The sequence below is a fragment of the Coregonus clupeaformis genome, chromosome 33, assembly GCF_020615455.1.
Source record: "Coregonus clupeaformis isolate EN_2021a chromosome 33, ASM2061545v1, whole genome shotgun sequence".
Classification (NCBI taxonomy): Eukaryota; Metazoa; Chordata; class Actinopteri; order Salmoniformes; family Salmonidae; genus Coregonus; species Coregonus clupeaformis.
The window spans coordinates 29,441,246-29,513,334 of NC_059224.1; the positions used below are offsets into that span (position 1 = coordinate 29,441,246).

Genomic DNA, 72,089 nt, shown 5'->3' on the forward strand with positions numbered 1-72,089 from the left:
GACTTCAGTTACCACAATGTCAAAGGTCATTGACAGAATTTGAACTCTATTAGGCTTTTGTAATTATTCTCAGGGAGCATTCTGTTCACATTCTCCACTGCTGTCTTTCCCTGCATGCCCCTTTAGCTCCCACTGTGCTACATGATCAAAACCTGTCACACAAATTGTTTGTTTTTGTTTTTACATGGTTTTAAAGATATGTCTTACCTGACGCCAGGTATGATTTTGACCATTGTTCTCACCAAGTCATCACCTGGATATAATATATTAAGATGCCATTGTTTGATGCCACTTTTAATGTATACATGTTACATTTTAACCTGACATTGGATTGACATCTGGGCAGGTGGATGATCCACCTCTGATGCCTGAACTTGCCCAGGGGCTTATCGGCTGGCTGAAGCCCCTATTAGTGCCATTGTGGCCTGGTTACCATAAAAATATGACTGGTGCCTTTACAAAGATCATTGATATAGGCTTGATCTCTGTGAAATTTTACTTCTGACTTTAAAGATGATCTCATATCTGCTCGAAAAACTTCTGTAGCTTGCACAACTGAAATTGTCAATTTCTCCTGATCTACCCATAGTAAATATCAATTATCAAGTAGTTTAAAGCTACAACAACACTGATAGTCGTTTTTCATGTATTGGTTGGTTTATGAAAATCAAATGCACAGTTTTGTATTCTACTTTTGTTTGTGGTTCTTCTATGCTGCTGCACCACTTCACAGTTCATGTCATTCATGTTTAGCTGTTTGTATCAGATAGAATTGTGGAGTCATTAAACAGTGATGGTTAAAACGCCAAAAACATATGTCCTTTTTTTGTGAACAATTGTTTTTATTGGATCAAGTCAAAGGCAATACAATCAACAAATCAACCTTAGGGGATTGGAAATGATGCAGACAATTACATTGATGGAAGCTACAATCTATCTTAAAGCAATATTAAAGCTGATCTACCCCCGAAAGGAAAAAATGAAGAACAAATAATAATACAAAAATCAACCTTCTTCCTGTACTATTAAGCCAGGTAAACCAATTGATGGCTCAACAAAAAAGACGGTTTTTCACTTACCCACTGTGATGTATAGTTTTTAAAAGAACACTGGTCCTTCCCTCCCTGACCCAACCCCATTCCCTCCATCCACAAGGATGTCCTGTTCAGAAGTTGTTTTTACAGAAACATTATCACCCTTTATTTCCATTAGTGCTTGCACCCTCTGAGAATAGCCTACACCACACCAGCAGGGCCAAGCTGTTTTGTTATCTGTCCTGTCCACTCGGTATCTTCCCTGGGTGGACAGACACAGGAGAAGTCCCAAATTGCACTCTATTCCCTTTATAGTGCGCCCATAGTGCACTACAGTATATAGGCAATAGGGTGGCATTTGGGATGCACCCACAGCTCCCCAACGTCATGTAACCTAACTGGGGCCAGTGCTTACTTAGCAGTACATAGCTCTGGGATCAGCGGACCTTGCTGCTGTGGTGGCCACTGAGAAAGTGAGTCATGACTTCTAGCTGGTTATGGACCCACAGGTCAGGAGGAGTCCTGGGGATGGGGAAGTAGTTACAACAGGGCCTTCAAACAGCCAAGCACTGTGGCTGTGGACTCAGATAGGCTCTGAACACTAATAGGCTTGTCTGACCAGAATGCTGTGTGCTCCCAGCTGGTTCCTTCCTTCCAATCAGGATCATCTGATTTATTGTGTGTGATTAGAATGCTGTGAACAGCTGTGTAAATATACAGCGCTCCATATCAAACAAATTCAAGAAGACAGCCCACATTGTCTGTGTCTGCCCTAAAAGGGCCTTAGCAAGAGGCTCAGCAGAGCTGACAAAGCTATGAAATATATAACACATTTAATGAGAATTGCCTGTAGTTAGTGGTTATGCATTAGCAATATTACATACAGTAGTAATATAGGCTTTTGTTGCTGTTCCGCCCGATGCAAGGGCCTCATGCCACAATGATAAACCAATGTGATCTGAATAATTGTTTATCATAATGAAAATTCCATCCAGTCAGTTGAATATCCTGCCTCCTGTTTCACTCTGTAAAGTGGCCTTGATGTCTGTCTGTGGGACTGTTTCCTCATGGTGTGGGGCCGTGCTCCTCTGTCTTTGTACTAGCTGACACAGACATCCTGTTGACAGAGCTAAGACAGGATAAGGCTTGGCAGAGCTGCAGAGAGAGGAGCTCAGCTACTGATTCCTGGTACAACATGAAATAAAGCACACCCATATTAAAACTCCCAGTGAATTACAGAATTTCATATGGTGTTTTAATAAGACATGGAAACATTTCATCTTTAAAATCTGTTTGAAATTACTTTCATGGAAAGATTACAGCTTTAGAATGCAAAGGTCTTTCAAAATCACATCAGAGCTAAAAAGAGCAGCTGCTGCTTTGAGGTAGATGTGTTCAGTGCTGTTTCTAGGCATAAGCGGCATAAGCAGCTTTTTTGTTTGTTTTGGAAGTAAATCGGGGTCTCAACTTAGTAGATACACTATACAGTATATACAAAAGTGTGTGGACACCGCTTCAATTTAGTGGATTCGGCTATTTCAGCCACACCCGTTGCTGACAGGTATATAAAATCGAGCACACAGCCATACAATCTCCATAGACAAACATTGGCAGTAGAATGGCCTTACTGAAGAGCTCAGTGACTTTCAACGTGGCACTGTCATAGGATGCCACTGTCCAACAAATTTCTGCCCTGCTAATTGTAAGTGCTGTTACTGTGAAGTGGAAGTGTCTAGGAGCAACAACGGCTCAGTCACGAAGTGGTAGGCCACACAAGCTCAAAGAACGGGACCACCAAGTGCTGAAGTGCATAGCGCATAAAAATTGACTGTCCTCGGTTGCAACACTCACTACCAAGTTCCAGACTGCCTCTGGAAGCAACGTCAGCACAATAACTGCTTGTCAGGAGCTTCATGAAATAGGTTTCCATGGCCAAGCAGCCGCACACAAGCCTAAGATCATCATGCGCAATGCCAAACGTTGGCTGGAGTGGCGTAAAGTTCACTGCCATTGGACTCTGGAGCAGTGTAAACACGTTCTCTGGAGTGATGAATCACGCTTCACCATCTGGTAGTCCGAAGGATAAATCTGGGTTTGGCAGATGCCAGGAGAACGCTACCTGCCTGAATGAATAGTGCCAACTGTAAAGTTTGGTGGAGGAGGAATAATGGTCTGGGGATATTTTTCATGGTTTGGACTAGGCCCCTTAGTTCCAGTGAAGGGAAATATTAATGCTACAGCGTCCAATGACATTCTAGACGATTCTATGCTTCCAACTTTGTGACAACAGTTTGGGGAAGGCCCTTTCCTGTTTCAGCATGGCAATGCCCCCGTGCACAAAGTGAGGTCCATATAGAAATGGTTGGTCGAGATCGGTGTGGAAGAACTTGACTGGCCTGCACAGAGCCCTGACCTCAACCCCATTGAACAGCTTTGGGATGAATTGGAAAGCCAACTCCGAGCCAGGCCTAATCAGTGTCCGACCTCACTAATGCTCTTTTGGCTGAATGGAAGCAAGTCTCCGCAGCAATGTTCCAACATCTAGTAGAAAGCCTCCCCAGAAGAGTGGAGGCTATTATAGCAGCAAAAGGGGGACCAGCTCCATATTAATGCCCATGATTTTGGAATGAGATGTTCGACGAGCAGATACTTTTGGTCATATAGTGTAGCTAGTAGAATACACAACCTGCAATTTCAAAATTTGGTAGTGCATCAGCAGTTATGTCTGTCACTGACAGTTACTGAATTAGCCCATGTCAGCTAACATTTTATAGATTGCTAGGTAAATTAGTCTAGCCAGCTATCTAAACCTTATAAATAAAATGTCTACTGATAAATATTTACCTGGCCATAATTGTAAGCAAATACAATACAATACAATATTTTTGGTTATTGAAAATATATTTCACAGCGGTTTAGATGGTACAATGATTCTCAACACTTGCATGTTTTGTCACATAAACTGAAATTAGGCGACTATTAGAATTTCAGCAACCAGGAAATGGCGGAGTAAGTGTTGAATCTGTTAAATCAAAATGCAGGTCTATCATCTCATGTAACAAATTTACTACAAGAGATGTATTTACCCTGCTCTGACAGATGAGGGTGTACATTGGTCAGATATCCTCAAAGCCTAGAATCACAATGTATCAGCAGGTGGCGTCGTTGCTTTCTGTGATGAAACTACCCAACTAGCCTAAATAAGTAGATACATTATAAACGTAACACTTTCACTCTACCAGAAACATTGGGCAATAATGTATTTAAGTGTACATGAAACTGACAGTATTTTAAGATAACATTTTATTTTTAAAAATATATATTTAGTTCAACATATTGCATATTTGGCATCATCAGTCATCACAACATTGTTTGAGGATTTGAGCACACCGCCATTGGTGTATGTTGGACGCCCCGCCCATGGAGGCGGTGCCGTAATTCACAGTGAAGGAGCTAGTGTAAACATTGGCATCTGACAGTGCAGCAGTGAGCTGCTGTGTCTACGTCCAAAGCGTTGTTTCAGAGAACAATTAATATTTACTTAAAGTAGCCAACTGTATCAGACTGTTTCGAATGGAGACCAGACAACAGGGTGAGTGAGCGTTCAAACTCTCGAAAAATATATAATAATATGTTGCACATTGTGGATTTTTGTTGTTGCATTTATTCAATTGTGTATTTCGCCTATTTGTTACTTACAATTAGCAGAGAGATTAACGAAAACTATTGTTACTGAATTCATAGCCTTAACCTTAATACAAATATAAATAACCTTATTAAGCAGTTTAGCTTTAATATGGGATGATAGTCTTGATAGGTGAAATTATGCGTCAACTTTTAATAAATTCTGCCTCAAAGGACAAAAAGTGTATCAATAGAGTAGCCATTTTCGACCAGTTATCTACTTAATGTAGCACGTGGTTAACTTCCCATTTTTGTCCAATAGAGAGCGTTAGTAATGGCGTCGTTTTGTAGGCACTAAACTCTGCCATGGTTCGTTGGACAAAGCCTATGGGAAAATGAATGGTGTTTTTGTAATGTTTTTGGATAAACGCCTAAAATAAGGTCTGTGGTAAACACAGGCTTAGGAGATCTTATACGTTTTGTTCTATGAGATAATCTTCATCAGCTAATGTCACTTTTAGAATTTTGAAGCATTTATGGAATTTAATAAAGCACATAAAGGCTTCATAATTCATAAAAAATCATTTTAACAGACTGATGTTTTTATGTCATAGAACAAAACGTATAAGATCTAAGCCTATGTTAACCTCAGACCTTATTTTCAGCGTTAATCCCAAAACCCTATTCTTTCCCCATTCATTTTCTCCATAGAAATGGCTGAATGAACCAGAGGTAACATATTTCTGGGTTTTAGGACTACAAGCTGGTGAGCTCTATGTTCAACATCATTGCAACATGGTAACAAAATATCAAGTTCATGTGGATGTAATATTGCTCTGTCCCTCTGTTAGGTTCAAATACATTTTGCAAACCATGACTGGCTCAAGGCCACCTATTTTCCCTTCCCACCGTGGCCATCTGACCAAATAATTGAAACCTTGTGACCATAGATATTCTGCTTTGGAGAGCCTTTCTTTGTAGTTGGCCCTATTATCCAAATAGCAACATGGCTGTCTTAACTTGTGCACACTGGATTATCAGTTGAATACTGGCTATTATAATCAACTTTCTGGTTCAAACAAGGTATAGGCATTTTTTTTATCAACCTCAGGTTATCAGGTTACAGTCAGCCTGAATGGACACTGTAACCTACAGTATACACCAATCGTGTGTGTGCCTGTGTGTGTGCATTCCTTGTTTGTGTGTAACTTACTATTTTGTATTTCACCCCATTCATTGCCTAATGGACATCAAATGCATCATCATCAGAGCTGTACTCTAGTGTACTGAGCGACTCTAGTGTACTGAGCGATGGTGCAGGGGAATGGGGTAAGACCTCATATATTCAGATGAGTGGGTTATGCCCAGTGGGTTTTAGGTGCATCTGCAACCTGAAGGTGAAAGGCCTTTGATCTGTAGACTAGACTACTTCCCCTGTTATTACAGTAGTTGCAGTGTTTTGGGCCCACATTGGAACAGTAAACATCTGCAGCATCAATTGCATATGTATTATACTTTCAAGATTGTAATAGCATGTGCCAATAAATAGAATGGATTGGATTTCTATCCATTAATTTGTCTTGATGCTGCACAATTGAACCAGAAAATAGGCCAATGTCTTCTTGATATGTTTCCTGGCCCCATAGATAGATAGACTCCCATTTTAGAATACTCCAGTTCTCTTGCAGTCAGTTGCATGCTGTGTTTGAGCTGAATGTTTTAGGTCTTGTGGTGTTTCCAATTAGTAAATGTTCCCTGTACGCATAGAACCTCTGTAAATGAATTGCCTAACCAGGGTCAACTTCATCAGGCAAAGCATGAAACACCAATGATTTAAACATTTTTTCATCTGTGTATGTGATATAAATGTTTTGGGGCATTTGTTTTACAGCATTTCTTCTCTGGGTATGAACATGTTTTAACCATAGACTATATGTTTAGAACATGTGACCTCCCTTGACAAAGTAGCATAGGCCCATCTATCTTATCAATTATTACTAATTTCATTAAAGGAATATAATCTTTCCCCCTTGTTTCTGCTACCAAATGAAGAGAGAGGACAAGGACATCTCAGGACAGGTATGCTGCTTCTCTGTTTACCTGACTGCCCTTCACAGAAATGTTCAAGTGATGTGGAGGAATGCAGTATCCCTGATTCATGTTTTAAATCTGTCTCTTTATTGTGAATGAATGAATGACTGCACTCACTTTCACCACACTTTGGCCCCTGGGTTGTAGAGTAAAACCATGATGCCTTTGAGAACCTAGCATGTGAAAAAGAGAGAGTGTATTTCTCCAGCTCTGGCCCCTGTGCTGCTGAATATGATGAGTGTGATTTGGGTGAGGATGAGTTGTCACACCACAGTCACTTTCACCACACTTTGGCCCCTCCACCAATTGGATAAAAACACCCCTGACAGTGTTAATTCACCTGATGAGTTTGAGAGCAACCATTAGATGAAGTTGCAGTCAAAGGACTATCTGAAATGGTATCTTTGATTTAGCTAGCTATCGCACTGCTTAATTCTGCTGTGGCTGAGGTGAAGGACTTTGGTAAATCTAGTTGGATAATCCCAGGGGAAAATCCCACTGATTACTACAGCCAGGCCAGAAATGATGTAACAGGCCAAGATGACGGCCTAAAATGGAAGCAAAAATGGGAACCAATTTCCAGAGAACTTCATATCATTGCACCCCAGTATCTCTATTTGCACATCATCTTCTACACATCTATCACTCCAGTGTTAATACTAATTGTAATTATTTTGCACTATAGCCTATTTATTGCCTTACCTCCATAATTTACTAAATGATACATTTTATTTACCATGGTTATGAGGGATCTCATTATTGGTAAGGGGACTGGGGATAATTTCCAGTAACATTTCCAGTTGTGTTTGCTGTCTGCTGAGTCTGACACACTTCGTTAAGCTTACAGGATTTGTTTCCTCAGTCATTACAGAATGCAGGTCATTTTACTGCATGAGTCAACTCGTAGTATGCGCTCCAGCAGGTATATCTCACTGGTCATCCCCCAAAGCCAACACCTCCTTTGGCCGCCACTCCTTCCAGTTCTCTGCTGCTAATGACTGAAACGAACTGCAAAAATCTCTGAAGCTGGAGACTCTTATCTCCCTCACTAACTTTAAGCATCAGTTGTCAGAGCAGCTTACCGATCACTGCACCTGTACACAGCCCATCTGAAATTAGCCCACCCAACTACCTCATCCCCATATTGTTATTTATTTTGCTCATTTGCACCCCAGTATCTCTATTTGCACATCATCTTCTACACATCTATCACTCCAGTGTTAATACTAATTGTAATTATTTTGCACTATAGCCTATTTATTGCCTTACCTCCATAACTTGCTACATTTGCACACACTGTATATATATTTTCTGTTGTATTTTTGACTTTATGTTTTGTTTTACCCCATATGTAACTCTGTGTTGTTGTTTTTATCGCACTGCTTTGCTTTATCTTGGCCAGGTCGCAGTTGTAAATGATTAGGTTAATCTCAGGTCTCCAGGCAGAGGACTGATTTCGTGTGAACAACACAAGGCTAGCTGTCAATGCTAACTACAGTGTCTGTGGATAAGGGTTGTAGAGTAAAACCATGATGCCTTTGAGAACCTAGCATGTGAAAAAGAGAGAGTGTATTTCTCCAGCTCTGGCCCCTGTGCTGCTGAATATGATGAGTGTGAGTTGGGTGAGGATGAGTTGTCACACCACAGTCACTGAGCTGCGGGGCTCCTACTTTCAGGACAACGTTGTGGGCGAGACTCGGCAAACGCCTCAGACAACCCAAACATGCTGACCCGGACTGGGAATGTGACAATGCCGGTTTTGGATGGGGCTGCAGAGCTCTGAAATAGATTCCCAAACCAGAGAGAGAAAACAGGGACAGATGTCCTTTAAGAGTTAATGTAGTGTTGCTGAACCCGTACTGATTGTGACGTGGTTCTGTGTTTACTCCTTGGCCAGAGTCTCTCTCTCTCTCTCCCTCATCCATGTATGTGATGGTCAATTGAATCAGACTGAGGCGTGGGAGGGGGCAGGGCCGGGGTGAGGTTTAGAGTCATGTAGTGCACCAGTAATGTGATGTTCAGGTGACAGGTTGCCATGAAATCAAGAGGCAAGTCACGAGCCCATCAACCCACTCTTAATCAAGCCTGCATGATTTCCTGTTAATGCTCTTTGATATTGATTACCATATAGATTTTTTAATGAACCTGAGCCAATGTTAATGTATCTAGGGTAGGGACATCTTTCAGGGCCCCGGGAACAATGCTGATGGATGGAACCTCACATTGGCAACACAAACAACATAACTTTTGTACCAGTGTGTGGATACTGTCTATGGTCCTCTAAGGTAAAGACAGGGATTGTTTGCGAATTTAAAATGAGTCAGCCCTGTGTTGAAGGATTTAAGTGTCTTAAGGACAACAAAAGGATTCAATCAATGATAATGATTAGGTTTGCTTGTCTGCATGGGAAGTTGCTAAGCAACGTACTCTTACCCCATCACAGTGAAACATAGAAACAGTTGTTCAAACTGAAATTGTCCCATTCTAGAGAAATAGGATAAAGTCGTAGAGAAATCAACATTTTACATTTGAGTCATTTAGCAGACGCTCTTATCCAGAGCGATTTGCAATTAGTTCATTCATCTTAAGATAGCCAGGTGAGACAACAACATATCACAGTCGTAGAAAGGAAGTAGGAAAAGACAAGTGCAGGTTATTATTATTATACAGTGGGGAAAAAAAGTATTTAGTCAGCCACCAATTGTGCAAGTTTTCCCACTTAAAAAGATGAGAGAGGCCTGCAATTTTCGTCATAGGTACACGTCAACTATGACAGACAAAATGAGAATTTTTTTTCCAGAAAATCACATTGTAGGATTTTTTATGAATTTATTTGCAAATTATGGTGGAAAATAAGTATTTGGTCAATAACAAAAGTTTCTCAATACTTTGTTATATACCCTTTGTTGGCAATGACACAGGTCAAACGTTTTCTGTAAGTCTTCACAAGGTTTTCACACACTGTTGCTGGTATTTTGGCCCATTCCTCCATGCAGATCTCCTCTAGAGCAGTGATGTTTTGGGGCTGTCGCTGGGCAACACGGACTTTCAACTCCCTCCAAAGATTTTTTATGGGGTTGAGATCTGGAGACTGGCTAGGCCACTCCAGGACCTTGAAATGCTTCTTACGAAGCCACTCCTTCGTTGCCCGGGCGGTGTGTTTGGGATCATTGTCATGCTGAAAGACCTAGCCACGTTTCATCTTCAATGCCCTTGCTGATGGAAGGAGGTTTTCACTCAAAATCTCATGATACATGGCCCCATTCATTCTTTCCTTTACACGGATCAGTCGTCCTGGTCCCTTTGCAGAAAAACAGCCCCAAAGCATGATGTTTCCACCCCCATGCTTCACAGTAGGTATGGTGTTCTTTGGATGCAACTCAGCATTCTTTGTCCTCCAAACACGACGAGTTGAGTTTTGACCAAAAAACCATATGACATTCTCCCAATCCTCTTCTGGATCATCCAAATGCACTCTAGCAAACTTCAGACGGGCCTGGACATGTACTGGCTTAAGCAGGGGGACACATCTGGCACTGCAGGATTTGAGTCCCTGGCGGCGTAGTGTGTTACTGATGGTAGGCTTTGTTACTTTGGTCCCAGCTCTCTGCAGGTCATTCACTAGGTCCCCCCGTGTGGTTCTGGGATTTTTGCTCACCGTTCTTGTGATCATTTTGACCCCACGGGGTGAGATCTTGCGTGGAGCCCCAGATCGAGGGAGATTATCAGTGGTCTTGTATGTCTTCCATTTCCTAATAATTGCTCCCACAGTTGATTTCTTCAAACCAAGCTGCTTACCTATTGCAGATTCAGTCTTCCCAGCCTGGTGCAGGTCTACAATTTTGTTTCTGGTGTCCTTTGACAGCTCTTTGGTCTTGGCCATAGTGGAGTTTGCAGTGTGACTGTTTGAGGTTGTGGACAGGTGTCTTTTATACTGATAACAAGTTCAAACATGTGCCATTAATACAGGTAACGAGTGGAGGACAGAGGAGCCTCTTAAAGAAGAAGTTACAGGTCTTTGAGAGCCAGAAATCTTGCTTGTTTGTAGGTGACCAAATACTTATTTTCCACCATAATTTGCAAATAAATTCATTAAAAATCTTACAATGTGATTTTCTGGATTTTTTTAGATCATAGTTGACGTGTACCTATGATGAAAATTAAATTTTTAAGTGGGAGAACTTGCACAATTGGTGGCTGACTAAATACTTGTTTTCCCCACTGTATATATATTTTGTATTATCAAATAACCAAGAGAATGCTATGGGGAGAGAGACTGGTTGTTATACTCTTAAATACATATACTATTAGAGGCACTGAGGCCAGGCAAGATGACAATAGAGAAGAGAGTGATGCAGTAGAAGAGTGCTAGAATGTATACTGTGTACATGGTGTGGCTCCAAGCAAAGGGATCCGCTCCAAAGGCTTCTGATGAGAAAGTGATTGGGTTATGTGGCCAAACTGCATCACAAGCTCTGTGCCACGCCACTCCAATCATCTGCTGATGTAATGAGAGGCCAGGCCTCAAAGATGTGACTCCTGCATGTTTGTTGTCCTCTTTGTCTGGACAAAAACATCCCCTAGCTACGGTCATCTTAGGGCACTGGTCGCTGCTCAATAACATCTCTTAGGTTTAGATGTCATGTTATATTTAAGAAATAAGGCCCGAGGGGGTGTGGTATATGGCAAATATACCCGTACTGTTCTTAAGCACGACGCAACGCGGAGTGCCTGGATACAGCCCTTAGCCGTGGTATATTGGCCATATACCACAAACCCCCGAGGTGCCTTATTGCTATTATAAACTGGTTACAAATGTAATTAGAACAGTAAAAATAAATGTTTTGTAATACCCATGGTATATGGTCTAATATACCACGGCTGTCAGCCAATCAGCATTCAGTGCTCGAACCACCCAGTTTATAATATGTTATTATGTCCTGGCTTTATGTTGCTGGTGATTGAAATAGTATCAAAAGCTCAGAGCCTTTCACCCTAAGTCCTTGGGATTTCTATTCTGTTTACATTCCCAGGTGTATTACTGTAGCCTAGTATAGAATTTAAAGCCAGGGTCTTTTAACTGTACTTATATTATGCAGTGATAAGAGAGTAATGGTTGTAGGGACAGACATTGAAGTTGCACAAAATTAGGTCGAAATTGGGTAAAGCTATACTCCCAATTTGAGTTCAGATTCACTTTATTAATGGCTGATCTAATCTGCTGAGGGTACACCATGCCGGGGCTTTGGCCATTACTTCATCCGTCTGTGCATCAGACATTTCTGAGCAGGGCTGCAGATATTGATCAAACACTCAGTGCTTCACATACCAGGAAGTTGTTTGTCTGGTTTAGCTTTTATTGTAACTGGAAACACACGCATGCACGCAAACGCACACATATTGTCATGCAGTTAGATCACTATTAGGTTCCAGAAACCATTGAAATAAACAACAAGCAATAGATTTGTGCTCCTATTTACACATTGATTCATGTTAGTTAGACCTATTGACCTTTTTAGTAGAGATAGATAAGAAACAACATACTGGACAGTTACTCTAATAGATAACTGGTGGCCTTATGGAAGGGGATAAGCATGACTTTTCTCTAGACTATCCAGAACATATCTTAACTTGACATGTCTAAAAATAAACCTAGGATTGGAAATGGAAGCTCTAATGTAGATAATTACAGTCAGTGACTCTAAAGGTGGTTGTTAAACGTATGGTGAGGTCATGCTGGGAATATTGCCATTGTCACGGTGATGGAGGGTGGTATTCAGGTTAATTCTGGCTGTACTGTGGCCATGTTACTATGGCAACAGATGGGTGGGTCTGCCTTGCTGTAGCCTGATCATCTCTTCGAGTTAGACCATTTGACCGCAGGGTGCTTGAGTTTATTTGTTATTTGCAAAAACATACTTTATGTGATTGTCTCTCCACTATACACAGAGTGTACAAAACATTAGGAACGCCTCCTCTTTCCATGACATAGACTGACCAGGTGAATCCAGGTGAAAGCTTTGATCCCTTATTGATGTCACTTGTTAAATACACTTCAATCAGTGTCAATGGAGGGGAGGAGACCGGTTAAAGAAGGATTTGTAAGCCTTGAGACTATTGAGACATGGATTGTGTATGTGCCATTCAGAGGGTGAATGGGCAAGACAAAAGATTTAAGTGCCTTTGAACGGGGTATGGTAGTAGGTGCCAGGCATACCGGTTTGAGTGTGTCAAGAACTGCAAAGCTGCTGGGTTTTTCACGCTCAACAGTTTCCCGTGTGTATCAAGAATGGTCCACCACCCAAACGACACCCAACCAACATGACACAACTGTGGGAAGCATTGGAGTCAACATGGGCCAGCATCCCTGTGGAATGCTTTCGACACCATGCCCCAATGAATTTAGGCTTTTCTGAGGGCAAAAGAGGGTGCAACTCAATATTAGGAAAATGTTTTGTACATTCAGTGTATGTAAGTCTGAAGTGTCCTAACTTTTGGGCTTTATTTAGTGTTTAATCATCCATCTCTCCTCAGGTCTGCTGGACCCAGAGCCTTTAACAGAAGTAGATGAAGAAATGGTGTCAGAAGTGGACCTCCAAAACACTGTGACCGATGAGGAGAGGGAGGAAATATTGAGTGAACTCACTAAGGTAGTCCCTCTCATCAGCACTTTTTACTGCTCTGTTTTTCAATGTTTAGCTTGGTATGTTGATGGAGTTGGATTCAGGAAAGCTCTATCTTGGAGATAGATACATTCTGTTCATCCATAGAGGTGAGAGATGGTTAAGAAGTTGGTACACTGATCTATCTCACATAGGCAAACTGTGTTGGACCATGGGAGAGAGATATTAACTGGAAAATAGGAGCGGAAGTAGAGGGCATTGTGAGTTATGTAAATCTTGGCAGCTCTATCGGCAGAGCTCTTTTGCATATTATGATTCAGCATCATTTGGGTTTACAGTTGTTTCCTCTGGTGTTGACCTCAGGCCAAATACACTATACTGTGTTATAAGGAAGAGCCAGTGTTCTGTACTTCAGTTCCCTCAGTTTATCACTATATTATTATTATTATTATTATTATTATTATAGTTCTATTACCAACACGTATGTAACTGTAAGTACCTTTTGTAGCCATTTGTAGCATATTAGGCTACATCTAAGAAATATTCCAAAATGAATTCTCTATACAGCAAATAAGGTAACACATTATTATTATATTATTATGGAGCTCCTGAGTGGCGCAGTGGTCTAAGGCACTGCATCGCAGTGCTAACTGTGCCACTAGAGATCCTGGTTCGAATCCAGGCTCTGTCGCAGCCGGCCGTGACCGGGAGACTCATGGGCGGCGCACAATTGGCCCAGCGTCGTCCAGGGTAGGGGAGGGAATGGCCGGCAGGGATGTAGCTCAGTTGATAGAGCATGGTGTTTGCAACGCCAGGGTTGCGGGTTCGATTCCCACGGGGGGCCAGTATAAAAAAAGATGTATTCACTAACTGTAAGTCGCTCTGGATAAGAGCGTCTGCTAAATGACTAAAAATGTAAAAAATGTAAAAAAAAATGAGACTTAAGCCCAAAGGGAAATTTGCATCACTCTCTTACTCATTTTCTCTTATGTCTTTAGTTCTCGCTCTTTCTTTTCTCTCTTTCTATGTTTATCCCTCTAGTTAGAGGAAGAAATCTCCACCCTGAGGCAAGTGTTGGCCTCCAAAGAGAGTCTTCACTCAGAGCTCAAAGCCAAACTGGGTATAACACCACTCAGTGAGCTCAAACAGAACTTCAACAGGAGCTGGTATGACATGCAGACTTCCACCGCGTAAGTACCCAACATAGTTCAGTGTGTGTATTACGCTTGAGTGGTATGTATCAAATATGTTGTTACATGCCGATGTGCATGGAGCCAGGGGGAAGGGGAATCTAAACTAGACTCCTATTGTTGCCATTCAAAGGCTGTCTCAGAGAAAGTGCATAAGTTTGGCATTTGGGAAGGAAAGGGAGAAATAACACTCACGCCCTCAAGATGTTTTGCTCCTGTCACCAGAGATTGCCTTTATGGGCATCACAGAGTGATGAATGTATGGATCCGGTCTGTTCAGGCTCATTGAGGCAGACAATGACAGGGAGCAAGCAGCCTATTAGTGCTGTGACATCTAAAGCAGGACAGTGCTGCCTGACTGTCCACTGGAGCAGCCAGTCAAAACAAACAGCAGCTTCAGGCTCTCTCTCTCTTTTATACTCTGATAAAAAATAATGTGTATCAGGCTAGAGGAACAGTTCTGACTGGGAAATACCCTGAATTATATATTAAGGGGAATGCTGATTTGTTTTGCAGAGCTCATATAGGTCAGTACTGTATATATAGCCATTTACAGTGAACAGCTATACCGTAGGCCTAAATTTCAGTCCTCCATCTCTGCCTGTGTCTCCATTGTAGCCTTGTATGTCCCTGGTTATTCAGTTACCAGAGTCACGCTTTAACTAGGCGCTCAAATAGGCAGAGCACCCCTCTCAAATCACCATTACCATGGTGAAGGGGAACTGCAAACCGCTAGGGCCAAGCAGATCTGGTGGTGCTGAGGGATCATTGGCTGGAGGGAGAGGAGAGGAATGGACCTCCACTGTGTAAATGCCACAACACACCTCCTCAATCTCCAGTCTCAACACCAATGCAAAACAAAGGCAACAGGACCAAGTGTAAAGGAGCTCAACAACAACAACATCATAACGGCTGAGCTGTATCTATTGTTAGTGTGGTTTGTTGTTGGCGTCAGTTGATGTTGATGTTAGGTGACAATATTTATCTTTCTCTCTCAGGCTTCTTCTCTCTTTTCTTTATTCTCTCTCTCTCTCTCTCTCTCTCTCTCTCTCTCTCTCTCTCTCTCTCTCTCTCTCTCTCTCTCTCTCTCTCTCTCTCTCTCTCTCTCTCTCTCTCTCTCTCTCTCTCTCTCTCTCTCTCTCTCTCTCTCTCTCAGGTCTTTCTCACTCCAGGCGCCACACTAATTAGACTAAGTACTAAGTGAGCTGGAGGACCACATTTTTCTCATAATTACCTCCCACAGCAAAGCGTTAGCCAGATTAACGCATTGCACTTAATGCATCTCACAAATGCAGTTAGCTCTTTGTCTTGAAATAGCAGGACTTAAATCCGATAAGGTGATGGCATGGGCTGGTGCTCATGGAACTACAGGAGTTTCTTAGGTTTCCATGCAGTCTGTGTCTAATGCACTAAGCGGTAATCAGGCTCTAGGGCCTGAGGATCTGAGAGGTTGGAAGCCAGGCAGGCTGTAGACTAGCAGGCTTTTAGAACTAGAAAACAAAGAGGAAAATCAATGGCTTCCCTTTGTAGGCCAGTGCCCTAACAGTGGTATAAGCTGTACAAATAATCAAAGCGATGCTCTCCTCTGTTTCCCAGAGATTCTGCAGCATCAATAGGAGATAAAACACTGAGTCTTTGTTATCTGTGCCATGCTCCCCTCATCATGTTTTTATAGATGTATGAATCCCTGGCTGATTGTGATACTGAGCTGGAGTATCAGTTACAACCTGGCTCCGACTCTGACTATGAAACTAATATGTGTGTGTGGAGTGAACAGTGCTCTGGACAGGGACAGGAAGAGAACAGGAGTGGCTGTCCTGTGGTATCCTTTCCTGTGGTATCCTGTCCTGTGGTATTATTTTCTGTGGTATCCTGTCCTGTGGGATCCTGTCCTGTGTCTGGTTTGATAATCACTGTCTTGTCTTATCATTTGGCCAGGTACAAAAAGACGTCGGAGACGTTGAGCACGGCAGGGCAGAAGACGTCAGCAGCTTTCACCACATTGGGAACAGCCATCAGCAGGAAGTTTGGGGATATGAGGTACGGTGTCTCTGGTGCCTATAGCAACCACACAACAACATCAAAATATTTAATATCCAATCAACTGAAGCCTTATGCCACAACTACATATTTTAGCCTACAGCTATTGAGACAGAATACAGGGGGCCTCCAGTCAGAATGACCATGCTCCTCCCTCATCTCTACTTCTCTGCAGCCAGTCTGTCGTGTGCCCAATCCTGACTGTTGCTAGGGTTGACCCAGACAGTCTGTTACAGGGGGCATGTTTGTGTTGCATAAGCCCAGAGTAAGCAGCTTTCTACAGGCCAGATTGGATGCAGGCCTGAGTGGGGGGGGTCAGTAACCCTCTGGGTGGCTTCTGACCACTCTCTGCCCTGAATTGTGTTACCCTGACTGTGCAGGGTAACACAATGGAGATCCATTGCTGGCCAGTATGGTAGCTTTGCAGGGACACACTCAGCCACAGGGGAGCTATCATATCATAGACAGCTGGCCCTGGTGTCACTGGTAATGCAATACTCAGACTAGCCATGACAAAGAAAAACGGGGATTTACTGTTATCCCTGTCCATGTCGTTTAGTGTGTGTTGTAGGGGTGTCTTTGTTTTGTTCTTTTAACGTCGTCGTAATTATTGCATGATAATAACAAAATACTCACCACCGCAGGTTTTTAATAGTGTATTAACCAACCATTGTTATGTATAAAATCATGTTGAATAATAATCCAGAGAGACAAATAGACATTCCTTTATGTATTCCAGCATGTTTGGCCTTGAGTTAATGTATCCCAGAAGGTATGCCCCCTAGTGTGCATGTGTGTGTGCATGCAAATGAGTTTGTCCCTGTGTGTCCCTGTGTGGACCTTTCGTGTAAATTGAAAATACAGTACAACACGTTCTTTTCATAAACCCTGTTCACTATGTTGCCCAGTGAAATGTAAAAAAGGTGTGCCCTGACTTGCATTGGGTTTGAAATATGCTAAACCAAATATTTAGCTATGAGGAACCATGGAGAGCAAGGTACAGTATGTTGCCTGGGGTGATGTTTACTTGGGTGACTCCCTTGCACTACAGACTATAGGTTGTTCTAAATAGTTGCAACCCAAACATTTGCATTCTAATGCATAGTGTATACAGTACTGTAAGGATACAGTATATGGCATGATCACCAGAGCTTTGATGATTGTATCACGACTCAGGATATGACCCAGATGCAGACACAGGAGACGGATAGTACAGTTCTCAATAATAATTTATTAGAACACGGGGCAGGCAAAGGGCAAGTCGAGGACAGGCAGAGGTTCGTAATCAGGTCAGAGTCAGGCAGGTACAGGACAGCAGGCAGAATGGTCAGAACCGGGGAAACTAGGACATAAACACTTGAGAAACAAGTAAGACCTGACAAGACGAACTGGCAACAGACAAACAGAGGACACAGGTATAAATGCACAGGGGATAATGGGCGACACCTGGAGGGGGGTGGAGAAAAGCACAAAGACAGGTGAAACCGATCAGGGTGTGACAGATTGATTGGTTAACTGTGTGTGTGCACTGGATCTTTGAATTTGGCTTTTCTTGAATAGAAGTTTAATTAAACTCTTGCCGTGATTCAGAAATGAAGTAGCCTAATGTAAAGTATTGGTAGGACACTGGATACTGTCAGGATAAATGTCTTAAAATGTTTGTTTCTTCATCTCTTTCTATGCATCAAAAGATCAAATTCACTTGGGTAAGATATTGTGTTTTAGTGTTGTCAGTAGTATTCTACTTCTGATTTAGAGTCTGATATACGTGTTTGCAGTGACTGCACTGAAACTAGTCAGAAGACGAACAAAGGCCATTGCTTACGTAAATATGAGAGTAATTAAGATATAATGGTAAGAAGATGACTACCAACTGAATGGGATCGATTCCAGGAATCACCTGATTTGATTAGTCAGACAGACCGTTAGTTCCAGTGCAGTCACATTATAACCTACAGTGGATGTATATACCTTATAGTGAACTCCTCAGATCTGTAGCAAACTGACCAGTAGGCATGCATGACTTTGACTGCTGTTGACCATAGCATGTTTTACTTGTGGGTAGTTCAGTATAGTTACATTGTAGATAATTTTTCTTTCTCTTTTGTACCTTGTGTAGATGTAGCTCTGTAGAAGTTGTTAGTCATAGAAATATTAATGAGTCATCACTTAGATGATACGGCATGATGAAGTTGTCTAAGAAAATATATATTACAGTATAAGCCATTAGATTCCTCTAAAATATATATATATTTTTTTTTTAGGCAATCAGATGATGGGTAAATCTACATTATAGAAATGCCTAGAAAGTTGCCCTGCTGAATTACTGTAGACTAGAGGGAGTGCTTGTTGAGCCTGTACGTGTGGATGCGTGTGTGCTCTGTGATTTCTGCTTTCTGTAAATCCATGTTAATGATTTAACTCCTCTCTTACCTGGGACAGCTACTCTATCCGCCACTCAATGAGCATGCCTGTTATGAGGTAATTGTGTGTAGCCTACTTTGTGTGTAGTGATAGTTAATCCTCCACTAGATCCCCATCCTTAGCCACCCACCCATTCTTGTTGTCTTCAGGCTGAGTGTTTGTAAGCATTGTGAGGAGAATTGGTATTGGTTCAGAATTTATAGGTGAAACAGGCTTGCATTGTAACATTGGCATATCCGGCAGCAATCATCAGGACAAGATGAATACATTTCTAGCTATCTGACCTGTTTATCAAAAGATAAACGTGTGGAATCGTAACACTAGAAAAAGTGACCTTTCTATAACACTGAGCATACAGGACTTCTCAGTGTTTTGTTAACAGAGCACTGTAAATACAGGCAGCTTTAACAGAACACTGTAAATACAGGCAGGTCTCCCAAGTGGCGCAGCGGTCTAAGGCACTTCATCTCAGTGCTTGAGGCATCACTACAGATCCCCTGGTTCGATTCCAGGCTGTATCACAACCGGCCGTGATTGGGATTACCATAGGGCGGCGCACAATTGGCCCAGCGCCGTCCGGATTTGGCCGGTGTAGGCCGTCATTGTAAATAAGAATTTGTTCTTAACTGACTTGCCTAGTTAAATAAAGGTAAAATAAATAAATAAACAGGCAGCTTTATTAGGTGTACACAAAAATACAGGTACAGACAGGCCTCCCGAGTGGCGCAGCGGTCTAAGGCACTGCAGTGCTTGAGGCGTCACTACAGATCCGGGTTCGATCCCGGGCTGTGTCGCAGCCGGCTGCGACCGGGAGACCCATGAGGCGATGCACAAATGGCCCAGCGTCGTCCGGGTTAGGGGAGGGTTTGGCCGGCTGGGATGTCCTTGTCCCATTGCGCTCTAGCGACTCCTGGGCGGGCCGGGCGCATGCACGCTGACAAGGTCGCCAGTTATACGGTGTTTCCTCCGACACATTGGTGCGGCAGTGTGTCAAGAAGCAGTGCGGCTTGGCAGGGTCGTGTTTCGGAGGACGCATGGCTCTCGACCTTCGCCTCTCCCGAGTCCGTACGGTAGGTGCAGCGATGGGACAAGACTAACTACCAATTGGATCTCATGAAATTGGGGAGAAAAAGGGGTACAAATAATAATAATTAAAAAATCCAGGTGGCTCAGATAGATATAAAGATAAGTGTTATATACTAAAGTAATGGTATTGTGTGAAACTGAACTGACTTTCATCCCATTAGGAACTCGCCCAGTTTCAAGTCCTTCGAGGAGAAGGTTGAAAGCACCGTTTCCAACATAAAGGTAATGTGAAACACAACACGTCAGAGCAATGACACAGAGCTATGAGAGAGATTTACATAATGTTGAAGTAAGCCTAGGGATTCAATCCGAGCGTGCTTTGTCCACAATGTGCGTATTAAAGGCAATGTTCCCAGGTTTGCTGAGGACACATTCATGGTAAATGCTGCATATCTCGCCTCAATCTGAATTTATCTTTAAATGGCGCCATTGCGGACAAAGCACAATCGGATTGATTCCCGGCCTAAGTAAAGTCAACATAAGGGAGTAAGCATTATGGAGGTCTTTCTTGTTAACTCCTTTCTTTTAAAGCTTCACTTCCTTTAGCTCAGGAAAACTTTTGGCTATTTTTACAGCTTAGCTAATTGAGGTTAAACACTACTCTCAGGAGAACAATTGCTACACCGTGAATGTGAGCATTTGAGCCTGATGTCGTAATCTCTGGTGTTCTAACAACCCTGCTGAAAGTTCAAATGGATTCTCGACAATAGCCTATTTTAAAATGTTGGTTTGTTTGTGTGCATTTCTGTGTTTGTTTTTGGATTTGGAGCAGACCAAGGTAGGAAGCCAAGGAGGTGGAGGGAGTTTTGAGGAGGTGTTGTCTTCAGCCGCCCACGCCAGTGCCCAAGAAACCCCCAGCAACAACCTGTCTGAGAGCAGTGATCATGAGAGGACCTGCTAGACCAGAGCCTGAAACAGACCTCCCCAGACCAGGATTAGCACTCTACTGCCCCTCACTGCCCAGAGGCCACATTACATTACCTGATAAGGAGAGCATGACATATAGTAGGGCTATCTATCCAAAGCCCCATCAAGTACCAACAAATGTGTATTATCTAACCGTTTCCAACTGTTTCCAATCCGTAAAACACTCCTGTCCTTGATATTTTATTACTATGAATACAGCTATTACCTTTTGTATTTAAAGAAAAATAAATGTTCTGTTTATATCAATGTATTTGATAAACAAAAAGTAGTGAATACTTTCTTCCCAATACTAAAACAACATTTTCATGATGACACCTACTTTCCAAGAGTGGACAGTCACATAATACTATTGGGGGAGGAAATTGTATTTGATACTAATACTTGAAATTGCAAGTGCTGGATTTGTAGGCCTATACCGCACTGTAAATGGGGCCCAAAGTAAGGCCATGTGCTGAAAATCTACTGAATACACTGTCATCCCAATGAATCGCACTCATAACTTATGCTTATAAGTCACAGCTGTCAGGCAGTGTAGATGCTTTGACACTTTGGGATGAAATGTCTATTTTTAAATGTGGTTATTTCTTCTGTTTATTACTGCTAATCTAAAATCATGGACCAAACAGCTGGTTTTCTATTTACAGAATTAACTTCGGTCATATGATTTTCTCCTCGTGTTTATTGTTTAAGTTGTTTTTTTCTTGGTTGCTGTGGTTTTTAACTTAGTTGTGACAAGACGTTCATCGGACATTTAGGTGATAATGTTTTCAGACATTTTGTGACAAAGTTGTGTCAACAGCCGAGTTGCCCTCTCCTGAATGTGACTGTTGTAATACCCAAAGGTAATAACAGTTGTTGTAGTCTGTTCAGTCCTGTATAGCTCAGTTGGTAGAGCATGGCACTTGCAACGGTTGTGGGTTCGATTCTCTCGGGTGACTAGTATGGGGAAAATGTATGCACTCACTACTGTAAGTCAGTGTCTGCTAAATGACTTAAATGTAAATGTAGTCTTGCAACTTCTGCTTTTTTTTAACAAAACTGTTTCCCAGTAAGATTATAACACACTATAAATGTGTTTTCTGCAGTAGCATTATTAAACAATTTGTTGCAAACCAATCTAAGGTCCTGTGTCGTTTGTCGCATATTACATTGAAATAAACTTAATTTACATGGCACTAAGCTACTAAAATAAAACACTCCAGCACACATTGTATTAAGACAGCCCAAACACATTTTGAAATGTACTGTAATTGACAAACAGCTTCCCATTGACTGAAGTACTTAAACTAATGCCTTTGTATAGAACATGTAAGGCTCTATTTCTGGCTGGCGTTAAGGCGGCGCTAGTGTCAAACGTACGTTAGTTTGCAATTTCGTCATGTGAAAACTGGCCACTGGCATTATCCATCCTTAACGCCAGGTTCGGCAATTTACCTGTCTAACATCAGTACGCTTGAGCTCAGATGGGAGGGGTGGAAATATGAGGTGTGTCCTTAACATGATCTACAGTGCTAATTTCAGGCAGCGCTGGTAGGGATATTTAAGACCAAACAAAAGCTGGTTTTAGCGGTAATGCAGTTGGTTATGACAAATTTTAACAGCGGAAACGAAGCCTATCCAGCCGTGAAGCACATTGCCCATATGCGCATGGAACAAGATGTGATTTGGTGCCTGTATACTTCATATTTAGAAACATAAAACACATGTTTTTCCCCATTTCGTTGTATTTTATTAAAAACCAAGCATTGCCTCCTCTCAATGAAGGCTGTTTTCTTTTTGTCCTGCCCAATGTAATCAAGTAAGACCGTCCATAAAGTGTTTGGCTGGTGAGACAGCTTGGAAATAAATCTTAATCACAAAAGCTTTATTAAAATATTAAGTTTGAGAGGAGAAAAACAGTGAGCTGACATTCCCTTTTTACACTACATGACCAAAAGTATGTGGACACCTGCTGGTCAAACATCTCATTCCAAAATCATGGGTATTAATATAGAGTTGGTCCCCCCATTTGCTGCTATAACAGCCTCCACTCTTCTGGGAAGGCTTTCCACTAGATGTTGGAACATTGCTGTGGGGACATGCTTCCATTCAGCCACGAGCATTAGTGAGGTTGTGCACTGATTTTGGGCGATTAGGCCTGGCTCGCAGTCGGCGTTCCAATTCATCCCAAAGGTGTTCGATTGGGTTGAGGTCAGGGCTCTGTGCAGGCCAGTCAAGTTCTTTCAAACCGATCTCAACAAACCATTTCTGTATGGACCTCGCTTTGTGCCCGGGGGCATTGTCATGCTGAAACAGGAAAGGGCCTCCCCCTTTCTTGTTTCAGCATGACAAGCACAGAATTGTCTAGAATGTAATTGTATGCTGTAGCGTTGTTTCCCTTCACTGGAACTAAGGGGCCTTGCTCGAACCATGAAAGTCCAATGGCGGCGAGCTTTACACCACTCCAGCCGACGCTTGGCATTGCGCATGGTGATGTGGCTGCTCGGCCATGGAAACCCATTTCATGAAGCTCCCGACGAACTGATCTTGTGCGCTACGCGCTTCAGCATTCGGCGGTCCCGTTCTGTGAGCTTGTATGGCCAACCACTTCACGACTGAGCCGTTGTTGCTCCTAGACGTTTCCACCTCACAATAACAACACTTACAGTTGACCGGGGCAGCTCTAGCCGGGCAGAAATTTGACGAACTGACTTGTTGGAAAGGTGGCATCCTATGACAGTGCCACGTTGAAAGTAACTGAGCTCTCCAGTAAGGCCATTCTACTGTCAATGTTTTCCTATGGCGATTGCATGGCTGTGTGTTCGATTTTATACACCTGTCAGCAACGGGTGTGGCCAAAAAAAAAATGCTTTGGAGGTGCATAAAACCGCCCAGCGCTTAGATTGACCATTGCGTTAGGTTTATTATAATGGAGCCTGAGGTATTTGCAGTTTCTATTGATTGGAACGTGTAGGCCTATGGGAATTATTTCCAAGAAATGTTGTAGTCATATAACTAGTAGTCATAACCAATGGTTTTAATGAAGCCTTACAGCTTAAGAGGTCAAACAACTCAAAACAAAATAAAATAGGTGCATCTTCTGATACATCACAGGAATTGTACAGGTGAAATATGTGCACATCCGGAAACGTTAATTATAAACAAATGACTTTCAAAATCCTGTCCATCTATGTAAAATAAAATGAGCATTTTGGGAGTAAAACAGGGCACACGTTTGTTTTCAACGATAGCACATCTTTTGCTTCATTATTCCACAACTCACCAACCAGAACCACCAGGTTTCCATGACAACATTCTACCATGTCATGTGAGGAGCAGTTCGAACAGTGGCTACCACAAAATCATTGACACAAGCTGAATGTAGCGTCATTCAGTGGGAATGTTGAAGTCAGGAGGAGTCTGTTCTTGGTTTCTTGGACTCTGAGCTCCCAGATGACCCATCACCTCCAGCTGCCATGTGACCAGCTCTTTCTTCATTTAGACTCTTCACAAACTGGACTACCTCTGGGTGGTGGAATCGGCCTGAGGTGGATGGAGATTTTAAAAAATGTACACCACCTTTAGATAGCCCATAGAGCCGATCATCAGCCCTCACTACCAGGTTAAAGAAGAGGTAGTACCTACCTTGTGTGGAATCAAAGAACTCCTGTAGCCTGCCTGGTTTCCCCTCCAGCTCCTCGTACTCATGGGCCTGCAGAATCATCTCTAGCAGGTCAAACTCTTTTACCAGCTTAGCCTCAGCACTCGCCTGGCTCTCGTACTCCTGGGCACACGGTGTGGGCAGTGGTTAAATTGAGCTGGAGCTACCCGGAGCTGGGCTCCTGCAACTTGGGTTAAAGCAGTGCTTCTCAATTATTTTCTGTTACGCCCCCCCCCTAGGAAGAAGTAAACATTTCGCGCCCCCCAACTCTCCGCCGCGACTGTAAATAGTATAATTTGTCTATAAAATTGTTATAAGTACACCTCTGCATAACATTGTATCCTTATCAACATTAAAGAAAAAAAAGAAAGAAAAAGAAAAGAAATATAAAAGAAAGAAATATAGATCAACTTACATTTACATTTTTAAATTTTAGTCATTTAGCAGACGCTCTTATCCAGAGCGACTTACAGTTAGTGAGTGCATACATTATTTTTTTTATTTTTCATACTGGCCCCCCGTGGGAATCGAACCCACAACCCTGGCGTTGCAAACGCCATGCTCTACCAACTGAGCTACATCCCTGCCGGCCATTCCCTCCCCTACCCTGGACGACGCTGGGCCAATTGTGCGCCGCCCCATGGGTCTCCCGGTCGCGGCCGGCTACGACAGAGCCTGGATTCGAACCAGGATCTCTAGTGGTACAGCTAGCTAGACCACTGCGCCACTCGGGAGGTGAACAAAGAATAACTTTATTAACATTGTTTTTTAGTCTGTAACAGAAAATACTTAAAGTGCATCAATTTACCTGAAATTTTAAAAAAAATATTCAAACCTTATTTAAACTGTAATTTTTTTTGACCATTTCATACTGAAAAATAAAATAAAATATAATCAATAAATAATAATACATTCAAATTGATCAGCAACATTAACTCAGGAGCACAATATATGAACAATTTGTGCTGATTTTTTTTTATCAAAATGAGGAAGTCAGGATTAATGGCTACAATGAGCACGTTTTGCAGTGCACAGCTTTTCGAAGCGGGGTTTGAAGCATGATACTGCAACTCTCAGCTCCTGCTCAATGTTTAGCTGGGACCTGTACTTGGTCTTCAGTGCAGCAACAGCAGAGAAGCCAGTCTCACAAAGATAAGATGTTGCAAAAGGAAGAAGAATGTCCATGGCCCTCTGCCCTAAGAGTGGATACTGCCTCTCTACACTCAGCCAGAATTCACTCAGTGTCTGTGATGTGAACCTCAGTCTCAATGTGGAGTCAGACGTCATATCAATGAACTGGTCCTCCTCTGCAGAGCTGAAACCAGTTGGAGCTGGTGCATTGAAAGGATATCTCACCCAGTCATATTGGGAACTGTTTTCAGGGAAGTACTTTTTAAAGAATCCCATCAGTGATGAAAAATGCTGCTTAATATATGGAATCACTGAGGTGGCATCATAGTCAGTAGTGTCAACAAATTCATGCAGGTTCTCGAATGAATCAGTATTTCCTTCATCAAGTCGCCTGCCCCACATTGCAAGCTTTCGAGTGAAAGAGCTGATCTTGTCTGTGACCTGAGGGAGGTGTTTATCTTTCCCTTGAAGCTGTAGATTTAGTTCATTTAGCTTTCCAAATATGTCACTCAGGTAGGCCAGTTTTGCCAGTAAGTTCTCATCACTAAATTTTTCTGCGAGGTCATACTTGTGCTCCTGCTCCGAAAACATTCTTATCTGCTCTCTGAGCTCAAAAACTCGGGACAATACTTTTCCTCGTGACAGCCACCTTGCTTCACTGTGAAACAGCACAGCTTGATGTTCAGCTCCCATCACCTCACAGATAGCAGAGAAGACTCTTGTTTTTAGTGGTCTGGTCTTTATAAAATTGACTACACCTACAATGTCAGTCATAACCTCACATAATTCAGAGGAAAGGTGCCTTGATGCCAGTGCTTCTCTGTGTATAACACAGTGTGTCCACTCAGCATTAGGTGAGGCCTTCTTGATGAGTGCCCGAAGTCCTTTTCTCATCCCTGCCATAGTCTGTGCACCATCACTGCAAACACCAATGCAGTTCTCCCACTTTAACCCATTCTCAGTCAGGAAGCAGTCCAGCATTTTGAATAGCTCTTCAGCTGTGGCTCAGTCTCTGACATATTTACAAAAAAGTAGATCCTCACACAGGGAGTTTGTCATGTCATCAAAACCCTACTCCCTGCGGCAAAAAAAAGCATGTTCCCCGGGGCCCCACTATTTGAGAAGGACTGCACTAAGGCATTGTTGGCAGAATAGATGGATGCAGTTCAATGCATGATTAATATAATTAACCAATACATTTGTTGGTAGTCCAAAAAATATTGCTATCAGGTTGTAAATCACAGCTGGCCTAATGGTAGTACATTGTTTGCTGCCCTCCACCCACTTCACTTTCAGTTTCAAAGGCTGGGAATTTTACTACAAAAAAAAACTAGCAAGGACAATGATCAAGTCAGTCATAACGTGGCTAATAAGCGTATCTATTTATGTAGCCCTTTATTTAGCAAGCTAAAAGCACGGAACTTAACGTTAGGTGGGGCCTACGGCAGCACCCGCTGCTCGTTGTGAAGAGTAAGAATGATACCTGCTTTCACGTCAGAGTCTCCAAAAGTCTCCAATAACACCAGAAAAAGTCGCTAGATTTGTCGCTAGTCGCTTTTTTGAAAATGTGTCGCTAGAAGGGTCTGAAAACTCGCTAAATATAGCGACAACGTCGCTAAGTTGGCAACACTGTTTACAAACGCGCAACACCCACTGAATATGAACTGTGTCAGTAAACGTAGGCAAAAAAAGCAACAGTCACTAACGCTCTAGACAACATGTAAACAGCCTGACCATCTCTGCTAGGGCGAGTATAATGGTCAGAGTGAGGTGTTCTCTCATTTGTATCTTTAGCCAGTTAGCTTGGGTGCTTGACTGCCGTTGTGAGGAACGCTCGGATCAACCCTACCTACTCCTCGGCCAGAGCCTCCAGTGTCAATCGTGTAGTGTGCGCGCTGAACGCTCAGAGAGCGAAACACTGAATTTACGAACAGACAATCTGACCACGCTCTGAATTTATGAACGACCCAGAGCGCACTGACACACTGGAGGCAATTTATGAACCTACCCTCAGCTATTTGTCAATCAAATGTATTTTTCATAGATCAAATGGACAGGCAGGCAAGTTCCCATTCAGTTGTCAAAACGTGGGTTGGGAAAAGCATGCATTGGCAGGCAAGCTGCAGAAGGACGAGCAGGCTACTATTCCACCATAGTTTATCAGTTCAATTTATGACGGCCAACTAGCTTAAAAAGTTTGAGAAAGTTTATATAATGTTCCCTCGTTATATTTTAGTTAATCTCGCTCTGGCTAGCATTAGTTGTTGGTCGTGTTGTTGATAACTGAGGGATAGAGCATACATTTTCATGGTTGTTTGATCAATAGGACTGGAATGTTCCCAAATGTAAGAGGCCTCCCGTGGTATTTACATATTTGCAGAAATCCATTCAGGTGTATATTCTGGCTTTTGGCGAATGTGTTCTAATGATCTAAAGTCGTGCAGTTGCTACTACCTGTAAACACACAGTCCAGTTCAAAGTGAATGTTGGCAGGCCCTCGTGGCAAATGGCTTATTTGCATAAAGGCCTACTGAAGGTCTGCTTGGCTATGGCGCACCGGTCTGCGTAGACTCCGGTCCTGGACGAGACAGATGTTTTTTTAGGTTTTATTTACTGCAGTTACTATTAATTGTCCAAACGCACGGCCGCTTACCCACGAATTGCAAAAATCTCTGAAGCTGGAGACTCTTATCTCCCTCACTAACTTTAAGCATCAGTTGTCAGAGCACCTTACCGATCACTGCACCTGTACACAGCCCATCTGAAATTAGCCCACCCAACTACCTCATCCCTATATTGTTATTTATTTTTGCTCATTTGCACGCCAGTATCTCTATTTGCACATCATCTCTTGCACATCTATCATTCCAGTGTTAATACTAATTGTAATTATTTTGCACTATAGCCTATTTATTGCCTTACCTCCATTACTTGCTACATTTGCACACACTGTATATATATTTTCTGTTGTATTTTTGACTTTATGTTTTGTTTTACCCCATATGTAACTCTGTGTTGTTGTTTTTATCGCACTGCTTTGCTTTATCTTGGCCAGGTCGCAGTTGTAAATGAGAACTTGTTCTCAACTGGCTTACCTGGTTAAATAAAGGTTAAATAAAAATAAAATTAAAATAAATGTATTGCTATAGAATCGTCACAAACACCTTAGTATATGTCCCAAACATTCTAGGAATTTATGAAAATGTGGAAATGACCATATCTAAATGCTCGCTTGTCAGAAAATGTAAAACCAAAAAGAAAAGGTGTCATATTCTTCCTGGGGGTGTTTATCAACACATTTTAATAAGATTTCATGTTGCTAAAATCCTGTCAGTTCCACTTTAAGGTTAGGGTAAACTTGTCCCCAGGCTATTGCGCACAGCGCATATACAGTGCATTCGGAAAGTATTCAGACCCCTTGACTTTTTCCACATTTTGTTATGTTACAGCCTTATTCTAAAATGGATTAAATGATTTTTTTCCCCTCATAAATCTACACACAATACCCCATAATGACAAAGCGAAAATAGGTTTGTATACATTTTTGCTAATTTATTTAAAATAAAAAACCGAAATACCTTATTTACTTAAGTATTCAGACCCTTTGCTATGAGACTCGAAATTGAGCTCAGGTGCATCCTGTTTCCATTGATCATCCTTGAGATGTTTCTACAACTTGATTGGAGTCCACCTGTGGTAAATTCAATTGATTGGACATGATTTGGAAAGGCACACACCTGTCTGTATAAGGTCCCACAGTTGACAGTGCATGTCAGAGCAAAAACGAAGCCGTGAGGTCGAAGGAATTGTCAGTAGAGCTCCGAGACAGGATTGTGTCGAGGCACAGATCTGGGGAAGGGTACCAAAAAGTGTCTGCAGCATTGAAGGTCCCCAAGAACACAGTGGCCTCCATTATTCTTAAATGGAAGAAGTTTGGAACCACCAAGACTCTTCCTAGCAATCGGGGGAGAAGCAACTCCTCAGTAAAAGGTACATGACAGCCTGCTTGGAGTTTGCCAAAAGGCACCTAAAGACTCTCAGACCATGAAAAACAAGATTATCTGGTCTGATGAAACCAAGATTTAACTATTTGGCCTGAATGCCAAGCGTCATGTCTGGAGGAAACCTGGCACCATCCCTACGGTGAAGCACGATGGTGGCAGCATCATGCGGTGGGGATGTTTTTCAGCGGCAGGGACTGGGAGACTAGTCAGGATCGAGGGAAAGATGAACAGAGCAAAGTACAGAGAGATCCTTGATGAAAACCTGCTCCAGACCACTCAGGACCTCAGACTGGAGTGAAAATTCACCTTCCAACAGGACAACGACCCCAAGCACACAGCCAAGACAACGCAGGAGTGGCTTCGGGACACGTCTCTGAATGTCCTTGAGTGGCACAGCCATAGACCGGACTTGAACCCGATCTAACATCTCTGGAGATACCTGAAAATAGCTGTGCAGCGATGCTCCCCATCCAACCTGACAGAGCTTGATAGGATCTGCAGAGAAGAATGGGAGAAACTTCCCAAATACAGGTGTGCCAAGTTTGTAGCGTTATACCCAAGAAGACTCAAGCTGTAAATAAAAAAATTAAAACGTTTTTGCTTTGTCATTATGGGGCATTGTGTGTAGATTGATGAGGGAAAAAATCATTTAATCCATTTTAGAATAAGGCTGTAATGTAACAAAATGTGGAAAAAGTCAAGGGGTCTGAATACTTTCCGAATGCACTGTAAGCCTGGGTTATCAACGATTCAATGGCCTTAGTGGGAGTGACCATAGAATTCTATGGGCGTGACCTACTGAGTAAAGTATTTGTCATCATTTAATTTTAGCGAATCACACAACTGCAAGGCGGAACGTAAACTGAGGTGCACAAGATACGTACGAGGAAGGTTTAGGAGGAAGGTGTTGTGGGAGATGCACCGGGAGATTCTTCTGGCTCTCTGTATTGACTAACGATGACGAAGGCCAAGTTTGACGCATTGGTTCACCAGACTCTTCGCGCATTTGGGCAGAAGTGTCTGGGAACTAGATTAGTGTTAGGGTTGTGTTGAAGCTCGGGTTAGGGTTGAGCCGGGGTCTGGACATGAAGGTATAGAGTTAGGGTTGTGGTTGATACTACACTTAGAAAAAAGGGTTCCAAAAGGGTTCTTCAGCTGTCTCCATTGGAGAACCCTTTTTGGTTCCAGGTAGAACCGTTTTGGGTTCCATATAGAACTCTCTGTGGAAAGGGTTCTACATGGAACCCAAAACTATTCTACCTGGAACCAAAAAGGGTTCTTCAAAGGGTTCTCCTATGGGGCCAGCCAAAGAGACATTTTTGGTTCTAGATAGCATCCTTTTTTTCTAAGAGTGTAGACAGTTAGGGTTGAGCTGGGGTATGGACATGAAGGTAGGGTTGAGGCTAGCATTAGGGTTGAACCGGGATGTGGAGGGATAGCGTTCCACCACGTCCGAAAGACCAATTTAACAGCTGGTTGATTGGAGAGATGAGAAACAAACACATACTACAGGCACATAAAGATGAATGTAACAAAGTGGGAAAACAGCTGTGACTGACCTCCCAGAGTTCATAGATTTCTTTCCTCAAGCCCTCCTGGAGAAGACCAGTGAGGTGCCGCATTGCTTCCTGAGAAAGGACAGATTGTCATTGACTGATATTTCTGAGGAATTTACAAATCTACAATTTCCTACATTTTGACACCATGGAAGGTTTGTAAAAATAACCTGCCTCTTCCCTTCTGTGTTTCTCTGCTTTACTAACGTTGTCTGCTGGTGCAATATCACCCACAATGCATTCTGCCATGTCATGAACCAAGGCCAACTTCATGCACCTAAGAGAGAAATGTAGGTCATTCATAAAAAAAGAATTCCATAAATACCTGCATCCAATATAATACTTCATTGTAGGCCTTACCTAGTAATTAAGCATGAAAAAGTCAAAGAAAGTAATGCAACGTTTATAACAAATTATATTATACCTGCAATGTTTGAAGTTTGAACAGATGATCTAGTTTGCAAACCAACTTTACCTTTCTTTATTGACGTTGTGATCTGCTATCGTCAGAGCCATCATGGACATTCTGTACATGTGGTCAGACACACTTTCCGGCTGTTTCACGTTCCTGTAGACCCAGCCCGTCCGTGGCACGCGCTGCAGGATGGAGGTAAAGAAATTGTTGTCAAAAAGTAGCCATAAAAAAGGTAGGGTAAGTTATACTATTCATTTAAATCATGCAAACAAACATGGGTTGAAATTATGCTTCATCACATGAATAGTGCCGTTAAATAAACCTTATCGTAATAAATGTCTTACTTTCAGTTGCCCAATAAGTTTCATAAATTGCAACATATTTTTCATGCCGTCGGAGTTTATGGAGGCGGCCATTGGTATCTTGGCGAACCGGTAGTACATAAAAGCATGGCCAGAAATGTCTGCAATGCTCAAATAGAGCCAATAGATGGCATCATAAACAAGGCAATGCACAAACCATAAGCACAGCACTGGCAGAACAGTTGTCTTATTAGGCAAACTATACTAGTTGACATTATGTACAGATTAATTACATTTCTAACACATAAAAGGTATAATAACGCGTTTTTTAAATGTTAACGAAGTGATTTTTATGAGCAATAGAATGCCCCCCATATGATACATTACAATTGGAATGTAAATTGAAGGTCCAATAGAGCCCCATGGTGGAGGTGTCATAATACCCATAAAACGTATGGCTGTCAAACAGGGAAATGGTTCCAATCGTTTTTCCACCATTCATTTTTCCCATAGGGGATTTTAGAAGCACTTAAAATAAGGGCTGTGATTCATGTAGACTTACCCTGGCATGACGTTTCTATAACCATGTAAATCTCTCTCGGACAAGGTGACTTTTATCAATATATTTGTTTCTATTTATTCTGAAATTCGAAAATGCTAATTAGCATCAAAGTAGACATCATACAAAACAACAAATCCCTGCAAGCTCCTGCACGTCATCTCTAGCTGACACCTTTGCTAACAGGTATTGTGTCAATTTAAAACTTGCTCAAGACAGTTCACAGAATTGTCCATTTAAAGAAATTTAGCCAATTTATTCATTACTACATTTAGCTAACATTAGATAGTTAATCCAAAGATTCTTACATTTGCTTCGCTTCGGCAGTCTCGTCCAGATCATCATGGCACTCATAGCCACATTAGCAGCTAATTAGCATTTCATTTTGGGGGGTTCAAATACAGGCAAATATATTGATAAGTCACCTTGTCCTGGGCCTCCCAGGTGGTGCAGCGGTCTAAGGCACTGCATCGTAGTGTTGCGGCGTCACTACAGCCTGGGGTTCAATCCCAGGCTGTGTCACAACCGGCTGTGACCGGGAGTACCATAGGGCGGCACACAATTGGCCCAGAATCGTCCAGGTTAGGGGAGGGTTTGGCCCGGGGAGCCTTTACTTGGCTCATTGCGCTCTAGCGACTCCTTGTGCCGGGCGCCTGAAGGATGACTTCGGTCATCAGTTGAACAGTGTTTCCTCCGACACATTGGTGCAGCTGGCTTCCGGGTTAAGCAAGCAGGTGTTAAGAAGCGCGGCTTGGCGGGTCATGTTTCGGAGGACGCATGACTCAACCTTCGCCTCTCCCGAGCCCTTTGGGGAGATGCAGCGCTTCTCAATGAGACAAGATTGTAATCACGAAATTGGGGAGAAAAAAGGGGTACAAAAATACAAAAAGTTACCTTGTCCTAGAGAGATTTACACGGTTATCAAAACGTCACACCAGGGTAAGCCTACACGAAACACAGCCCTTATTTAAAATCCCCTATGGGAAAAAATGAATGGTGGAAAAACGATTGGAACTATTTCCCTCTTTGACCGCTAGCTTTTATGGGTATTATGATTCATACGGTGGTACACTATGCAGCCTTTTTATCTCAATATCAAATATTTTCTGGGTAACAATTACAGTGAGGGAAAAAAGTATTTGATCCCCTGCTGATTTTGTACGTTTGCCCACTGACAAAGACATGATCAGTCTATAATTTTTAATGATAGGTTTATTTGAACAGTGAGAGACAGAATAACAACAAAAAAATCCAGAAAAATGCATGTCAAAAATGTTATAAATTGATTTGCATTTTAATGAGGGAAATAAGTATTTGACCCCTCTGCAAAACATGACTTAGTACTTAGTGGCAAAACCCTTGTTGGCAATCACAGAGGTCAGACGTTTCTTGTAGTTGGCCACCAGGTTTGCACACACATCTCAGGAGGGATTTTGTCCCACTCCTCTTTACAGATCTTCTCCAAGTCATTAAGGTTTCGAGGCTGACGTTTGGCAACTCGAACCTTTAGCTCCCTCCACAGATTTTCTATGGGATTAAGGTCTGGAGACTGGCTAGGCCACTCCAGGACCTTAATGTGCTTCATCTTGAGCCACTCCTTTGTTGCCTTGGCCGTGTGTTTTGGGTCATTGTCATGCTGGAATACCCATCCACGACCGATTTTCAATGCCCTGGCTGTGGGAAGGAGGTTCTCACCCAAGATTTGACGGTACATGGCCCCGTCCATCGTCCCTTTGATGCGGTGAAGTTGTCCTGTCCCCTTAGCAGAAAAACACCCCCAAAGCATAATGTTTCCACCTCCATGTTTGACGGTGGGGATGGTGTTCTTGGGGTCATAGGCAGCATTCCTCCTCCTCCAAACACGGCGAGTTGAGTTGATGGCAAAGAGCTTGATTTTGATCTCATCTGACCACAACACTTTCACCCAGTTCTCCTCTGAATCATTCAGATGTTTATTGGCAAACTTCAGACGGGCCTGTATATGTGCTTTCTTGAGCAGGGGGACCTTGCGGGCGCTGCAGGATTTCAGTCCTTCACGGCGTAGTGTGTTACCAATTGTTTTCTTGGTGACTATGGTCCCAGCTGCCTTGAGATCATTGACAAGATCCTCCCGTGTAGTTCTGTGCTGATTCCTCACCGTTCTCATGATCATTGAAACTCCACGAGGTGAGATCTTGCATGGAGCCCCAGGCCGAGGGAGATTGACAGTTATTTTGTGTTTCTTCCATTTGCGAATAATCGCACCAACTGTTGTCACCTTCTCACCAAGCTGCTTGGCGATGGTCTTGTAGCCCATTCCAGCCTTGTGTAGGTCTACAATCTTGTCCCTGACATCCTTGGAGAGCTCTTTGGTCTTGGCCATGGTGGAGAGTTTGGAATCTGATTGATTGATTGCTTCTGTGGACAGGTGTCTTTTATACAGGTAAAAAACTGAGATTAGGAGCACTTCCTTTGAGAGTGTGCTCCTAATCTCAGCTCATTACCTGTATAAAATACACTTGGGAGCCAGAAATCTTTCTGATTGAGAGGGGGTCAAATACTTATTTCCCTCATTAAAATGCAAATCAATTTATAACATTTTTGACATGCGTTTTTCTGGATTCTTTTGTTGTTATTCTGTCTCTCACTGTTCAAATAAACCTACCATTAAATGTATAGACTGATCATTTCTTTGTCAGTGGGCAAACGTACAAAATCAGCAGGGGATTTTTCCCTCACTGTAAGTACCTTGCTGCAATTTTTTTATCTCCAATTAAAATGGTCAAAAATATACTAAAATATCTTCTTAGCAAAGAGCAATTATTTCAACCTCATAATGTGGAAATATATATAAAACACAGGAAAATCATGTTTTTGACTGCACTGGCCTTTAAATCTGTCTTAATGCCCAGGAAATTAGTCTTCTAAACAACATATCAGGAATCTCTCTCATATTAGAAAAATGCATTTAACTTTGCATTATGACGTCCGACCTATCCCCAAGTGTGTAAGAACTAAGTGCATGAGAAACAAAGTTTCTAAAGGAATTATCTGTTTGATAGAGTCAGATACATTTTGTAGAAATTACCGATTGTGTGTTCATAATCCCCCAAAATTTACCAAGTGAGTATTTTGACTGTCCTTCTGTTGCTGTTAAATCTGTTTCCCCTGTGTCTTTAGAAGTTGTGGCCTTGGAACATATGATGAGGCATACAATGTGTCTGTTACAGGAACATTAAGATTCCATTCACATTACATCACTGGCATCTTACTCCAAACCAAACATCAACACATTACATATCAGAGCTTCAAAGAGAGAGGAGAGGTGAGATATCTGGTGAGATATTGTGATTTTTGTGTTCTAAATTGTTGCCAAATCTTGAACCCATGACACTTGGACATAGAATACCCACCCTCCAAATGTTTTTTTTCTTCTAGAAATAGACCTGTCTCCCCATCCCTAAATTGTGCCTCTCATCGTCTTTACAACCAAGCAGCTGTGAGCCCATATTCCGTCATGATGATGGTAAAGGATATGGGTCTCTTCCTCCCTCCTGGGTTGTAATGCTATATCCAGGGTGTGTGTGTCCTGTCAGGGAGACACGGACAGTCTCATTGCCTCATCTACCTGTGCCACCACACTTCCTCCCAACACGGTTTCCTCCAGACAGACACTCTATTTGGGGGCATATATAGACAATACAGACCCAGCCTGGAAGGGGCTCTCTCTGGGTCACGACTGAGGGTCAAATGGGTTTAATGTCAGCTTTGATGTGGATTGTAGAGCAGCAGTAATTGAAGTATCAGACACCTCTGTTTCCCTTGTATGGTAATGGCTATGTTTGAAATGATAGACTATAGTCAGCTCATATCTGTAATTGTTCCCAACATTGGAATGGGTTGATGAGCCTGAGAAATTATGCTTCAAAAGTTTTCATGGTCATTAACCCCTAAGCAGACTATTTTGTTCACCTTTCTGAGTCATTACCGTTGGATTTCTAAGCTGCTAACAGAGTGCCATTTGTTCCCCCTGAGTGTGGTTTCATCTTCAAGATGGAACAAGTTCCCAGGTCAGACAAAACCCTTCCTAGTGAAATCATTCAAACATCGTCTGCATTCCTGTTAGTCAAGAAGCCATTCATCTGCCTACAGTTTTGATAAGAATCTCATAAATCAACGGGTGGATGTTTCCAATTGACCCCAGGGCATGTAGGGAAAGACTCCCTTCACAGGTCAATGTGACGACTGTCAGACAAGAACAACATCCACGCTGCTCATGTTGTCAAAACAATGATAGCTGCTGCACTCCTCCCTCTATTTACAGGAAACAAGGAGTTCCTTCCTCCCATCCATCCTCTACTCTGTGGGATAGAAAATAGACCCAGCCAGTCGACCAGAGGGACAGCTAGACTAGCTACTGACTGCTTATCTCCTAATGTGTTGTCCCATCCTCTATTTTGAGCTTTTTGGCTGTGTTACAGTTTGGGGCTTTTAAGACATCCTCCTAACCTTTGACTCCTCAGTTTGACCCTAGTGGCTCTAAATTTAGGACCTGACACTAATAATGGTCTGGGAAATCTTTAGGGGGATTTTGCATCTCTCTGGCCATCCTGAGAATCCTCTCGGTGAGAGTGGTGGTGACGTAGAGGCTGGCTGGACGTTGGGACACAGCAGACTAGTTTCTCGTGAGAATGCCGTACCGCCTTGTGTTGGGCGCGCCGGAGGATGTTTTACGAAGAGCGCCTGTGCGGGGTCTTCCAAGCGAGCATCACTCAGCTGGGCGTGTTGAAGACCACCGAGGACTTGCTCTCTGCACCAGGCTATAATTGTATCCCCCATGTCCTCCTCCCTGGCTGGCTACTCTGCTATCTATATCAGTGCCTACTGATTCAGCCACTGTTGTTGAGTGAAATAGTAAAGAGTGGGCCCCTAAAGTCAGGGAGAAGACACAATTAGTAACACACTTATTTCCTATTTGATTTAGTTCATGATTGTGGCATTTTATTCATTTTATTTTGTGGTGAATTTCAGTACCAATTGGATCAACTTATATTTTACACTTTTGTTTATTTATTCATTTTCTGTTCTCAAAACCTAAAGGTGACATGAGATAAGGTTAATTAAACCAGAGAATGTCAGAAATGCAGGTTGTGTCTGGTCTTGATCTATTGATGTGATATTTGGCATGTTAAGCACACTTAGATATGCCTGACTAACAGGCTATAGGGCTATAGACAAGACTTCTGGCCTCAAGAAGCAGGAAATAAAATAGTGCACATCCTTTTTGCTTGGGTTACCTCGGCAACAGGTAATAGATCCCAGGCCCTGGAATCCCCCAGCTGCACTCTCTGGGTGTCAGAACATGCTGTTTGCCAGAGTGCAGCTTCCTTCCAGTCAGCGACCAGCAACAACAACTCTGCTGTGAAAAACCATGGTGGCAAATAGCATCACTTGGGCTGGCTTGTCAGTTCTTTGTGTGGAGAGTCTGTCAGACAGAGGAGGGTTGTGTCCCTGCAGGCCATGTGAATGGGGAGAGGTTAGGGCCAGGGCAGGTGAAACATGAGCCCCAGCAACACTGCTCACTGCACCTCAAAAGAGCAAAGCACTACCTTGAAGTAAGCGACCTCGGCCCGGTCATAAACATGGTTCACAGGGGAAGACAGGGAAATCTGTCTTTTTCTGGGAGAGGAGAAGAGGACTGACTGGGGGCTCACACACAGCTTTCTTCTCTTCTCTGGGAGAGTGGGAAGAAAGGGACATTGTAATTCATGGCTCCTCTCCTTTGATTTAGAGACTTTGAGAGGCCATGTATGTTAGACTCAGTCAGGAGGCCCAAAGCACAGCTTAGTTCACTTACGAAAGAGGAGGGAGGTGGAACTTGCCATGTCCATAACATTTCTTATTTATGCTTTTGAAAATACATTGGTGGCGGATAAGGATAGGTTTATCATCAAAAAGTTATGATAACAGATACGAATATCTTTTTTAACCCTGTATTTTCCAAGAAGGAGTATAGACATCTATAATCATTCATTCGGAAACTGAAAACAAGTTGTTGTTTCAATCCATGATAGTCTGTTTCCTCAGGCATGGTTAGGAGTTGTTGTTCACTGGTAACTGAAAGGGGAGAGTGATTGTTTTTAGATTTATTGGCAGTGTGACAGGACATTTAACCCTGCGTTTGGTCTTACGAGGCAGCCCTTTCAGCTGCTCTGTGGGGTGCGATGCGTCACAGTGTGCTGTGCCTGTGCCACTGAATACTTTGGAGGGAGCAACACCCAGTCCAACACCATCACACCAATGGGTCTCAAAACAGAATAATTAACGGAGTCTGTTTGTGGCATTCCAGTACAGTGTGATGGATGCTCTGTTTACAGCCGATTCAAAATGACTGTGACTTTGTGTTGTTGATGTGTTGTTTTGAAACTTGTTGATTCTGATTTCCAATATTCTCATGTCTCTCTAAGCATATCCAGTCCTCTTTCATTTCAGAGGATTTATCCATTTTGAATTGATACAAAATGCTAATTATTTGATGTTGTGTACTGTATAAAACATTCCACCTAAATGTTGATGTACAACTCTGAGGGCCAACAAAAAAAACACAAAGGTAGGTAAAAACATAGGCTGGCCTGTCTGTAACTGTAACTCTACCTCTGTTGGCCGTGGGTGACCCACTTCTCAGCCCTGTGTCTCAGATAAAGGGACAGAGAGGGAGCCGAGCATAGCGCCAGGAGACCTGCCTCCTAGCGTCTGCTCCCACGGCTCCAGCCCCGTCAGATCACCCTGTTCCCAGCACAGTGCCAGCCCCCTGGGTCGCTGAGAGAGAGCCCTCGCCACCCCTCGCCACCATGCCTCCTCCCAGGCTGCACACACAGAGCGCCACTGTCTGCTCTACCTACCCTCGGCCTGCCTAGCTAGTTGCGTAACAGGCTAATCTATCTGCTTGTACTGTTTTCTCTTGCTCTTTTTGCATTTATAAAAGAACGAAGCTGGTTGGGTAACATTTGAGAGATTGAAAAAAAGAGGGGGGAATCAGTGTGGGACTTTGGTATTAGAGCTGTTGCTGGACTGTCAGTCAGTCAGAGTAGCCTGGGAAAAGGACCTGGAAGTCAGGGTGGGACTTTGGTATTAGAGCTGTTACTGGACTGTCAGTCAGTCAGAGTAGCCTGGGAAAAGGACCTGGAAGTCAGGGTGGGACTTTGGTATTAGAGCTGTTACTGGACTGTCAGTCAGTCAGAGTAGCCTGGGAAAAGGACCTGGAAGTCAGGGTGGGACTTTAGTATTAGAGCTGTTACTGGACTGTCAGTCAGTCAGAGTAGCCTGGGAAAAGGACCTGGAAGTCAGGGTGGGACTTTGGTATTAGAGCTGTTACTGGACTGTCAGTCAGTCAGAGTAGCCTGGGAAAAGGACCTGGAAGTCAGGGTGGGTGAAATCTCAGGTCATGACGATTTAGCCCAGGAGCATGTGATGGTGTGCGCCCAAAGGGTCGATGCTGCCGGCGACTGCAACCTTTGAATCAGACGACGTCTGAAGTCTCTCTCTCACGTTTGAACAGCAGCCTTCGATAACAAAGTGTGGAACAGCGCCAGAGCCCCCTGTGCAGACAACCTGAATGGGTATTCAGGGGGTATTATAGGGTTGCAGGAACAACTTTCATCTTTTCAAACTGTTGTGGCGTTCCATCTGTCACCATCAAAAGGAGCTCATGCCGTGAGCCACAAAAACAAAACAACTAGCGTTAGTATTTCAGGATCACTGCTCAGGAGTTACGGCAGTGGAAGTCATAACATGTCCATCATAAGGAGGATTAAAGATCACAAGTCACAGGCTTGTTATTTTTTCAAACCGTGCTAAATAGATGACCCCAGCTAATATCCACTGCTGAGGTGACAACAGTGTTGGAAGCAGGAGTTTTACCAAACTGAATCATTTAGCAGTTGTGGTCTATAGTGGCAGAATTAGTACAGGAAATGACTGTTGTAAGTCTTTCAATATGTTAATTATACTGTACATAAAACCATACATGCTATTTAAAGGATAAAGTCATGAGAAAGTGTTCCAGATAAGCATCTCTACAATATTTTTGAAAACATTGTTGTCTGTGTGTCTACGTGTTCCATCGTTTCCTTTAAATTCACCCAAATTAGGTCATTAAAATCATCAAGACTTATCTTAATTGATAACAAGGCTTTTGATTTGAGTGCACTGCTGTACACGTTATCGTTTCACAGTCTGTGGGTGTAACCACCTTTTATTTAATTAAATAAGAGATAAAAATGGAAGTGGGAAAATTCCCCTTACATAACTTCTAACTATCTTAACTCCACCAACTTGCTATTAAAAACCCTGTGGGGACATCAAAGAAAGACAGGGTCGCTAAGTACATCATAGTCACATTTCGATTAGCACAGATATTTCAAGAATTTCAGTTATGTGCCAGGTGATAGTTCACAGTCTTGTAATCTGTAACTGTCTATATTTGCTCTCCTCAGAAGCTAACTGTTGATGATAATGGACCTGACATTCGTTGTAACTGTATGATAAAAGGCCACTGATGACATATAGTAGCCAGGTATACTGCAATAATCTCAGTAATGCTTGCTATGAAAGGAAGCAGGCATGGAGGTATAAGTGGGTGTAATAATTATGCCATATTAGGAAAAACATTCAACTGACATACAGTCCCTCCAAAATATATGTACACTACCAGTCAAACGTTTTAGAACACCTACTCATTCAAGGGTTTTCTTATTTTTTTTACTATTTTCTACATTGTAGAATAATAGTGAAGACATCAAAACTATGAAATAACACATATGGCATCATGTAGGAACCAAAAAAGTGTTAAACAAATCAAAATATATGTATATGTGGGAACTCCTTCAAGACTGTTGGAAAAGCATTCCAGGTGAAGCTGGTTGAGAGAATGCCAAGAGTTTGCAAAGCTGTCATAAAGGCAAAGGGTGGCTATTTGAAGAATCTTAAATATAAAATATATTTTGATTTGTTTAACACTTTTTTGGTTACTACATGATTCCATATGTGTTATTTCATAGTTTTGATGTGTTCACTATTATTCTACAATGTAGAAAATAGTAAAAATAAAGAAAAACCCTTGAATTAGTAGGTGTTCTAAAACTTTTGACCGGTAGTGTATATACAGTTGAAGTCGGAAGTTTACATACACTTAGGTTGGAGTCATTAAAACTTGTTTTTCAACCACTTTCTTGTTAACAAACTATAGTTTTGGCAAGTCGGTTAGGACATCTACTTTGTGCATGACACAAGTAATTTTTCCAACAATTGTTTACAGACAAATTATTTCACTTCTAATTCACTTTATCACAATTCCAGTGGGTCAGAAGTTTACATACACTAAGTTGACTGTGCCTTTTAAACAGCTTGGAAAATTCTAGAAAATGATGTCATTGCTTTAGAAGCTTCTGATAGGCTAATTGACACCATTTGATTTGATTTGGATGTATTTTAAGGCCTACCTTCAAACTCAGTGCCTCTTTGCTTGACATCATGGGAAAATCAAAAGAAATCAGCCAAGACCTCAGAAAAAAATGTGTAGACCTCCACAAGTCTGGGTCATCCTTGGGCAATTTCCAAACGTCTGAAGGTACCACGTTCATCTGTACAAACAATAGTACGCAAATATAAACACCATGGGACCACGCAGCCATCATACCGCTCAGGAAGGAGACGCGTTCTGTATCCTAGAGATGAACGTACTTTGATGAGTAAAGTGCAAATCAATCCCAGAACAACAGCAAAGGACCTTGTGAAGATGCTGGAGGAAACAGGTACAAAAGTATCTATATCCACAGTAAAACGAGTCCTATATCGACATAACCTGAAAGGCCGCTCAGCAAGGAAGAAGCCACTGTTCCAAAACCGCCATAAAAAAGCCAGACTACGGTTTGCAACTGCACATGGGGACAAAGATCATACTTTTTGGAGAAATTTTCTCTGGTCTGATGAAACAAAAATAGAACTGTTTGGCCATAATGACCATCGTTATGTTTGGAGGAAAAAGGGGGATGCTTGCAAGCCGAAGAACACCATCCCAACCGTGAAGCACGGGGGTGGCAGCATCATGCTGTGGGGGTGCTTTGCTGCAGGAGGGACTGCTGCACTTCACAAAATAGATGGCATCATGCGGAAGGAAAATGATGTGGATATATTGAAGCAACATCTCAAGACATCAGTCAGGAAGTTAAAGCTTGGTCGCAAATGTGTCTTCCAAATGAACAATGACCCCAAGCATACTTCCAAAGTTGTGGCAAAATGGCTTAAGGACAACAAAGTCAGGGTATTGGAGTGGCCATCACAAAGCCCTGACCTCAATCCTATAGAAAATCTGTGGGCAGAACTGAAAAAGCGTGTGCGAGCAAGGAGGTCTACAAATCTGAGTCAGTTACACCAGCTCTGTCAGGAGGAATGGGCCAAAATTCACCCAACCTATTGTGGGAAGCTTGTGGAAGGCTACCCAAAATGTTTGACCCAAGTTAAACATTTTAAAGGCAATGCTACCAAATACTAATTGAGTGTATGTAAACTTCTGACCCACTGGGAATGTGATGAAATACATAAAAGCTGAAATAAATCATTCTCTCTACTATTATTCTGACATTTCACATTCTGAAAATAACATGGTGATCCTAATTGACCTAAGACAGGGAAGTTTTACTAGGATTAAATGTCAGGAATTGTGAAAAACTGAGTTTAAATGTATTTGGCTAAGGTGTATGTAAACTTTCGACTTCAACTATATGATTTGTACCACTTCAGTATAAATATTATTTTATGGATTGCTGGTTAAAAATATGAATACTAAATAATATGAAGATTTATCCTTCTGGAAGGAATACTGATCTTTAGTATGATAGCTCTCCAAAGTACAGTAAATCAGCTGTCTCCTTTATAACAGAAGAATTACTTTATGATGCACTGTCTGTATGGTGGAAGCCAAACTCTCTCTCTCTCTCTCTCTCTCTCTCTCTCTCTCTCTCTCTCTCTCTCTCTCTCTCTCTCTCTCTCTCTCTCTCTCTCTCTCTCTCTCTCTCTCTCTCTCTCTCTCTCTCTCTCTCTCTCTCTCTCTCTCACTCTCTCACACACACACACACAAAACATGGAGGAAGTGTGTGTGTACTATATCCTGTTGGCATTACTCTCATTGGAGGGGAGCCAGGGGGAGGTTAAAGCAATGGGAAACGGCCCCCATGCTCCCCTCTGTGCTGTGCTGCTTCACCGGCCGCTGTGAGCCAGGGGCCCTGCATGGTCACAGTGAAAGAGAGAAGGAAAATATGTTATATTTAGAACCCGGCCCGTCCACGCCGCCCCAGACAAGAAACAAGGGTAGTCACTTAATAAATAAAGGGCCCAGAGCCTGAGAATGATGGTGAGACCGACCTAGGAAAACAATGTGCGAGTCAACACGGAGCAGCCTGTGAAAACAAACAGAGCTGATGAGAACGTCGCTGGTCCAGAAAGGCTCATTAGAGGCCAGATGCAGGCTTTCCCCCTCGGCTCTCAGCACTCGCCGCTTCCTCGCTCGCTTGCCGCCCGTGCACCCGGCACCGGCAGCCCAGCGGCACGACTTCCCAACCCAGCCTGCCTGCCTGCTCAGCCCCCATCAGCGTTTCCGACAGCACTCCATTTATAATAATAATTTACAGTGAGCTCCAAAAGTACTGGGATAGTGACATTTTTGTTGTAGTTTTGGCTCTGTACTCCAGCACTTTGGATTTGATATGATACCATGACAATGGGGTTAAAGTGCAGACTGACAGATTTAATTTGAGGGTATTTTCATCCATATCAGGTGAACCGTTTCAAAATTACTTTTTGTACATAGCCCCCCCATTTTAGGGGACCAAAAGTATTGGGACAAATTCACTTATCTGAATTGAAGTAGCAAAACGTATTTTGTACCATATTCATAGCACGCAATGACTACATCAAGCTTGTTGGATGCATTTGCTGTTTGTTTCGGTTGTGTTTCAGATTATTTTGTGCCCTATAGAAATGACTGGTAAATAATATATTGTGTCATTGTGAAGTCACTTTTAATGTAAATAAGAATAGAATATGTTTCAAACACTTTTGGAGCTCACTGTATGCCATTTAACAGACGCAGTTATCCAAAGCGACTTATAGTCATGCATGAATACATTTTACGTATGGGTGGCCCTGGAAATCAAACCCACAACCCTGGCGGTCCAAGCACCATCCTCTACCAACTGAGCCATGCAGGACCATATTTCTTATTCAAGCGCCATGTCAAGTCTCTACATCCTCCTCAGACACCCACCACCTCCTCTCGCCTGCCCTCTCTCGCCTGATGAATGATAGCACTAAATTATTGGCATGAGCGGCGAGCTCCATTTTTCTGTGAGCCTTCTCTTACTCTCTAAGAAGGATGTATTCCCACTGACTGCTCCCCTCCCTCTTTATCAATTCCCTGTGTTTGTTGTGTTAACTTCACGTTTTTTGTTGGCGGACATTTGTAATCTCTTAAAATATCTGTCCACTGTTCCAGATTTTTTATGAAATATTACCTAAAATGTATTAGAATATTAATTAAATAGATGTCGTTCCAAAACATAATAATTAAGGATGTTAAAAAGCTTTTCTCTGTGACCCTGCTTGGCCTGTTAGGAATACTTTGGGTGTATACTTGTCAGAAACAGCTGATTTGACAACTCAGCCAATTACACGTGCATATACTTAGATATTCAAATTAGCTCCCATGTGGGGGCACTGGGGCAAACTGCCCAAGCCCGTCAAGTCAAATAGTATGGAGTGGGTCAGGATTTGGAAACGCATGATGGAACTACTAAGGTACTTTACTATAACAGCAATAAATGCAGATAGATTTTTTCACAAGCATGAGTCGTTTGTCCTTTGATTTGTCACTATATTCCTGATATTTTTGTTGTTAGCTAGCTAGCTAGATAGTCGTGACACTAGCTAGCTACTGCTGCTACCTACATTGGGATCTGAAATGATTGACAACCTTGATAAAGATGAGCAAAAATGACTGTAAAATAAATCACTCAAATCCTGAGCTATATTGTATGTTCAATTTAATTTAATTTTATACTAATACGATTGCTCAAAGGTAGAGATTTTATTAGCAAGTAATCATATTTTTTCTCAAAGTTAGGGGTCAAAGTTATTGACACCCCTGTTATCGGTGTAAGATAGCACGTCGATGCCATCTGTTGGTTAATGTTAATTACTGTAACACCAGTGTTTTTACCGGTGTGCTTGATATGCCCGGATGTATTGCAATGTGCTGAACAAGACTGGTTACTCACGTCAATGACTATGTCTCATAATTTAATGTCCAAACAACCCGTTTTCAATACCTTTTTTAAATAAACTGTTGGTCACTAAATGCGGCGAAAACTAGGACCATGAAAAAACAGCTAGCTGCAGCTCGGCTGAGCAGTCGGCTGTGAATGCCCTCATCTGCTCGTACATTGTCTGATTCACTAAGATCTGCCCACTGTAGTGCTGTCCAGTCAGAACATGATGTTGAAGCCCATACTGAACACTTGGTCACCACCACACACACAGCTGATTCCATTAGAAGTTCTTTATATTGTTGTGTGTGGTTTTGTCAATGGATGCGCAACACTTCAGTTAGGAAACAGCATGTCCAATGGTCCGTCAGCAACACAACACTTGCTTCTTCTCGGGATGGTAGATGCCCCGCACTAACATGAAGTGATAGGAGGCGGAGCCCTAGAGTCGGTCCAAGCACCCTGATTGGTTGGGATGAGTGGAAGCTTGAAGGGTAATTGACAGAGCTGCAGGCCAATCAGGTTGAAAGGGCCTGCCTTTTTTTTTTTACAGCCGCCCCAAAGTTTACACTGTACATTTTAAGATGCTATAATTATTTTAAATCTATGCTGGACAGGCAAATCAAAGGCAGCTAAAATGATGTGCTAGACAGGCAAACCAAAAGCAGCTAAAAGGTCTCTCTCAGGCTAGGACACTGTAGAGGTGCCGGCTTAGGTGCTCCTACAGGGCATGAGGCCGCCCCGTGACGAAAGGCACACAGAGACAAGGGTGCTGTATGTGGCCACCCTGTGAAGAAGGTACACAGTCAAAGGGCACAGCATCTAGCCGCCCTATGCAGGGCCACGGCTTTGGTGAATGTCCCTACGGCACAGCTGTAGGGCCACTGGGGCCCACCAATGGGTGCTGTGCGGGGTGCAAGGACTGATTGTAGCTGAAGGGAGTGGTATGCTTACCCCAGTGGAGAGGTGAGGCATGCTGGCCAAGGTGATTACCTTTTTTTCTGGTGGTAACCTCTGTGCTGGGGTAAACAGGGCTCTGTAAGCTGGGGAGGCTTGGATCTTAAGGTATGACTTGGTGGGGCTCCTACAGAGTCCAGCTGGCACAGCATCTTGTGGGGGCCCCAGAGACAAGTCAGGTGGTTCCCCAGGTACAAGTGCCGGAGGGTTTTCCAGTGCAGGAGGTGAGCGCCACTCCCAGAACAGGTGACAGCAGGCCTCCCAGATCAGGGAACGGTGGGTCCCCCAGGTCAGGGGGGCTGAGGGCCTAACAGGGTAGGAAACTCAGTGTCTGACAGGGCAGGGGACTTATAACTTACTACTAAGGCTGGAGGCTTATAGACAAGTATGGCAAGAGACTGTGATCCAAGCTACCTGGTGCTAGGATGGGCGACTGGGTGCTGGCTGAGGCTGAGACAGGGCTGCGAACTGGCTCGGGTCATGGACTGCAGACCTAGAGGAGCAGATGACTCAGAGCCTAGCAGGACAGGAGACCAAGGGCCTAGAACTAGGGCAGGAAGTTTGGCGTGTAACACTAAGGGAGCTGACTGCTTGCCTACTGAGGCTGGGGGCTGCAGACCAACTGAGGGACAGAGAACCTGGCGGAGCAGTGGACTGAATGTCAACTAGGGCTGGGGGACAGCACACCTAGGATGGCTGAAGACTGGGAGCCTAGTGCTGGTAACTTTGGGCCTGACAGGAAGAATAATTCTGGACCTGACAGGAAATTGACTCTGAACATAACTGGAACTAGGACTGAGCAGCAAACTTAGAGGCTACTAGTGAAGGAGACTGTGGACCTAGAACGGCTGAGGATTGGGGGCCTAGCACTAAGGCAGGAGTCCGGGAACCTAAGTAAGAAAAGTTTTAACCTTCAACTAGGGCCTGAGACTGAGGGCTGGGTATGGCAGGAAACTGAGAGCCTACGGGGGGGCAGGATAGACTGGACCTACCAGGAAGGCAGGGAACTCTAGACCTACCGCGGGGGCAAGATACACTGGACCTACTTGAGGGGCAGGACATTCAAAGTCTGGACACTTTACACCTGCCAAGTAGGCAGGAAACTGAAACTCTGACTGTACCGGGAAGGAAGGGAACTCTGACCCTACCAGGAAGGAAAGGAACTGACCTTATCGTGGTGGCAGGGAACTGGACATCTAGGTCAGGGGGAACATCAGGGGTGACTTCTGGTGGGTCACCCGGGGTGATGTCTGGTGGGTCCCCTGAGGCGAGGTCTGAAAGGCATGGAGGTAGCAGGACCTTCGGGGCTGGAACTAGCACGGTGCTGGCAGGCAGGAGTGGAGAGGCCCCAATGTCCTGGCTGTACTTGACATCTGCAGTAGCTGCAGGCTGTGGCTCCATCTTAGGAGCAGGCGAAGCATCCACCGCTGGATTGGGCTCCAGGCCAGGAGCAGGAGAGGCAGGTGGCGAATTTGTGGTTCCAGGGCAGACAGTCGAACCCGAGCGTCTGCCTCGACTAGCAGGGGATCCCCACTAGGAGGAGAGGACGACTCCGCAACGGCAACCAGAACAGGCCCCATGGCAGCAACTGGGTGTGGCTCCACAATTGGAGCAGGAGTCGCATTAACTATTGCTAGTCGAGGCTCTGGCTGAGGAGGGTGCAGACCTTGGTGCAGTGGACTGTGCAATCTGGAGTCGTGTCAATGTTTTATGAGTTGCAAAACATACTCGGAGGGATCTTAGACCATTTCTCCATACAGAATCCTTCCAGACCCTCGATTATGGACTGCCCTTTCCAATTCAAACCACAGGTTTTCAATAGGTTTCATGTCCGGAGACTGATTTTGTTGCCAATTAACCATTTCTTTGTCGATTTTGATATGTGCTTAGCAAAAGAGCTCTATTTTCATTTCATGTGTGCCCTCCTGAGCCCGTGTCTCCCCTAGTCTCAAGAAGGATCCTTCTTCCCACCGGAGAATTTGAAAAAAAGGAAAAAGCTGCTGGACCAATCACACACGGGCCTGTCTCGGCCAAAGAGAATGATGTCATTATCCAAGCAAATTTCAAGCGTTTTTTGAAAGGGTTTGTTTGACTGAGTGGTTTTTCTCTAATTGATGCTTTGGCCACAACTGCAAGTAAAGGACGAGTCATCAACATTATTTGGGTATGAGCAAAAATAATATGAGGTTTTAAAAAATAGATTTTTGTTGGACAGTTACTTTAATGTTTGGAGATTTGATTGCAACACTGACATTTTGATAGGCAAAATAGGAGGCAAAATTAATGTCTTCATTTCTCTATTGTAGCTCTTTGAAATACATTTTCAGATCAAAACAAGCAACATCAATGAGAAATGTTTATATTATGTTATTCTCTCTGTCTCTCCCTCACCCACAAGACAAGGCTCCTTTCAAGATTCTCCAAACCATTTCTCTCAGATCCATTCAAATTGTGTTCCTTCTCTCAGCCACTCACCCACACAAGGAATCAATCTGCTAGTATGGGAAATGAGAATTGAAACTCCACAACAAAAACATTTCCAATATCAAGTGACATATTCTAAAACTAATGAATAGGATTACAGCTTCATTTTCTCTAGTCTCTCATTAATGATTTGTCTCTTGCACTAATTGCAAGCACAAATCTATGGACCTTCTTGACAGTCAGTCTCTCTCAGAGATATGTCTTGGGCAATTCCTCAGCCATTTGCCATAGCACAGACGTACTGCAACATGTAACCTTTTCTGCTGGTCAGGTTGGCATTCCCCCATTTCCCTGGCCTGTGGCTGTATGCTGTGGCTGTATGCTGTGTATGTTGTGGCTGTATGCTGTGGCTGTAGGGGCGTAGGTCTCAGTGGAACAGAGGAAGTGTGTGTCAAAGCCATGTGGGAACCAAAGTGCCGTGGAAACGCTTCCAGATCTTGATAGTTGTGAGAGAAGGTGGAGGGGTCGCCTGGTATCAGCCGAGGGGATCGCCCTGCACAACAGCGGGAAGGGCTCTGAGCGTGCTCACTTAGAGGGCCATTGTGCTGCTCCGGCCCCAGGCCCCAGCCTCAGCCCTAGTGCCACGGCAACGAGCAACAGTGATGCAGTGCCACTCAAAGTTATGGAACATTCAAAATAACATGGAACACCATTAGTCAGCATATGTGAATAGGACATGCATGCTTTTCACCATAGTGCCAATGTTCCTTAATGATAGACACAAATGAGCTGATGTGTCCATGAATATCTGGAGGCCTGACAGAGGCCTGGTTGGGGCATTGGGTTGGTTTAATACAGTTCAGTGTCATTAGTGTGAAGAGTACAGTAGTAATACCATGGCCTAGTCTAGTCATTCTACATGGGTGTTTGTGGGCTGCTGGCCTGGATTCCAGCAATGCTACGGTGTGCAGCTACTGTATCTATAGGTCGGTCGGCTGTGGAACTAATGCAGATGGGAGATGTGAGAGGACAGCGCTGCTGTATCTGATCAATGATCATCTGCACCAAAGGGCATCTCATAGCCTCTCTGCTCCCCATGAGGCCAGGACACGAAAACATTGCTACTGGGAGGGGGGATACAGCACAGTATGTAAACCAATACATTTTGTCTGAATGTAACTTCAAGAGATTTTGAATTGAGGCTTGCGTAATAATGCAATGCGATCTTCTGCAAATCTCTTATGAAATCATATAAAAGTTTGCAGTACATGACTTGAACGTAAAGCACACATCACTGTGTACTGTGCATGGTCATCAGAGGAGGCTGGTGGGGAGAATTCTAGGAGGACGGGCTCATTGTAACAGCTGGAATGGAGTAATTGGAACGGAGTCAAACAAGGTTTCCATATGTTTGATATGTTTGATACCGTTCCAATTATTCCATTCCAGCCATTACAATGAGCCCATCCTCCTATAGCTCCTCCCACCAGCCTCCTCTGATGGTCATGTACTGTAATAACCACCAGACAGTAAGGTATTCTGATAGCCTACACTACAGGGAGAAGGAACAGTGTTCTCATGTACAGGGAGGGTCTGGTTCTGGTTGGGTGCCCATGGGGATGACATTACCCGTCCCATCTGTCCCCCAGGGTCCTGGCTCAAAGGGCTTACCCTAAGATAGCGCCTGGCCGCCTCGCCACTACCCATTCACATGAACATGGGAGAATTTCACAGAATAAAAAGCCAGAAAAAACTTAATGGATAGGAAGTCAATCAAGATAGCGGGGTCTCTGATTTGGTTAATTTGGCTACATTTACTGTCATTCAGAGGCAGATTAAAAACGTTTTTGAAAGATTCCCAGACATGTTAAGGATCTGGATGGCTGGAGACACAAATTCCAATAAAAATATACTTTTTGATAAGGAGATTTTCTAAATATACTTTCTATTGTCTCATTTAGAAAAGGAGCTTGCAGTGTGTGTGTGTATGTGTTTATGTTTAAGCCCCTCTCTGTCTGCTTGCATGTGGACATGTGTGTATGTTTTTCAAAAAGCGAGAGAAAGAGAGTGTGTTGTGAGAGAAAGCGAGAGTGTATCTCCAGAGACGTTGCTGTTGTTCGTGCAGGGAGCGCAGCGAGCCGTGGAGCGAGCTGCAGTGGGAATGTCACCTGATCCGTGCCCCGGGGACGACCCCAGTGGGCAGCCGCTGCACCGTGTCCGAGGGGAGCGAATGCGAGTGACAGGCGTGGGCCCCTGTCACAAAAAGGCCTCTGTGGTTTGGGTGAAGGGGCAGCTTAAGTCACTGACGGACGGCCCAGCTCCCTGGGAGTCTCAGGCTGGGGAGCCATGAGAATGGTCCTGGGGAGAGGAGAGAGTTGGGGGAGAGGGGGTCCTGGAGGACAGCCAACGCAGGCAGACCCTCTCACATGACCCCCCCCCCCTCCTCCTCCCAACCCATCGCACTTAACCCCTTGCCAGCTTCACACCTCTTCTCTCTCTACTCCCCCTCTTTTCTCACACTGTGCCTCCCTCTCATTCTGTTCTTTATGTTCTTAATTCTCTCCCTCTCTTCTCCTCCTCTCTTTTCTCTCTCATTCTCAGGACCTGTTCTACAGACATCATTACATGGGAAGAGTGAGAATAGAGTACATTGAGTTTGAGGTACAATAGAAGAGGGAAACTAAAGAGGGGTAGAAAGAGAGACTTATTGAGAGTAGGGAAAATGAGAAAGAAGGAGAGTATAGAGTTAGTAGCCGTGTTGGAGGGAGAGAGGCAATGACCTGGTTCTCCAGCCCAGGCTCTGGTCCTCACGGTGTCTGTCTGTGGGAGCGCTGGTCTCGCTCACTCTCAGGGCCTCCTGCTCAGGGGACAGCCTTGTTCACATATACAAGCCATAGTGGGAGCCAGGCTTTACTGAGGGGCCAAGGCAACACACTGTCTGCCTAGCAGTCAGAAGAAACAAACAGGAATCAGCAAGCTGACTTAGTGGGCTCAAACACACTGGCTCAATATGTGTGCAAAGGGCGATTCCACGCCAGGAAGACCCAACATTTGTTTTTAGTATCTCTGATTTTCCAGGCAATTCTCACATAGAAACGTCATTGGGAGGAAGGATGTGTGATATGTTTTTTTACATTTGTATCATACATTTTCTTTAGAAAATCATGATGAAAGTAGCCATTTTAGGCAATATTTTGACATACAGTGCCTTCAGAAAGTATTCACACCCCTTGACATTTTCCACATTTTGTTGTGTTACAACCTGAATTTAAAATGGATTAAATTTAGATGTTTTTGTCACTGGCTTACACACAATACCCCATAATGTCAAAGTGCAATTATGTTTTTCAAAATGTTTACAAATTAATAAAAAATTCAAAACGGAAATGTCTTGAGTCAATAAGTATTCAACCTATTTGTGTTGGCACGGCTAAATAAGTTAAGGAGTAAAAACGTGCTCAACAAGTGGACTCACTCTGTGTGCCCTAACTCAGTCTGTGTGCAATACTCTGTGTGCAATAATAGTGTTTAACATGATTTATTAATGACTACCTCATCTCTGTACCCCACACATACAACTATCTGTAAGGTCCCTCAGTCGAGCAGTGAATTTCAAACACAGATTCAACTACAAAGATCAAGGAGGTTTTCCAATGCCTTGCAAAGAAGGGCACCTATTGGTAGATAGGTAAAAAAAAAAGCAGACATTGAATATCCCCTTGAGCATAGTGACGTTATTAATGAAACTTTGGATGCAGGCCAATGGTGACTTTAAAACACTTACAGAGTTTAATGGCTGTGATAGGAGAAAACTGAGGATGGATCAACAACATTGTAGTTACTCCACAATACTAACCTAATTGACAAGAGTGAAAGAAGGAAGCCTGTACAGAATAAAAGTACTCCAAAACATGCATCCTGTTTGCAACAAGGCACTAAAGTAATACTGCAAAAAATGTGGCAAAAGCAATTAACTTTTTGTCCTGAATACACTGTTATGTTTGGGGCAAATCCAATACAACACATTACTGAGTACCACACTCCATATTTTCAAGCATAGTGGTGGCTGCATCATGTTATGGGTATGCTTAAAATCATTAAGGACTGGGGAGTTTTTCAGGATAAAAAAGAAACTGAATGGAACTAAGCACAGGCAAAAACCTGGTTCAGTTTGCATTCCACTAGACACTGGGAGATTAATTCACCTTTCAGCAGGACAATAACCTAAAACACAAGGCCAAATCTACACTGGAGTTGCTTACCAAGAAGATATTGAATGTTTCTGAGTGGCAGAGTTACAGTTTTGATTTAAATCTACTTGAAAATCTATGGCAAGACCTGAAAATGGTTGTCTAGCAATGATCAACAACCAATTTGACAGAGTTTGAATAATTTTGAAAATAAAATGGATAAATGTTGCACAATCCAGGTGTGGAAGCTCTTAGAGACTTACCCAGAAAGACTCACAGCTATAAATCGCTGCCAAAGGTGCTTCTACAAAGTATTGACTCAGGGGTGTGGATACTTATGCCCGATTATTGGTCTTTTAACCAATCAGATCAGATCTTTTGCCAATAATTGTGCAAAAAATCTGAATTGGGTTGCATTTGTAAACACAGCCATTATGACCTGAAATGGTTTAATTTATGTTTGACGACACGTCAACATACTGTATATTGGCAGGCTTACATTGTGAGGATTTAGTTGCACCTAATTTAGCTGCACCTATAATCTTGTCAAACTGGCAGTAGACTAGTTGAAAGTGTGTGTGATCTATGCATGAGTATTGTTTATTGTGTGTGGTCTTGAAAAGGACTCTAGGATCCTGGCGCCGACGAAGATGGCGGCCTCGTGACTAGCTCTTAGGAAACTTTGCAGTATTTTGTTTTTTTATGTATTATTTTTTACATTATTAGCTCAGAAAGTGTTTTGCATCATTACATACAGCCGGGAAAAACTATTGGATATCAGAGTGGCGGTAACTCACCAGCATTACGACCAGGAATACGACTTTCCCGAGGCAGATCCTTTGTTTGCTCTTCCTAGGGCAACTGAACTGATTCCAGCGGCTGACCCAAAACATCGCCGGCGGAGGAGAGGCACTCGGAGCGGCCTGCTGGTCTGACTTAGGAGGCGCGCACACCACCCACCACTTCAAGTATTCTACTCGCTAATGTTCAATCTTTAGTTAACAAAGTCGACGAACTACGGGCAAGGATTTCTTTCCAGAGAGACATCAAGGCCTGTAACATACTCTGTTTCACAGAAACATGGCTCTCTTGGGAAATTCTGTCGGAATCGGTCCAGCTAGATGGGTTCTCAGTTCATCGCGCAGACAGGAATAAATATCTCTCCGGGAAGCAGAAGGGCGGAGGTGTGTGTTTTATGATTAACGACTCGTGGTGTAATTGTAGTAACATAGAGGAACTCGAGTCCTTCTGTTCACCCGACCTAGAATATCTCACAATCAAATGCCGACCGTATTATCTCCCAAGAGAATTTTCTTCGGTTATAGTCACGGCCATGTATATCCCCCCTCAAGCCGATACCATGACGGCCCTCAAAGAACTTCACTGGACCTTAGGAAAACTGGAAACCACATATCCTGAGGCTGCATTTACTGTAGCTGGGGATTTTAACAAAGCAAATTTGAGGACTAGGCTGCCGAAGTTCTATCAACATATCGACTGTTGTACCCGCACTGCTAAAATCCTCGACCATTGCTATTCAAACTTCCGGGATGGTTATAAGGCCCTCCCCCGCCCTCCTTTCGGAAAATCTGACCACGACTCCATTTTGCTTCTCCCTTCCTATAGGCAGAAACTCAAACAGGAAGTACCCGTGCTAAGGACTATTCAACGCTGGTCTGACCAATCGGAATCCACACTTCAAGATTGTTTTGATCACGCGGACTGGGATATGTTCCGGGTAGCTTCCGAAAATAATTTAGACATATATCTGTACACTGAAACAGTGACTGGGTTTATCAGGAAGTGTATAGGTGATGTTGTGCCCACTGTGACTATTAAAACCTACCCTAACCAGAAACCGTGGATAGACGGCAGCATTCACGCAAATCTGAAAGCGCGAACCACCGCATTCAACCATGGCAAGGTGACTGGGAATATGGCAGAATACAAACAGTGTAGCTATTCACTCCGCAAGGTAATTAAACTGGCAAAACATCAGTATAGAGACAAAGTGGAGTCGCAATTCAATGGCTCAGACACGAGACGTATGTGGCAGGGTCTACAGACAATCACGGACTACAAAAAGAAAACCAGCCACATCGCCGACACCGACATCTCGCTTCCAGACAAGCTAAACACCTTCTTCGCCCGCTTTGAGGATAACACAGTGCCACTGACGAGGGCCACTACCAAGGACTGTGTCCTCTCCTTCTCCGTGGCCGACGTGATTAAAACATTTAAGCATGTTAACCCCGCAAGGCTGCCGGCCCAGACGGCATCCCTAGCTGTGTCCTCAGAGCATGCGCAGACCAGCTGGCTGGTGTGTTCATGGACATATTCAATCTCTCCCTTTCCCAGTCTGCTGTTCCCACATGCTTCAAGAGGGCCTCCATTGTTCCTGTACCCAAGAAAGCAAAGGTAACTGAACTAAATGACTATCGCCCTGTAGCACACACCTCTGTCATCATGAAGTGCTTTGAGAGACTAGTCAAGGATCATATCACCTCTACCTTACCTGTCACCCTAGACTCACTTCAATTTGCTTACCACACCAATAGATCCACAGACGATGCAATTGCCATCACACTGCACACATCCCTATCCCATCTGGACAAGAGGAATACCTATGTAAGAATGCTGTTCATTGACTATAGCTCAGCATTCAACACCATAGTACCCTCTAAGCCAGGGGTGTCAAACGTCCGGACCGCGGGCCGGATCAGGCCCGCAAACGGGTTTAATCCGGCCCGCAATGAGATGATAAAAAAAAATAAAAAAAAATAAAACATTCTAATAAATTATAATTTTGTAAAGTATAAAAATGCGCTGCAATTTTTCTATAAAATAAACTGCTGTTCCAATTGCGTCCACTGGATGGCGCAATAGCAATTGTGTTAAGCAAGCAAACTGTTTATACCGGGGCAGAGCAAGTAGGTCAAGCACGTGCAGCCAATGAGCTACTTTGTTTTGCCCGCGATATTTATTACGGCTTCTACTTTTAACATTATGTGCTTTGGCACCCTCATTGCCCCAATATGTCTCTGTCAAAAAAGAGAAAAGTGGACGCAGAGTGCAGAGTGTTCCAAGAAAAATGGTCATCCTATTTAATCACGGAATTGAATGGGAAAGCTGTATGTTTGGTGTGTTCAGAGCATGTTGCAGTGCTGAAAGAATATAACCTTCGTCGCCACTATGTGAGTTTTCATGCTGACAAATATGACAACTTTCAAGGACAGCGGAGATGAGAGAAGGTGAATGAACTGTTGGCGGGTCTGAAGAAACAGCAGTCTGTGTTTACTCACAGCCGAGACATCAGTGACGCTGCTGTGAAAGCTAGCTACCTCATTGCTAATGAAATTGCAGTGGCTTCAAAACCATTTAGTGAGGGTGAATTTGTAAAAACATGCATGATGAAGGCAGCGGAGATTGTGTGCCCTGAAAAGCGGCAGGCTTTTGCAAATATCAGCCTGACAAGAAACACAGTTGCAGACAGGATTTCCGATCTTTCAGTGGATTTGGACAGCCAGTTGAAGCAAAAAGTAAAGTCATTTATTGCGTTTTCGGTTGCAATTGATGAAAGCACGGACATTACAGATGTTGCACAACTGGCCATTTTCATCCGCGGAGTTGATGACACATTGACCGTCACCGAGGAGTTCGTGGAGTTGGTGCCGATGACAGATACAACGACAGCAGCTGATATTTTTACCGCACTCGTCGGCGCGCTGGACAGGGTCGGAGTGGACTGGTCCCGCGCTGTCAGCCTGGCTACAGATCCAATGATCGGTAAAAAAGCAGGCGTTGTGACAAAGTTCAGAGAGAAAGTGCAATCTGCAAATGGAGGACGTGATTTTTTTACTTTTCACTGTATTTTGCACCAGGAGGCTTTGTGTTGCAAGTCATTAAAGATGGATAACGTCATGAAGGTGGTCATCCAAACTGTTAATTTCATCCGATCCAGAAGCCTGAATCACCGTCAGTTTGACAGCCTTCTCAGAGAGAAAGACCACATCTATGGCCTGCCATACCACACTGAGGTAAGATGGTTAAGCCGAGGTGCTGTGCTGAGGCGTTTCTTTGATTTACGAGAAGAAATTGAGCAGTTCATGGAAGAAAAGGGCAAACCAGTGTTAGAATTTCATTCCGCAGAATGGATGCCGGACCTTGCATTTATGGTGGATGTTACAGAGCACCTGAATAACTTGAACAAAGAGCTGCAAGGGCGCAACAAAGTTGTCACGCAGTATTATGACAGCATACGTTCTTTCAAGTTGAAGCTGTCATTGTGGGAGACGCAACTTGCCGGTGGTGATGCAGCTCACTTCCCCTGTCTGAAAAATGTGTGCGCGACCCAACATGTGGCAGACATGAAGCGGTTCAAAGATAAAATAATGGGACTGTTATGGGAGTTTGAGCAACGCTTTCAGATTTATGTTTATATGTTTTTATGTTGATGTGCTATTGTTTTTAATTTATTTTATTTTATTTGTATATTTAACCTATTCTTGACTCTGTGGTTCTTGCACTTGTTTGGGGAACAGGATTTCATTATTTTTATCTACATTTCTGCCTGAGAAATGACACCCTGATATAGTTCTGTGATCTGTGAAACAGTTCTGTTAATCACTGAGGCATTGTGTGTTTGTGTGTTCTTTTTCTTTAGAATTTTCAAATAAACTTGACGTGTTTTATGATTAATAGTGATGTTGTGCTTGTACTATTTTGGACACACTGTCCTCAGGCTCCAGCTTTATGTTGTATGTTGATCGTATTAAAACAAAGAAAACAATCTGAAGTTGTTGTTTTTAAGTTATATATACCATGATTCTTCCGGTCCGGCCCACTTGGGAATAGATTTTCCTCCATGTGGCCCCTGAGCTAAAATGAGTTTGACACCCCTGCTCTAAGCTCATCATTAAGCTTGAGGCCCTGGGTCTGAACCCCGCCCTCTGCAACTGGGTCCTGGACTTCCTGACGGGCCGCCCCCAGGTGGTGAAGGTAGGAAACAACATCTCCACTTCACTGATCCTCAACACTGGGGCCCCACAAGCGTGCGTGCTCAGCCCCCTCCTGTACTCCCTGTTCACCCATGACTGTGTGGCCAAGCACGCCTCCAACTCAATCATCAAGTTTGCAGACGACACAACAGTAGTAGGCTTGATTACCAACAATGACGAGACCGCCTACAGGGAGGAGGTGAGGGCTCTGGGAGTGTGGTGCCAGGAAAATAACCTCTCACTCAACATCAACAAAACAAAGGAGATGATCGTGGACTTCAAGAAACAGCAGAGGGTGCACCCCCCTATCCACATCGATGGGACCGCAGTGGAGAAGGTCGAAAGCTTCAAGATCCTTGGCGTACACATCACCGACAAACTGAAATGGTCCACCCATGCAGACAGTGTGGTGAAGAAGGCGCAACAGAGCCTCTTCAACCTCAGGAGGCTGAAGAAATGTGGCTTATCACCTAAAACCCTCACAAACTTTTACAGATGCACAATTGAGAGCATCCTGTCGGGCTGTATCACCGCCTGGTATGGCAACTGCACTGCCCACAACCGTAGGGCTCTCCAGAGGGTGGTGCGGTCTGCCGAACGCATTACCGGGGGCAAACTACCCGCCCTCCAAGACACATACAGCACCCGATGTCACAGGAAGGCCAAAAAGATCATCAAGGACATCAACCACCCGAGCCACTGCCTGTTCACCCCACTATCATCCAGAAGGCGAGGTCAGTACAGGTGCATCAAAGCTGGGACCGAGAGAATGAAAAACAGCTTCTATCTCAAGGCCATCAGACTGTTAAATAGCCATCACTAGCACATTAGAGGCTGGTGCTGCCTATTGAAATCACTGGCCACTTTAAGAAATGGAACACTAGTCACTTTAATAATGTTTACATATCTTGCACTACTCATCTCATATGTATATACTGCATTCTATTATATAATATTCTTCTGTATCTTAGTCCATGCCGCTCTGTCATTGCTTGTCCATATACAGTGGGGAGAACAAGTATTTGATACACTGCCAATTTTGCAGGTTTTCCTACTTACAAAGCATGTAGAGGTCTGTCATTTTTATCATAGGTACACTTCAACTGTGAGAGACGGAATCTAAAACAAAAATCCAGAAAATCACATTGTATGATTTTTAAGTAATTAATTTGCATTTTATTGCATGACATAAGTATTTGATACATCAGAAAAGCAGAACTTAATATTTGGTACAGAAACCTTTGTTTGCAATTACAGAGATCATACGTTTCCTGTAGGTCTTGACCAGGTTTGCACACACTGCAGCAGGGATTTTGGCCCACTCCTCCATACAGACCTTCTCCAGATCCATCAGGTTTCGGGGCTGTCGCTGGGCAATACGGACTTTCAGCTCCTTCCAAAGATTTTCTATCGGGTTCAGGTCTGGAGACTGGCTAGGCCACTCCAGGACCTTGAGATGCTTCTTACGGAGCCACTCCTTAGTTGCCCTGGCTGTGTGTTTCAGCTCGTTGTCATGCTGGAAGACCCAGCTACGACCCATCTTCAATGCTCTTACTGAGGGAAGGAGGTTGTTGGCCAAGATCTCGCGATACATGGCCCCATCCATCCTCCCCTCAATACGGTGCAGTCGTCCTGTCCCCTTTGCAGAAAAGCATCCCCAAAGAATGATGTTTCCACCTCCATGCTTCACGGTTGGGATGGTGTTCTTGGGGTTGTACTCATCCTTCTTCTTCCTCCAAACACGGCGAGTGGAGTTTAGACCAAAAAGCTATATTTTTGTGTCATCAGACCACATGACCTTCTCCCATTCCTCCTCTGGATCATCCAGATGGTCATTGGCAAACTTCAGACGGGCCTGGACATGCGCTGGCTTGAGCAGGGGGACCTTGCGTGCGCTGCAGGATTTTAATCCATGATGGCGTAGTGTGTTACTAATGGTTTTCTTTGAGACTGTGGTCCCAGCTCTCTTCAGGTCATTGACCAGGTCCTGCCGTGTAGTTCTGGGCTGATCCCTCACCTTCCTCATGATCATTGATGCCCCACGAGGTGAGATCTTGCATGGAGCCCCAGACCGAGGGTGATTGCAGTCATCTTGAACTTCTTCCATTTTCTAATAATTGCGCCAACAGTTGTTGCCTTCTCACCAAGCTGCTTGCCTATTGTCCTGTAGCCCATCCCAGCCTTGTGCAGGTCTACAATTGTATCCCTGATGTCCTTACACAGCTCTCTGGTCTTGGCCATTGTGGAGAGGTTGGAGTCTGTTTGATTGAGTTTGTGGACAGGTGTCTTTTATACAGGTAACGAGTTTAAACAGGTGCAGTTAATACAGGTAATGAGTGGAGAACAGGAGGGCTTCTTAAAGAAAAACTAACAGGTCTGTGAGAGCCGGAATTCTTACTGGTTGGTATGTGATCAAATACTTATTTCATGCAATAAAATGCAAATTAATTACTTAAAAATCATACAATGTGATTTTCTGGATTTTTGTTTTAGATTCCGTTTCTCACAGTTGAAGTGTACCTATTATAAAAATTACAGACCTCTACATGCTTTGTAAGTAGGAAAACCTGCAAAATCGGCAGTGTATCAAATACTTGTTCTCCCCACTGTATGTATATATTCTTAAATCCCATTCCTTACTTTTTTGTTTGTCTCTACAATGAATTGACTTTGTCCATATTCTAACTGAATTAAGTTTCATTATGTTTCATTGTGGCTTCAAGATGATGATAATGATAATAATGATGATGATGTTGGTTAAAGGTGGCAATGATAGCAAAACAAGCCCAAGTAGAATCGGGAAGATAATCTAATCTCGTGGGAAAATGTTCCCGCCACTACGGCGTTATAGTTTTATATTATGGCCTCCCACCACTTTTCCTGTTGGTTTGTCAAATGAATAACTCTCTTTCATTGGGTAACGTACAATTATCCTCCTCTATCCCAACGAGCAAGGAAACCAAGCCACAAAGATTTCTCAATGTTTTCATTGTTAGGGAAAGAGCTGCTGTTGTACTAGAAGCATCACACTGTGCAGTATAGGGAGAGTGGTGACCACACGGAGATAGAAAATCACCATATCCTTTGGGGAACCTGGTTATCTTAACTGTAAAATGATGTATCTTATATACTGTAGAGTCAGGATTTTTCCTGGTCTGACCCTGTGGTCAGGAAAAACTCCTATGGACCCATGTAATGCCTTCTATAGTAAAACAGTTATGCATTTGTATATTTTTTAACACATTTTTTCACTCCATGACCGATCACTTCTCAGCCTGAAGGTGCGTGCCACCACTAATTAAGGGTCATAATGTTGGGTATATTTTGACGGGTGGTGCCCAGATCAGACGTACAATGAACGATCTGAGTATGCCATGAGATCCATTTGTCACAATGTCCTCCACCCAAAAATCATAACTGCTCTCCAACATTATTTCATCTGGCTAACCTGCAGGGGAAAGGACCCAGCCCAGGCTTGATAACAGATAAGGTGAGATAAGCAATGTGGCGGCCGCTGATTAATCCACACTCTTTTACAGAACAGAATGGTCTTACAGCGCAGGCAGCTAGGCTTCCAACACGGCTGGATCCTTTGACATGTGAGGAAACGGCCAGCTGGGTTGTTATGCTTCCTCACTGTCAGAGCCCCATTACCGCTGCAGAGCTGCTCTTTAGGAACACACTGAGCCTGATTTATGCTGCCTTTGTAATGCCAACTACCAAAGCAGTGAGAGAGAGGGAAACAGAGAGAAAGTTTGTGTGTGTGTGTGTGTGTTTCTTGTCAACGTAGCTCCTTTTTTTAATTTATTTTTTTACATTTTTAGTCATTTAGCAGACGCTCTTATCCAGAGCGACTTACAGTTAGTGAGTGCATACATTTTTCATACTGCCCCCCGTGGGAAACGAACCCACAACCCTGGCATTGCAAGCGCCATGCTCTACCAACTGAGCTACAGGAGGCCTCCTTCAGTTTACAGAAAACATACCTTATAGGAACACACTGAGGCTGATTTATGCTGCCTTTGTAATTCCAACTAGCAAGCAGAGAGAGAGACGGAAAGTGTGTGTATGTGTGTGTTTGTGTGTGTGTGTGTGTGTGTGTGCGTGCGTGCGGTCTTAAACGAGGACAGGTCATATACAATATCAGCACAATAAATATCACTTGGCTTTGTCTCTGCAAGGATTGTTGATTTGTCCTTTTCTAAATGGATTGCTGGTTCAAGATGTATAATTCAACTAAGATGATGCTGAACCTTAGCTCCTTCAGTTTACAGAAAATATACCCCACATAAATAGAGTATGTAAATCTCAACAAACTGAAAATACAGCCTTCCCTACCTTGTCGCTTACCTAATATCGAAGGCTTGGCTTGACAATCTCCAAATGTCATTCAACTTGTTGGTGTTTTGTAACAGATTTCTCTTTCCATTCATCAAATGACCACTGCACAGTTTGGATTGATTTATTTATTTTATTTGTCAGTAAAAAAAATACATACACTACCAGTCAAAAGTTTGGACACACCTACTCATTCCAGGGTTTTTCTTTACTTTTACATTGTAGAATAATAGTGAAGACATCAATACTATGAAATAACACATATGGAATCATGTAGTAACCAAAAAAGTGTCAAACAAATCAAAATATATTTTATATTTGAGATTCTTCAAAGTAGCCACCCTTTGGCTTGATGACAGCTTTCCACACTCTTGGCATTCTCTCAACCAGCTTCACCTGGAATGCTTTTCCAACAGTCTTGAAGCAGTTCCCACATATGCTGAACACTTGAATGAGTAGGTGTGTCCAAACTTTTGACTGGTACTGTATATATATATACCCTCACCCTCACCCTCACCCTTTAACCTGTCTCCTCCCCTGTATATATATATACCCTCACCCTCTGAATGGCACACATTCACAATCCATGTCTCAATTGTCTCAAGGCTTAAAAATCATTCTTTAACCTGTCTCCTCCCCTTCATCTACACTGATTGAAGTGGATTTAACAAGAAACATCAATAAGGGATCATATATATATATATATACAGTACCAGTACTGTGGTCCTCTGTAGCTCAGCTGGTAGAGCACGGCGCTTGTAACGCCAAGGTAGTGGGTTCGATCCCCGGGACCACCCATACACAAAAATGTATGCACGCATGACTGTAAGTCGCTTTGGATAAAAGCGTCTGCTAAATGGCATATTTGTTTTATTTTTTAATTTTTTTATATATATATATATATATATATATATATATATACACACACACACACACACACTGAGTGTACAAAACATTAAGAACACCTTCCTAATATTTAGTTGCAACCCCCCAGCCTCAATTAATCGGGGCATGGACTCTACAAGGTGTCGAAAGCGTTCCACAGGGATGCTGGCCCATGTTGACTCCAATGCTTCCCACAGTTGTGTCAAGTTGGCTGGATGTCCTTTGGGTGGTGGACCATTGTTGATACACACAGGAAACTGTTGAGCGTGAAAAACCCAGCACAGTTGCAGTTCTTGACACAAATTGGTGCCCCTGGCACGTACTACCATACCCCATTCAAAGGCACTTAAATATTTTGTCTTGCCCATTCACCCTCTGAATGGCACACATTCACAATCCATGTCTCAATTGTCTCAAGGCTTAAAAATCATTCTTTAACCTGTCTCCTCCCCTTCATCTACACTGATTGAAGTGGATTTAACAAGAAACATCAATAAGGGATCATAGCTTTCACCTGGATTCCCCTGGTCAGTCTTTGTCATGGAAAGAGCAGGTGTCCTTAATGTTTTGTACACTCAGTGTATATAGCCTACATAAAGGAAAATAAGCTTAGGCCTAACCCCAGATATATATATATATATATATATATATATATATATATATATATATATATATATACAGTGGGGGAAAAAAGCATTTCAAGGTCCTGGAGTGGCCTAGCCAGTCTCCAGATCTCAACCCCATAGAAAATCTTTGGAGGGAGTTGAAAGTCCGTGTTGCCCAGTGACAGCCCCAAAACATCACTGCTCTAGAGGAGATCTGCATGGAGGAATGGGCCAAAATACCAGCAACAGTGTGTGAAAACCTTGTGAAGACTTACAGAAAACGTTTGACCTGTGTCATTGCCAACAAAGGGTATATAACAAAGTATTGAGAAACTTTGTTATTGACCAAATACTTATTTTGCTCTACCCTCCCCTGTGCCCAATAAAAAAAAACACAACCCTCCCCAAAGCAAAAAAAAAAAAAAGTTTGATAATATTGCCCCCAGTAAATGTTGATCTGTCCCTAACATCAGCTCGCTTGAACTGATTGGGTGCGGTGGCAATATTTGAGGTATGTCCTTAAAAACAAGCACAAAAGTGACCATTTCATGCAGCTCTAATGGGACGTTTTGAAACCCACAAAAACAGGTCTTAACGGTAACGCAGTTGATAATGGCATAGATTGAGAGCAGAAGCGCAGGCTATCCAGGCCTGCGCCTTCTGCCAGAGGACGACGCGCTGGAGACGGGTGTGCGCTATGTTCCACACCTCCTCGGCGTGCCGGAACCAATCGTCCACCGCAGGAGCCTCGATCTGACTCCGGTGCCAGGGCCGGCTGATAGCCTAGAACACACTGAAAGGGTGTGAGGTTAGTGGAGGAGTGACGGAGGGAGTTTTGTGCGTATTCTGCCCAAGGCAGAAACACATCCCACTCCCCCGGCCGGTCCTGACCGTAACTACGAAGGTACCTACCCAGTTCCTGATTTACCCTTTCCACCTGTCCATTAGATTGGGGACGGTACCCGGAGGTGAGGCTGACCGTGACCCCCAGTCGTTCCACGAAGGCCTTCCAGACACGGGGATAGGGGAGGTGTCTAGGTGTCTTGCTCTGTGCGCAGGTGGAGCAGGAAGCGACGTAAACCCGGACGTCCCGGGCCAAGGTGAGCCACCAGTACTTGGCGGAGGGACAGTCGATCGTACAGGCTATACCCAGGTGCCCGACACAGGTGCTGTGTGTGTCTAGGGCATGGACTGGGATAGGGGGTTGTAAAGGGACTAGAGGAATGTGTAATGATAAGGCCACTGACTGGTCTAGGAAATTGCCTGCAGCACCTGAGTCCACTAGGGCAGGACTCAGTGGGGTAACAGGATAGTCCGGGAAGGTGACAGGGAGGAGGACGGGCTGGTTGGACAGAGAGGAGCAAGGCACGTCCATGCCTACCTGGGAAGGTGCAGGAGCGCTCCTCGGCCTGTCGCTTCCTCGCCTGGTTCTCCTACTGGGACAGGTGTTCCAGGGGTGGTTCAACTCCCCGCAGTAGGAGCAGAGATCCTGTTGACGGCGGCATCGACGTTCCACAAGGGGAAGGTGCGTCGTGCCCACCTCCATGGGCTCAGTCTTGCTGGAGGTTCCTGGGAGAGACCCGAACCCCCGGGATGAGTGACGACGGGCATGCAGAATATCCAGGCGGATGGCCATGGCGATGAGCTGGTCCAGCGTGAGGTCCTCATCGCGACAGGCCAGCTCTGTCTGAATGTCCGCCTGTAGCCCGCTGCGGAAAACCGTCAATAGGGCCTGGTCGTTCCAGCCAGTGGACGCAGCCACCGTCCGGAAATCCAGAGCGTACTCCGACACTGTCCTGGACCCCTGGCGTAGACGGAGGAGACGCTCACCTCCCTCTCGGCCCTCTGTTGGGTGGTCGAAGACGGCACGGAAGAGTTGGGTGAAGCGCTCATAGGACTGCACTTCTGGACCATTCCTCTCCCAGATGGCGTGCGCCCACTCCAGAGCCTGTCAGCACCGAGATCACCAAGGCCACCTTGTCCCTCTCAGAGGCCGTCTCGGCATGACGGGCAAGGTGGAGGTCACACTGCAGAAGAAACCCCCTACAGTGAGCTGGGGTGCCGTCAAACCGCTCCGGGAGGGGCAGGTGGACGTTGCTGATCGGACCGGGTGATGTAGATGGTGGTGGGGTGGCTGGAACGACCGCGGGGAGCTGGGAAGGTGGTGGTGTAGCCTTCTGCAGTACGGCCCGGAGCACCTCATCCATGGCAGTCCCGAGGCGCTCCAGGCACAGCAGAGAGGATGGGATGTCCTCCTGCTTTCTGTTTTCATGGGTCGGTCATTCTGTCACTGGTGTAGAGAGGAGTAGGCAGGTGGCAGTCGCAGGTTTAGAACTACTGAATTTATTTAAGCACCATAGATCAAAGCGGGACGAAACCCAAACGCTGTTGTGCTCAAAATATATCTTTATAAACATAAAGGCACAGGGCAAAATATTAAGTACTCAGGAAATAGTAGCTCTCAGGAAAACAAGTAACATTACAATGACCGACAAAGACAAATGGCAGAGGGAGTATATATACAGTGATAGAGTGGGGATTGGAACCAGGTGTTTGTAAAGATGACGAGACATCATTTAAATAGACTATTTAAAACAAGTTGTTGCTTAATTTTTATTCGAATTATATTTAATGTATACACTGTCTTTTTAGGCCTTATCAATAGACTAGTGAATTTAATCTTGCTTATTGACTACGTTTGGCATGTCCATATCCAGACTGCAATGTACAGTAGGCCTAGCCCCTATATCAGTGCGAATGATGTAGCCTATGTTTAACAATGTATTTTCATATTGAAGCAATGCAATTAGAACAATGTGGACTGCAATCATGTTCAACATATTTAGCAAATATGGGGCAGGCTAACGAACTAGGCTATAATGGACTAACATTCTAATTGGAGTTGATGACAACGCAATACACCGTAAATACACAACGTGAAGCAACCACATATTTAGCCATTGAGCATGCCAGTGAAGGGCCAAGTTCATGATTGGCCAGTGAGAGGCCAAGCCTCCACACATACACAACTTGTTAATTAATCAAAACCCAGCCCTTTTGCGCCACCGCCAGCTACTGCACCCATAATTCCGGTTGTGAAAATAGCTAAAATATTTCAGACATCCCACCAAACCTATATTGCTACTGCCAGGGCTAAGATTTACCATTGTGTTAGCTTTGTTAAAGTAGTGCACTTAGTTATCTCCTACATTAAATGTTCTGCTTACATTTGACCATCACTTTCACATGAATTGTGGTGCAAAACAAATCTAATATTAGTGCCAATGAATTTCTATTGTGGAAAGAAATGACCAGTGGACTTGGCCACTGTCCACAGAACCATTGTACTGAACTCCCAGAACCCCAAAGACCAATGTCAAGATGGTAATTCAATTAAAGAGTAAACCTTGTCTCCCATACAGCGATCCAGCATTGTCTGTGTGGATGAAAGTCACCAATAACCATAACTTCTCATGCTATTTATTTTTAGAAGTGATGGGAATAGTGGAGATATGGCATTTATGAAGGTCTCCTTTCACAGTGATCACAGTTTCCCAGACTGTAGGACTGTGATAGACAAAAAAGTAGTGTGTCCATCTTCCAACCTCGTCCATGACCATGTCCCAAACTCTTGAGGTCAGCTTTCAACGGAAGCAGTGAAGACACTTGTGCTTTTGATAGAAATTATCTCATGACATCAGAGCTGTGCTATCTTTTTGACCTGCATGCTTTAGGTAGCACGTACGCATGCATGCACACACATACTCACACGCACACACACACATTTCCATCCAGTTCTCTCTGCATATTACTTTCTCCTGCATCCACACTGGGAATTAGTTACGGAGCAGTGACAGCCACTTAAGCACTCCTCGGTGAGAAGAGAACAGAGCAGGTCTGAATGGCCGCAGGTGGCGTTGGCCCTCTCCACACAATGCCAGAATCAATTTGCTGGTGATGTTGAGCTTGATGCGAGAGGAGACTGCTGCCAAACTGGCAGGGAAGGTGTGGGCGGTCTGTACAGGAAGTCAGCACGCAGGCAGGGCCCAGTTCAAAGGAGAGGTGCCCTGGAGGGAGACTCAGCTCTCATACTCTCATTCTTTTTTTCTCTATTTCTCTGTCTCTATTTCACTCACACACTCGCACTTTTTCTCTCTCTCTCCCCCTCCCTCCCTCTCTCGCTGGTGCTTGTCTGATGAGATTTCATCTGCAGGTATACCACTCAGCCACCTGGAGAGACGTCTCTTCCTCTGCCAAGCGTTGACATCCTCAAGTGTGCCCGGCCTCTGTTTGGCTGCCTGCTCTAAATATACTGCTGTGAAACTATCTCACACTCCACTCAGTCCTTTTCTCAATCTGAAAAAAAGAGCTTGTCTGGGACTAAAACTGACCTGAAAGTAAAGTGCATCACAACAAAATAACTCTGGCCTTGGATAACAACCTGAGGACACATTGAAATGTAAACGTAGATCCATACTGTTTAATTATTCTCAGGCAATTAAATGACATTTGAAGGAAGGGGGTGGGGGGGGTATTTGGCTAAATAAATCCCTATTTCAAAATTCCATTGCTCAATGTCAGTATGTAGGTAGGAGCAGCTGTCCAGTCAGTAGGGTTAATGTGAGGTCTGTGTTGAGTATGTCAGCGTTGGCAGGGCCAGCATACATTAGCACACTGATTTAAACTGTGACTCCAAGGCCTCCTGAGTGATGGGATAAACATCAGGTTAGGGTTTCATTTTAATTACCAGACAGCTCTTCCAGCAGATAACTGTGGATGAAAGTGATTAAGAGTTTATAAATAACCTGTTCTTGTGGTGGAAATGATGTACTGTACAAATACTGCAAACTGTCTGACTAAATGTAGCTGGGGAGGTCAACTGATCAAATCAGACATAGGTAACTTATCAAAGTTGGCAAATGTATAGAACTATCGGTTACATGATACGTTTTCAACTGATAAATAGCCTCTAATACATTGCTTTTTCTCTGTGATATTTACAGTACTGTACTTGCAACAATACAAGGTACAGCTGCATACTGTATTTGAGTGTAATATTTACATAACATGTTTAAAAAAACAAATCCTGCTGATTGCACTGTGAAAACAATGTCAGTGGTTATTCCAGCATGTTGGCTGTCATTACTGGGTGGACAGTTGTGTTTCCTAACTCTGCTAAGCAACACAGGGACACATTTCTGTTAGAGTTCCTAGCTGCTGACTGAGACGGAGGTGGTGTGATCAACATGTAATTACCATCACTCCTATCGACCTCATCTGCTGCAGCGTGCCACCCTAATTGTGTTGTGTTGGAAATGGCGCCTTGTCCTCTCCAACAACCTGCCACAACCATGTCACCAAGGAAACTGGCAGAAAACATGGGGTCCATCTCACGTTGGGCTTCCCATAGTTAAATATTCAACAGGTGGCTGAACAGATGCTTACCTGGAGCCTGTATAGGGCCAACATTACACTAGTTCACCTGGGGAAGGTGCTACATATTCTGTGATAGCCTACAGTCAACTTCTGATAACTGCACTTCAGATGAGTGCCAACTCTTCTGTGTCAGTCATAGCAATGTAAGTAGGTTTAACTAAAGGATCGTTAAAATTAATGTAATTGAATGATTCACTCTGCAGTCTGCACCACAACTATAATTGTTGTTTGTGTTTTTCATTTGCTTAAAACTAATGACTCAGTGACTGACATTTTGAGTGCCTCAGACAGTCTCACTAAGTAATCAAATGGAATTATGTCTCAAAGATGGTGTTACAATATGATATTGTAAAGTAAAACTTTAGTTTAAACTTCTCTTGATTTATATTGGTTTTTTTTTGGTCAGTTGATAAGATCTCGTTGGAAGCTCCACCCCAACTTCAATTACAAAGTCATGAATACTATGCAAATGCAACCACTAATTCTGCCATTGTGAGCCAACGAAAGGAGAAACTAGAAATGAAACAAGGGAGAGAAGTTAATCAAGCCTTTTCAACCACTTCATAAGACCCATTTCAAAAGACCCTACAGTAACGTCTCACTCTGCACGGTGGTCCCGTTTTGTGGGACCTGATTTTGAAACTCGGCTCCGAGCTACAAAGGCTTTTCTATTTGCTCTGCAGCATAAATTAGAAAGAGTACAATCAGAGCAATCTAACAGCAACAGCAGCCCAGAGTCTGAGCTGTGCTCTGGTCACGTTCTGAACTCTTGTCTTGGGGACTTTCCCAAAATCTTGACCCTGCATCAATGAAAACTGTATCAGTAATTCAGTAATTAAACATGGAAAAAAGGAGGGTGAGGGGGGGTGTCAGCTGATCCAGGGAGGGGCACAGCCCTCAAGGTCTTTCCCACACCCCTGTCTCTTCTGGGGAATGTGCTGGAGCTCAGATTCCGCACCCTGCACCCCTCCGATACCATCTCTGGAACGTGTGGGGTTAGGCGGCCACAATACATGCTCTGACAAAGGTCGTACTAATAAAGGGGGGAGTCGTGTAAGTAGCTGGTTCACTTTGCATAATCGTGAGCTGTGCTGACGAGCTCAGCCTATTGTACCCATCCTCTCTGATTCACTAAGTAGGCTGATGTTTTGTACGTGCCTAAAAGACAGTGATGTAGTCCCATGAACTGCGGTAAATCAACCTTTTCTTCATTAAACGTGACAAAATTACATACTTCTATCATTGACCATCACCAACCATTTAACGACTTAAACCATAAAGGTTTACATGGTGGATTTAAATATTTAGATGCAGAGAAGCGAGCCAAAAGCTTCATTCCAATGGTAATTTGTAATGAATAATTCTGATTTCATTATAATAACAAATCAGAGACAAGAGAAAACAGTCTTGCTTTGTGACTGTCTGCTGTATTGGCCCTAAAGTATAACCATATCCTGTATAACCAAATAGTTGTTTTACTCAAAGCAATGTCTCACAGAATGAGAAAACATTACATCCCCATAGTTGGTGAGTAGCCTTCATCAATGTTTGTATTGGCTTACATATCTTAATGTATTACGTCTTTCAAATGATGGGCACCTTGTTTAACCAAGTGCAAACAAAACCATTAGAGCTCTTACTATTGCTGTATTGTGATGGATAGTCAAAACAAATGACATTTTACATTATTCCCAATAGTGCCAAAGCTTGATTACAGGGTAATGTAGCATCTCTTGAGAAGTCATTTGAAAGGCTGGTCACAGCTGTACCTTAGGGACCTCAGTTGTTGTTTGTCTCTCACCACTCTCTTGCTTCTCGCTTTATAAATAGATCAGAACAATGCCTCACAGAAGACATTGTCTATTTTGTAGACCACAAAAAGGGTCACAAGCAAAAACCTCTTCACATTCAGCACCATATGCCAAATCGACCGTAAAATTGTTTTGAAAGCAAGGACAAAGAAAGAAACACAGACATTCAGACTTCATTTCTACCTTTAAAATGAGGTACAATAAGAGCTTTAGTCCACCAAAGTTCTATATTAGACAGTGATATAGAAAAAGACAGAAAGGGCCTGAGAGCACAAGTCTAAAATCGGTTGGTTCGGGGGTGTGTGGTGGGGTGAGATGGTATGCTGTTCATGGAGCAGCAGTCGGTTCAGGTGTGGACAGATGGGTAAATGCCAGCTCATATGAGAGTGGTGTGAACATTTGACCTTTCAGTTTTGGTGAGGAGGAACGCCGCTCGTTACAGTGCTGACCAGGCTTCCATTAGTCCTGGCTCTGACACTGGCCCTCACACTATTAACAGCCG

At 43.5% G+C, this 72,089-nt stretch overlaps 2 protein-coding genes across 15 annotated transcripts; one reads left to right on the forward strand and one right to left on the reverse strand.

The window, feature by feature from the left end:
- The first annotated feature begins 4,482 nt into the window (after positions 1-4,482).
- On the forward strand, positions 4,483-22,155 carry LOC121548966 (tumor protein D53 homolog). 14 transcript variants are annotated; one of them, XM_041860661.2, is made up of 11 exons: positions 4,483-4,626; positions 5,928-5,987; positions 6,711-6,737; positions 13,284-13,399; positions 14,414-14,562; positions 16,501-16,602; positions 18,294-18,308; positions 18,867-18,881; positions 19,045-19,083; positions 20,274-20,334; positions 20,882-22,155. In XM_041860661.2, the coding sequence occupies exons 1-11, from the start codon at positions 4,608-4,610 to the stop codon at positions 21,011-21,013; spliced, it is 735 nt and encodes a 244-aa protein (XP_041716595.1). In that variant the 5' UTR covers positions 4,483-4,607; the 3' UTR covers positions 21,014-22,155. The 14 variants fall into 14 exon arrangements, with proteins under 14 accessions (XP_041716595.1, XP_041716596.1, XP_041716597.1 ...); XM_041860662.2 differs by having other exon boundaries at positions 4,484-4,626; positions 20,885-22,155; XM_041860663.2 differs by lacking the exon at positions 18,867-18,881 and having other exon boundaries at positions 4,484-4,626.
- Positions 22,156-24,034: 1,879 nt separating this feature from the next.
- hddc2 (HD domain containing 2) lies at positions 24,035-32,233 on the reverse strand. Its single transcript, XM_041861153.1, has 6 exons — positions 32,130-32,233; positions 31,846-31,967; positions 31,545-31,647; positions 31,374-31,442; positions 24,664-24,802; positions 24,035-24,561 (listed from the first exon to the last, which is right to left on the reverse strand). Exons 1-6 carry the CDS (start codon positions 32,226-32,228, stop codon positions 24,428-24,430), a joined length of 666 nt encoding a protein of 221 aa, XP_041717087.1. The 5' UTR covers positions 32,229-32,233; the 3' UTR covers positions 24,035-24,427.
- Positions 32,234-72,089: the final 39,856 nt, after the last annotated feature.

What these genes read in the sequence shown, in the direction of transcription:
- LOC121548966 (XM_041860661.2), top strand. An exon ending in ACAAGGACATCTCAGGACAG is followed by an intron (nt 6,738 to 13,283) that starts GTATGCTGCTTC and finishes ATCTCTCCTCAG; the next exon opens with GTCTGCTGGACCCAGAGCCT. An exon ending in TATTGAGTGAACTCACTAAG is followed by an intron (nt 13,400 to 14,413) that starts GTAGTCCCTCTC and finishes TTATCCCTCTAG; the next exon opens with TTAGAGGAAGAAATCTCCAC.
- hddc2 (XM_041861153.1), bottom strand. Translation starts at nt 32,228, where the DNA reads ATGTACTACCGGTTCGCCAAGATACCAATGGCCGCCTCCATAAACTCC. An exon ending in CACAACGTCAATAAAGAAAG is followed by an intron (nt 31,648 to 31,845) that starts GTAAAGTTGGTT and finishes TTTCTCTCTTAG; the next exon opens with GTGCATGAAGTTGGCCTTGG. An exon ending in AGAAACACAGAAGGGAAGAG is followed by an intron (nt 31,443 to 31,544) that starts GCAGGTTATTTT and finishes GTCCTTTCTCAG; the next exon opens with GAAGCAATGCGGCACCTCAC.